Below are 68,189 nucleotides of genomic sequence, written 5' to 3' on the forward strand. Positions count from 1 at the left end.
AAACCTATTATTACTAGGAAAATCTTAATAGATAAAAACCTAGTAAATATTTCTCTAGGAAACCTAAAAGGAAAAACCTAGTAGGGGAAAGATATAGAAAGTATAAGAAATATCTAAAAACCCCTTTTAATTGCTTAGGAACTTATACTAAGGATAGACCGTCTCTAAATTTATAGAGTAATCTAGGTCTTAATTCCTTCGTAAAAATATTAGCTATATTATCTTCTAATTTAATATAAAAAACTCTAATTTCCCCTTCTCTTATACTAGTTCTAGTATAGTAATAGGCTAATCTTATATACTTAGACCTTTTATAAAATTCCGGATTTTCTGCTAATTTAATAGCAGCAGTATTATCCGTTAAAATAGGAGGTATAGTATTAGGAATCTTAATAGATAGATCCTTAGTAATATTTTTAAAAAGCATATTTAAATAAACAGCTTCTTTATTTACCTCCCTAAGGCTAATATACTCTGCTTCGTAGGTAGAAAGGGCAACGGCTTTCTACTTAGAGCAAGCCTAGCTTATTATATTATTATATATATAAAAACAGTAACCGGAAAGGATTTTCCGTCCGTTAAATCCGACGCCTAGCTAGAGTCGGTAAAACCCTTTATATATAGATAGGTAAAAGGGATATTGCAATTATATTTAATCTTTAGGCTAGGGAATTTATTTAAATATTTCCAAATTATATTTAAAGCCTTAAAATGCGTCTGGTCGGGCTTAGCCGCGAATATAAGATATCTGGCCTAGTAAATAAGGCTAAGTATAATAGAGATCCTATTTCTTTCTGAAATTGCAATATATCTTCCTTAGAAGGTAATTCCTTTGCTTTTATAAGCTTAAAGCCTACTATTGCGGGTAAATTCGAAGTTCCTAAACCTTCTTTATTAAATTCCTTTAATTTATTTAAGGTATAAATTTCTTAGGATATATATAGCTCTTTATTTTCTCGGTTTAATATAATATTTAGACCTAAGAAGTCTTTTATATCTCTTAAGATAGTAAAATCTAGGAATTTAGATAATTCTTTAAATAATCTTTCTTTTATTATAGATTTAGAGGGCCCTACTATAAGAAAGTCGTCGACGTAAATTGCTAAGGCTATACTATAGTCCTTATTTATAAATACTCCTTCGTCTATTAAAAGAGGAAGAAATCCGAGATTATTTAGTATAATTTTTAAATAATTATACCAGAGCTTAGGACTTTGTTTTAGGCCATATAATGCTTTCTTTAGCTTTGCTTTAATTTGACCGGTTTTATATAGGTCTAGGAATTTAGTTAATTTAATTCCTTTAGCTCTATAAGCTAATCTATGTTTTAAATAATATTCTTTAAGAGCGTATTCTTCGTAGCCTATAGGAAGATCGATATATACTTCGCTATCTATATCGGTATATACGAAGGCATTTATTATATCTATTTGCAAAGCTTCGAATTCGTAGATAATAGCTAAAATAAGCAGAATTCTAATAGATTCGGGTCTAGCCGTAGTTAAGAAGGTATCTAGGAAATCTAAGCTATAGATCTGCTTAAATCCTTATATTACGAAACGGGCTTTATATTTTATTATATTATTTTAACTATCCTTCTTAATAGTATAGACCTAGCGGCCTCCTATAGCCTCCCTATCCTTAGGGAGGTAGGAAAATTCCTAAGTTTTATATTTAATTAGCTATATTATTTCCCTAATCATAGCTTCTTTCTAAAATGCTACTTCGGGGCTATTAATTACCTATTTATAGGTCTTTAGAATTTTTAGATCCTAATTTTCTATACTTACTAGAATTAATTCTCTATAATCGTAGTTTAGAAATAAATTAACGTTAAGGTATTCGATATAGTTAGAATCGAACCCTTCCGGCTTCTTAGGTAATTCTACTACTATTTTACTAGTAGTAGGAATAGGATCGTTATTTAGAGACTCTTCTTCTATAGAGGGCAAGGGACTTTTATCTCTAGGTTCTCTAGTAGCTTCCTCTATAGGGATATAGCTTTCTAGCTTATCTTTATTTAGAATATAATTAAAATCAAAGGTATTATTATTACTAGAGCTTTCTAGATTTTCTATAAATTTATTTTCTAGTATAGTAATATCTCTAGAAATAGTAATCTTTTTCTTAGAAAAATCCTAGATTTTATATGCATTTTCTAAATAGCCTACTATTATTCCCTTAAAAGCTCTATTATCTAGCTTATCTTTAGGGTCTTTATTCTTATAATATATAAGGCTTCCGAAGGTCTTAATTTTATTTAAGGTCTCGAAGGGTAGTATTATATTATCCCTCTTTTCTATAGGACTTTTAAATCCTATCGTAGAATGCGGTGATCTATTATATAAATAGGTAGCTATTAAAACAGCTTCTCCCTATAGGTATTTAGGAAGCCTAGCAGTAAATAAAAGAGCTCGTACTTTTTCTAATATAGTACGATTTATTCTTTCTATTCTACCGTTAGATTCCGGCGTCCGAGGAGGACTAGAATTAAAGGTAATTCCTTCTTTTTCGTAGTAGAGCTTTATTTTATATATAAATTCTTTAGCATTATCAGAAAATGCTTCTCTAATCCTAGTATTTTTAGGGTTATTTTCTACCCTATTTTTAAATTCTAGGAACCTATCTAAAGCTTCCCCCTTTTTTCGAAGAAGGTATATTTCTAGATATCGGGTTCCTACGTCTAGGAAAGAAATATAATAGTGATATTTATTATAAGTAGGCACTTTAATTAGCCCCTAAATATCTAATACTATTTTTTCTAAATAGGTATAACACTTATACGAAGGTTATTTATTAACCTTATTCGTTGCTTTAGCTTTAATATATATTTCGCACTATCTTATTTTATTTTCCTCTTCTAGAGGCATTTTTATATCCTTATTATATCTTTTTAATATTTCTAAAATAGCCCTACTATTTATAGGCCCTAAGCGTAAGTGCCAAGTATAAAAATCTATATCCCTTGCCTTTAAAAACGTAATAAGGATTAATTGGCTTTCTAATAAAGGTTCTATAGGAATATAATATAATTTATTTCTAAGAAATCCTTTAGTAAGGACCTTAGCCTTATTATCTAATAAAAGGACTTTATTTCCTCCTATTAAGGCATAGGTATTATTAAAATAAGATTAGGATAGTATATTTACCCCTAATTTAGGTATATAAAAGCAGTCTCAAAGGATATACCTTTTCCTACTATACGGAAACTTAAATACTAAGTCCCCCTTTCCTTTTACTAATATAAAGGAAGCTTTTCCCTAGCAAACTTTAGACTTAATTTCTTTATAGTTAATAAGGAAATTCTTATTCGATACTATATGCCTAGTAGCTCCGGTATTGTAAATAAAATCAAAGATCCTTTTATTCTTATAACTAGGAAATCCTCCTTCTCTTACCTTTAAGACTAATTCCTTTATTCTAGGAATCGAGGCTTCTAGAGGTCCTAAAAGAGAGTCTTTATTAGCTTCTACTATAGGGGTATTTATAGAGGTTAAAATTACCTCTAAATCCTTAGACATTTGCATAGGGGTCGGAGCCCTAGAGAGGTCTATAAGGTCGATATCTAGGTCTATATTTTCTTACGAAGCTATATTTAAGACCTTATTATTATCGTCCGAATCGGACTCTAGCTCGGTAATTCGAGCCTTCCTTCTTTTATTATTAGTAGAAATACTACTAGAAGGGGATTTCTTAGAAGAAGAAGAAGAAGAAGAAGAAGAAGAAGATTTTCTCTTCTTAGAAATTCGAGTCCTATCGTCCTTTTTTCCTTTATTTAAAACCCAATAAGCAGGAGCCTTATTCGGGTGTAATTTATAGCAATTTGCTATAAAATGCCCTGGTTTTTTGCATTCCTTATAATAAGGAGTATCCGTAGAATTTCTACGGGACTTCTAAGGCTTCCTTCGTATTAAGAAGGCTTTCTCCGAAGATTCATCTATATCCTATATTCTTCTAGCTTCGTCTAAAAGACTAGCTGTTAGGGTTTCGAGGGTAAACGCCGTAGAATTATGCCTAAGGCTCTGCGTGATATTTATAATATAGCTTCTAAATTCCTTATTAAGGCAATTAAGAATCCATGCTATAAGAATAACTTCTAGAATTTCTATATTATAGGATTTTAAATCCTTATAAATTTCCTTTACCTTATAAAGGTATTTCTCTAAATTAGAGTCCGAGGGACTAAGATTAAAGAGCTGCTTAATAAGCAGATAATTCGACGAAAAGTTCGACGGATTATATAGCTTTTTAAGCTCATCCCACGCTTCTTTAGCATTTTTTAGATGCCGAATTTGCATTAAGGGACCATCTTCGACTCGAAGGAATATTATAGATAAAGCCTCCGTAGTCTATAAATGATTTACTTACTCTAGAGCAGCAATAAGCTTTTCTTTTATTAGGATAGCTTCCATCCTCGTAGTCTATAAGGTATAATTTAAATTTCCCTTAAGTCTAGTAAATTCGTATTCTTTCTATCTACCTATTTTATATAAATTCGGTATTATTTCGTTCGTAGGGATCGAGAAGTCTAGACGGGAGTTTAAGAGCGTAGGAAGGTAAAAGAAGTCGAGGGGAATTTCGAAAGGAATTTTGATCGGGTATTTCGATAAGGAATTTCAAAGGTATAAGTTGATTTCCCGGCTTAAAAGGAGCAAGCCGGGCTCATAACCTCTTAAGGTATATAAGCAAAAGCGGAATTTTGGGAAATCAAGGAATCACGTAAGACTACGTGATAGAGGGGAAGAAGGAGTATAAGGTAGGATTTTCAATAGAATTTATTGGTAGTATATTGGTGTGTGGAAGAGGTGTTGAAGTTAATGATTCTATCTCTATCTACCAGCGGACATGCTGTCTTATATAGACAATTGTAGCTAAACGGAAGAATCTTTCGGGACCAGATTTAGGCTGCCGTATAGCCCTGAGACTAAGGAATTCCGTGATATCTCGAGTAAATCTGGAAGTGTCTTGGTTCCACTGATATTCGTGTTTAAAGGAGGTTGGTCGTGCCGGTGTTCTTGAGAGGTCTTAGCTAGCATTCCAAGCTAGCTCTGTTCCTTCGATTCCCGATTGTACGATAACCGGCAACTCGTTTAATGTATAATAACATGCAAAATGACGAGCGATTCTTGCTCTATAATATTGGATTTTGTCTATAATTAATATACTACTTATTAGCTTATATAATCGGGAGAGTATATTATAGCTGCTTTATTTATAGTAGGAACACCGTTCCTTACACTTAGCTAGCTAGGAGACTATAAAAAAGATATCCGGTCTAGTAAAAATAGCTAAATAAAGGTAAAGAGCTTACCTTTTATTAATATAAGTGTTTTTCTTACTCCCTAGCTTAAAAGGATAGATTAAGTAAAAGCTCTTTATCTAATATAAATATAGAGGGAAGCTTCTTATTAAGGGAATTAAGAAGGAATTTATAAGTAACCTTATTAATATAAGCGTCCTAAGTAAGCTAAATAGTCTATTAGGACCTCTTTTAAAGGATTTATATCCTTAGGAACTACTTTAGCTCCCTTAGCTTAGTTATCTTATACCTTTATTATAAGCCTTTTATAGCCTCCTTAGTAATTACTTCTTCCTTTTTTAAGTAGGCTTAGATAAGATCGTTAATATAAAAGAATACTATAATTTTACCCTTTTATATTATATATAGTTTCTAAGGTACTATCTTAAAGCCTAAGGCTTTAAGGGAACTTATTAAATACTATTACTAAAGAAAGGGTAATCTTTATAGTTTATATAAAGCTTTCTTAAGCTATAAAACCTTTCCTAGCTATTAAAAGCTTAGCGGAAAGTATATATAGATAATATCTTTTTCCTTAAAAAGGTAGTTAATAAAAGTATTAATAATATTTATTTAATCTAGCTTAAGGTTAAATTCTACTATTATAGCTATAAGGGTCTAAAAGGATATCCCTACTAAGGTAGTTACCTTAGTAAGAAGATCCCCTTTTTCCTATTAATTCCTATAAATAACTAGCTAAGCTTTATACTTTTAAAGTAAGCTATATTTATTAGTCTTATAAATAAAGACCTACTTATAGCTAAGGACTTATTTTCCGCTTACCTTTTCTTTAAGGACCTCTTTAAAAGACGCTATCTCTTTATATAAGGCTAGGTAGTCTTTCTAAGCCTAGAAAAACTAGTCTTTAAAGGGATAACTTTATAGCTGCTTTTACGTTACTAATAAGTCTAGGAGGTCTCTTTTATATACCTTCCTTACTAATAGCTATAGCTTAAAGAGCCGGCTTACTATAAACGCTTTATAGGAACCGTCTTTTATAAGCGTTAAATAAAAGTTAGAAAAACGATCGAAATAAGAAAGAGGTTAGTTTTCTTTAGTAACTATATTAAGCCCTATATATTCCTTTACTTCTTAAAGTAGAGATAAAAAGGTAGCTAGGTAATCCTTTAAGAGAAGTACTTTTCCTACCCCCTTAAGGGTTAAAATAAAAAGACTAATAGAAAAAGCTACTTTAATAGTAGCTATAATATATACCTAAAGATATACCTATACTAATAGTAATAGTAGTAGCTAGATACTAAAGGATAAGGGGGTTTAAGGGGAATAAAGGAAAAGAGAAAGTACTAAGTAAGGTAAGGTAAAAGTAAAGAGGGCTAAAAAGGTATATTAGTAAAAGAGGATATAGAAGAAGATAATAGGAAAAGATACTATCTACTAGCTAAGGAGGAAAAGAGACCCTTTTTATAGACTAAATTTTCCCTCCTTCTTTCTTAGATAAATAAGGGCTAAGGGATTATCTAATTAAAAAGAAGGCTAGCTAAAGACTCTACTAAGGATCCTACTAAGGACTCTACTAAGGACCTTACTAAAGACCCTACTAAAGACTCTACTATACGGGCTATATATTCCTTAAAGTATAGATACCCTTATTAAACTACTTTTAGATTTTCTTCTTTTTTTATAAGAGGAGGTATAAAGAGGTAAGCGTATTCTAGCTCTATTACTTTCCTATAGTCTCTTTCTTTATTTAGATTATTTAATCTAGTAGCTTCCTTTCCTTTAAAGTTAGCATTATTTTTAACTACTTTAATATTAGTTTCTTTTTTATTTCTTTATCTAGGACCTCTTCTTAAGACGATTAAAAAGGGGGGATTTAGATCTTTTAAATTAGCTAATATTAAGAGAGTAAAAAGGGCTATTAATCCTTCTTTCTATTAAAGAAGCTAGATTCGTTAAAAATTATATTATTAGTTAAAATACCTATTTATAAAAAAGGAAACTAGATTTAAAAGATATTTATAAAATTATAACTAATAAGGTAACTAATAAAAGCTATAAGATTAAGCTTTTATTTTTTCTTCCTTTTTAGCTATATATTAGTAGTTATAGTATATACCTTATAGCTATAAGTATAAAGGTAAGCTAGCGAGACCCTCTTCTTTATAAAGAGCTTAAGGGGGAATTTCTAGTCTATTCCTTAAGTAGTCTTATAAGGTCTTTAAGGTCCCTAGGGTCCCTAAGGTCCCTAAGGGTCCGGTTCTAAAAGTAATAAGCGGTTTTAATAACTTCCCTTTAATAGTTATAAGGAATCCTTATAGCTAGTCTTACTATATAGGCCCTTTTTATTATAGTACCCTTTAATCTTTCTACCTTATTATTATAGGCCTAGGTATTTAATACTAATAATAAGGGTAAGATACTATATTTTTAAAGCTAATTTAAGATATCCTTTATAAATAGCTCTTTATTAAACTATATCTTCTTTACCTTATAGCTAAAGTAAGAATTTATTTAGTTTATAAAGTCCTAAAGGGTAAACTAGTTATACTTACTTAAGTAGGTCTATAAGAAATAAGGGAAAACTATCCTTAAAAAAGTATCTATAAAGATATTACCTTAATAAAGCTTTCTTAGTTCCTAGAGATATTAGCTTAGTCGACTTAAACTTCCTTATATAGCTAGTCTAGCTATATAAGGATTCGTTTAGAAATTAGTCTCTTAGTCTTCCCTTAGCTATAGTATTTATAGTTAATAGTCTTAAGGCCCTTAATTTAAGTACCTTATTATTAGCCTAGCTTATATAAAGCTAAGGGGGCTAGGTAACTAAGCTATATATACTAAAGAAGACCTTCTCCTTAAGCAATTAAAAGAGGGTCCTTAGAGCCTACCCTCTTAGTAAGGAAAGCTAACTTCTTAAGAGGTTCCTTTTTAAGGATAGGTTAAAATTCGAAAATAAATTAACCGAATTTTTTCTTAATAAGTATAACCGTTTAAATTCTTTTAGACTAGCCTTATAAGATTAAAAGTTATATCCTTAAAGATTCCTTCCTTTTAAAGAAAGTAGAAGGAAATTAAGCTTATTAAAAATTAAGGGTAAAAGGCTACCCTTTTTTTTAAAGAATTTATATAAACTTATTAAGTAGTTTTATTATAAAATTTACCCTTTTATATCCCTCTATCTATTTAGTTAATTCCTTACTAATAAGGTACTCTCTTTATATTTTCTTAAAGGACTAAAATTATAAGAGGGTATTATAAATATTAAGGGAGGTATTAAAGTTAAGAATAGCTAATTTTTATAAGGGATAATTAAAGGGCTATAATAGTTAGTCTTAGCCTTTTTAATCTATAAGAAAGATAAAAGCTAGATTTACTATACTAATATATTTCGCTTAAATTTATAGCTCGAATAAAGGTAGTAGCGTTAGTTATTATTTCTTAGTAACTTAAATCTTATCTATCTTTTTCTATAATAAGAGGTCCTCTTTAAGAGACTATTATATTATTTCTTATAGCCTCTTTAAAGGGTTAAACTCTTTAGGTCGGTTTTCCTTAAAGACCTATTAGTATTATAATAACCTATAGCCTAGGGATTTATAGGCTAGGTAGCTATTTTATTTAGTTTTCTATTTCTTTAAGGAATCCTTATCTTAGTCTAAAAGGTCTACTTAAAAACCCCCCCTTTTTATCCCTTATTATTAATTTTAATAAGGTTCTAATTTAACTAGTTCCTTAATTTTTAGACTAATAGACTAAAAGGTTTATTAAGGGACTAGTTAGGCTAAACGGACTAATAGGGCCGGGCCTAGAGTAGTAGGCGGAGCTAGGGCTAGGACTAAGGCAGCCGTTAAAGATAAGGTTAAGGCTCTTAAGGGAGGAGGAGCTAGAAGGGTAGTAGTAGTAGTAGTAGCTAGGGCTATAGTAGTAAGGGCTATAGTAGCTATAGGGGTAGTAGGTTAAGCCGTCTAGGTTAAATACTAGCTATAAAGGAATAAGACTACTTATTATTATACTTTAATAGCCTCTTTATTTAGTTCTTAGCTAGCTTCTTAAAAGATAGTTAAGTAACCGTTATTAATAAGCTTTATTAATAGAGATATATCCTATAGCTACTAGTTAAAAAGAGCTTTTATTAGGAAGTATTAGTTAGCTTCCTTAAGGATTTCTTTTTACTTAGCTAGCTATATAAAGGCTAAAAGGTTCCTAATAGAAAAAGCTCCTAGGTAAGCTATATAGGTTTTCTTAATATAGTTAGTTATATAGCCCCTTAAGAGAGCTATTAAAGTCTTAAGCTTTAAAAGCTACTATCTAAGGGTCTCTTTCTCTTAAAGAGAGATTAGCTTTATAGTACTAACGGATTTTATTATCGCTATATATATAGCTATTTATAGCTTTACCTTATAAAGGTATTTCTTATAGTAACTCTTATAGTTACCTAAGATAGTAGAAAAAGCTCTTTACTATATAAAGGTTAGCTTAGAGAAAAGGGAAGCTCCTTCTATAAATTCTATTACCTAAAGATAAAGAGGGGGCTTAAGAGGGTCCTACTTATTAAAGAAGACTAAATTATAGATAGTTCTATTTATATAAGCTTATAGCTCTTTTACTTACTTATCTTAATCTTAGGGCTCTATAAGAATCGTCCTATAAACTATAAGGGCGGTAGAATTGTTTTTCGATATCGTTATAAAGAAAGGGTAGAAAGGTTAGTTAGAAATTAGCTTTTCTTATAAATAAAGTAAAGGAAAGGGCTATAAAGGATATAAGAAAGGTGCCTTTTATAATAGCTAGAAGGTATAAGAATTCTATTCCTCCTAGGCTTATAACTCTAGTAAAAGGAAATATAAAAAGTATATAAAAATATATAAAGGTAAAATTAAAAGTAAGGGGTTAAATAGGTAAGGTAGAAATATTTAATTATTATAAAGGTAGTAATTATAAGGGCTTTTGCCCTATATAGGCCTAGACTAAAGTCTAGGCTAAGTCTATATTTAAGCGGCCTCCGCGCCTAAATAGGCTAGGCCTATACTTCTCTTCCTTTTCCTATTTATAGATTATTAACCTTCTTTTAACGGACTATACCTAAGCCTACGCCTTTACTTACTCTATAATAGTATAATCTACCCTTTATTTTACCCTCTCTATATCCCTATATATAGAATAGCTATTTTTTTAGCTGCCTTTAAAGCTAACGTTTAATTACCTAGTTTAGTTAAACCGCCTACGCCGGTATATACGCACGCGAAATATCTATACTCTTATAGTCGTAAAATTAAGGCAAACGTAATACTTAGTTCGCCTAGGTAATTAAGAGCCTCTTATAATAGTAGGGCTCTATACGACTAAGAGCGGTACTACCGTACCTTAGTAAGTTCGACGGCTCCTCTATAAAGCTTAAGCTATAGCTACTTTATATAGAAGCGAAGCTCTATACCGATAGCGCCGTAATAAGGGATATCCGCGCTTAATTCGACTATCTTTATACGAGCCTATCCCTATACCTATAAAGGCATCTCTTACTATTTACGCGTACTAGTATAAATAGACTAGCCGACCTCCTCGTAAAGCTCTATACTAATTATAGCGAACCTAATATAGCTAAGTCGGTAGGCTAGGAGCTTATAACACTCTATTAAAAGTAAAGTAAAGCTATTCTAGCTTACCTTATATAGTTCGAAGAGGTGCTTTATCGAGTAAATATATATAGCTAGCCCGATATAGTAAAGTATAATTACCTCGTTATAAGCTTAAATATAGATTAGCGTACCTATTTAAGCGAAAGGTCTATACTATTAAATATATATACCGATCTTATTTACCTTCTTTATAAGCTTAGTAGTAATAAGTTTCTTTTTTTATCTTCTTCTATAGTATAAGAAAAGGATAACGCTAGTAATACTATAGATATCTCTATCTCTACCTTAAGGACTAAGGATAGAAAGAGGTAGCGATAGGAGGGTTATTATATAGGCTATAGTAGTAAATCCTACTAGTTTTTAAAGTGCCCGCGCTAGGAGGCGCGGGTAAATATACTCTAAGTAGTAGAGGGGCGTACGCGCTAGGACGGAAAGGAGGTTAGGTTCGACGATAGTAACTCTAGCGACGAGTAATCTTAGTAACGCCTTTATAGGCTTTATCGGCGTTCCCTCGCGTATAGTAATAGCTATTATACGGACGGGACGTATCCCTATAGCGACCGAAAGGGCGGCTAAGATATAGGAAGGCTGCTAATATAATATAACTATAGTAAAAGGGAGTGCCTATATAGCCCTATATAGGAGGGAGCGGAGCCTTATATACTAAAGTACCGTCCCCTACGTTATAGTACTAGGAGCTACTACCGTACGCCGATATAGGGGGGGCGGGATACTATAAGCTTACCGAAGCTAGCTACGCGCTATTTTACGTGCCTCTGCTCCCTAGCTATAAGTGCTAAAGCCCGGCTCCTAAGGCGCGGCCCCTACTAATAATATAGTCTATCCGAGAAGCTCGCTTAGGAGGGTATTATACGTTATTTGCTAACGTTTTTTCCGCGACTAGGCGTGCGTGGTCCGCGCGAGGGTTCCGTCCCCCTAAGCGCGGTATTAGGTATTATTTAGAGGGCGCCTCTTTAAAAGCTAGGTAGGGGTATAATATAAGGGCTTTTGCCCTATATAGGCCTAGACTAAGGTCTAGGCTAAGTCTATATTTAAGCGGCCTCCGCGCTTATATAGGCTAGGCCTATACTTCTCTTCCTTTTCCCCCTTATAGATTATTAACCTTCTTTTAATAGACTATACCTAAGCCTATGCCTTTGCCTACTCCGTAATAGTAATTAAGGTAAGGGAGTAATTATTATATTGCCTTAATTATCCTTCTTTCTTTTATTTAGCGCCCCTTTTTATACTTATTTATTATCTTAATTAATAAAGAAGATACTACTTAAAGAAGCTATTAATATCCTCTTAACTAGCAAGCTTTTTACTAGTATTTTCCCTTTATTTTAGCCGTTACTAGTATATCCGTCTTATCTCTCGCTACCTTTATAGGAAGCTATTACTACTTCTACTTCCTATTACGCCCCTACCCTCCTCTCTATACCTATTTTTAGCTCTTTCTTTTAAACCGGTTTTTTAGCTTCCTAGGTCCCTCTTACTAAGGGATATCTCTAAGAACTACGAAATTAAGCTATACTTCGCAATAATACTAAGGGTTAAATATAAATATTAAGAAAGGGATAGTTTATATTATAAATAACTATTATAAGCGCTATTTTTATATATAGCGCTTTATAAGTTTAAGCTATTTAATGTCTATAGTCTTTAGTAGTAGCTATAGTATACTCTTTACTATAGCTAATATAAGTAGAGCTAGGCTAGTTTTAATAGCGCCTCTATATATTATAAGGGGTCTCCTTTTAAGTAAGTTAAATTATAAGTATATTATATAAACCTTTTAAGCTAAATATTTAGCTATTAAGCCCCTTATCTTAATATAAAAGTCTTTAACTATTATAAGTACTAGGCTTAAGCTATAGCTTAAGCTATATAGTTATATATAAAATACTAGATCTTATATATTTATATATAAGCTAGCTATATATAAAAGAGCTTTATATAGCTTATTAATATTATCTTATAAGTAGTACCTATATATATACCTTTACTTACTCTATAATACTTAAGAGCTTAATAGGTATTTAAAGTATTTTAATATTATACTTCTAAGCTAAAACTAAAACTAGTATAAGGGTTACTAGGAAGGTTTAATATTATAATATAAGATAAAAAATTATTATTATTAAGTATAAACGGTGTCTTATATAAGCTTCTTTACTTCTTTAACTAGATTGTCCCTAGAGATAAGTTGCCCTAGGTCTTTCTCGTTATTAGTATTAGACTTAAAAACCTTTAGCCTGACTTGACCTGCTGCTAACTCATCCTGTCCGAGAATGATGGCAAGAGGCACGCCGATCGCTTCCTTGAATTGCTGAAGCGACTTGGGCTTCGTCTTGGCCGAATATTCTGCTCGGATGCCAGCCTTCCAAAGTTGACGAGTTATTGCCATTCGCTCGAGTAAAAGCCCTTCAAATTCTTTGCCGCCAATTGCCATCACGTACACATCCAGGTTACGTGTTACCGCAGAGGAGGTCTTTGAATCCTTCTCCGGTGGTGGCTTGAGGATGGTGAAGATGCGGTCTACACCAAACGATATGCCTGCGCATGGGATAGGACGTTTGCCGTACATGCCCACAAGATTATCATATCGCCCCCCGGCAGCAATGCTGCCAACTTGACTGGTCTGGGTTTTGCTTCGGGATCCAGGCTCTCCAGGCTCGGTTGGTGCTTGCATGATAACCTCGAATATCAACCCGGAGTAGTAATCCAGCCCTCGAGCAAGCGAACAGTCAAAAGAAACTTTATCGACAATGTCAAATGCCTTCAGATATGACGCAAGGAGGCCCATATCTTCAATCCCTGCACTCACATTTTCATTTGCCGTGAGCTTTTCGTTCGACTTGAGGGCCTCCAGCATGTCGTGAATATTGCCGCTGCGCCTCACATATTCGCCGACTTGATCTGCAACTTCATCCGAAAGTCCCTTCTCCAACATCTCCTTCTTGACATCGTCCCATGACATCTTATCCAACTTGTCTACCGCAGAGCTAGTAGGGCGTATCTTCTCCTCTGGAACACCCGCGACTGCAAATAGCCCATCCAGAATGCGCCTATGGTTGATTTTGATTGTAATGCCAAGCTCCAGAGCTTCAAAGACTTCAACAATAACGCATAGGATCTCAGCATCAGGAACCATAGGGTCATAAACACCAGCAATATCGAAGTCGCACTGGTGGAACTCTCGTAATCTACCGCGGGCGATTGCAGGCTGGTCTCGTCGGTAGACCTTAGCGATCTGGTAGCGCTTAATATGGGTAACGTGGCCGTTCATGGCCAGCCAGCGAGCAAACGGGACTGTCAGGTCGAAGCGCAAGGAGCAGAGTTCTCCGCCCTGGTCCTCCAAGTCGTACATAAGTCGTGAGTCCTCGCCGTACTTTTCAGAAAGGATCTCCTTTATTTCGAAGACGGGGGTATCGAGAGGGGTGCCGCCGTGGCGCCTGAATACGTCACTGGTTGTCTTGCTGTTGATAAGTTAGCCGGGTCGTCACTATCGAGAGATGTCATCCGCAAGACGAACAAGATTTTTTCTCGCAGAAGCAAGTCATCGCCAACCCAATCGCGGGTGCCTTGAGGCGTCTTCAACTGAACGCTTGAGCGAGACATCTTCGTAGTCCATGCTTGCCCTGTTGCAGCTTAGGTGCGGAGCTGACTGGCTTGTTATAGCCAGGCCGACGGAATAAAGCGGTGCAGAGCCAGGGAATCTGTTCTGCCACCCGCCTCCACAAACCCACAAACCCCGCGGTGACTCATCCCAGCTGCCCGGCGTCGAGATAATCCGCTCTGAGGAGGCGCTGTCAGGTGACGGGCGGTCAAGGGCGGCAGAAGTGCATGACTCGTACCTTTTGCCACAGCCTCGTGACCAGGTGGAGCCAGAGCCACGGAGCAAAAGTCACAGAGCTAAGAGTAAAAAGGGCCACCTGGAACATGGTAACAGATTGGAGCGGCTGAAGGCAAGTCTTTGGCTAGGTGCGTATCAAGGGGAAAATGGCTCTGGTGGCGCGCGCCTACTTTGTGCTATATGTCGAATACAAGGTGTCATTGTCGGGCAACCGGACACCTTGTCAAATACTTCCGGGGCGGGCTAGGTTTAAATCGGGTTCGATATGCCTCTATCGTTATATACCAATTTTTGGGGCCTATTTAACCTATATAACTCCCCTAGTCTAAGGATATAATATAGGCTTAACTTAAGTATAGGAATATCTTAATACCTTCTTTTAGCTAGCTAATTATAGTTACTATACCTATATAAGACCCTCCTTTGTCCTAATAGATAGGCTAAGATATATATTACTAAATTTACCTTTCTAAGCCCCTATTTCTTCCACTTTGCTCTTAAGTCTCTGCTTAAGATTATTAAACCTTCCTTTATATTCTACCTAGATGCCTAATATGCGGGACTGTCTTCTAACATCTTGACCCTAACGAGCTTATTTGGCTCCTGCAGTAGAGCTCGGGTGGAACACGACATGACATTGTCGAGCCATGCATAAATATGAAGGTGCTTAATCATAGCGATATCTCGTACCCGATTTCTCAGCCGTTCGAAGACGATATAAGTCAAACATATAAAATTGCGATGCTATGGACTTGATGTTCTGGCTCTGCTTCTGTAGTCTTAGAAGTAACGGAAATTTGAGACGAGAAGCCATGGGGAGATGCAAAGGGAAAATGCAGGGCAGACACGGAAAGTCCGTTACACCAACATAAAGCCTCAGGGGTCAGGGAGGCATGGATGATGTCCCACAAGGGATAGGATGGCGTTTACGAACGAGACACCGTCTTGAGAGTCTCATACATTACTCGTGGTTCACGGCACCCAATCGTCATGCTGGACCTGCTTGGCAACGGACATATACTCTCTCGCATCTCGTCGGGCCCATGGTGGCATTTGCAGTCTATTTATTGGTAACCCCCCTAGTCAGGCCAGACGAAAGCCGCATCTCCCTGTGCCGTGCCAATGCCGAGAATGTGACTCATAGATGGCAAGCCCAAGTTCATGTCATCTTCCACACGGGTCGTGGTCCGCCAACGTCTATCGGACCAGCAACGGCGCCATAGCCCTCCTGCCGCCCCAAAGGCGAACAGCAATAACCCGACGACGAACCAGCTTCCCAGGGCGGCAGCCGCTTATTCCCCAAGGATAAGATGCCACGTGCGGAGCTCGGCTTCTCGGAGCTCTCACAGCCAGGTTCAGCCTGAGAAGGCTGGTACTGTGACGACTGAGAAATCGTCCTTTGTGCTATGTAGGTGAGACTTCTCGCAGAAAAGTCGACATCTCTTTAAGCATCTTGTCAAAGGGGCTTGATCTGAATTGCTCCTCGTACAGTGCGTCGTGTAGTCCAACAAGTCGGCAAGCCGACATCGCAGAGCCGTGGTTCATCGTCCTGGTAGCCGAGGATTCGAGTGCGTGCCTGAGACAGCCGACCTAGCTGCTGCTTGGAGGAAACCCTGGAAACTCTCGAACGCGATGGGATCCGAGCCTTCTAGCCATCGACACTTGACTGAGACGTGCTGCAGTGCAACGTGAATCCTGACGTGAAAGCCCAAGGCACATATCGGCTCCGACGGGTTGTGCCCCTCGCCCATCGCATTCTCCGCTTCGCGCTTCTTCCTCCGCCGCCAGGCCCGAGCCCAGACCTTGTCGGGCGCACGACCGGTGCCCGCGAGAGCCTGCGCATCCCAGTCCCAGGACATCAGATCCAAGACACCAATGGCACCACTCAGCTTGTCAGCGAGTTCACCGATGCTGACGGGCATGGGGAACTTGGCAACCTCGGCTTCCGTGGCGGCGGGCAGCAGGTCCAGCTTGCACGAGGCGGCCTTGGTGCCCCTGGCCACGTCCTGGGCCGGCCGCATGGGCCCGAAGCTCCAGGCGACGGCCCACCGACGGGTCTTGTTGCCCTGGACAAACTCGGTGACGGCGTAGTTTCGGATGCCGTGCTCTCGCAGTCTTCCCACCAGAGTCGTAACGCTAGACAGGAACCCCAGCATGGAGGTGTACCACTGCACGCGGCGGCGGAGCACAACGGACTCGTCTAAGATGCGATTGACGAAGGCTACCTCGCCGCCCTCGACGACCATCTCGGTGAGGGAGCCGGTACAGGCTGTGCAAGGCGGTCGGGATTTCCGCTTGGCACTCTGGAGCATGGCGTGCTCGGATTCGTAAAAGGGCGGGTTCGTCATGGTGAAGTCGACGGAGTCGAGGCCAAGGTCATCCAGGGGTATGAGGGCATCCTCGGCTCTGCGGCCCACAACTTTGATGCGATGGCCGAGGCCGTTCAGCTCAACATTCCTTGTCGCCCACTTTAAGCTCTCGACGTCGATGTCTGGTCGGGCCTCAGTCACGGATGGAACTAAGGGAGGAAGCTCTGGTTACCGGTTGCAACAAAGGACCACGGACGCTGCACGCAGGCCAGGAGAGGGTAGATGCAGCTGGCACCTGTCCCAATATCGATGCCGACCAAGCTCCGGCCCGGCGGACTGTAGGACGACGTATCGAGCAGTCCCTTGAGCCACAAGATGTAGTTGTGTCTATTCGGGATCTGGGAGTCTCAGTTCCTTGTCCGGGAAAGAGAGACAAACTTCGGCTTACCGGCGGACAGAGGCGGTCTTGTGGAAGCTGCATCACCAGACCAAAGTCAAGTTTGAGCAGCGTCTTGGTCAGTTGGACGACGGAGGCGGGATCGCCAAAGTCGAGCTCGCGACCCTTTGTCCTACAGCAGCAGACGGTGAGCGGAGGCGCCATCAAGAGACGCTGCGGAACGTACATGGCGGCAAACTCTGGGTCGCATCGCGCCAGCTGCTTGAAGTCGGGCGGCTTCGAATAAAGCTCTCTGAAGCGGCGGTCTCTGGTCTCGGACAGCTCCGATGAATCTGCGACGGCGACGGCGACGGCGCTGCTGCTGTTGCGTGGCGGCGGGTCGCTGGCCTTGCGTTTTGAGGCCATCACCAACGGCGAGATTCAGGTTTGGCTTGTTTGCCGTTCATAGCAGACGGAGAGAGGGAGGCGACGAAGAAACTGGTAAGAATGAGGGTTGATGGAGTGAGTGCAGCGATTCGGATGATTCTACAGCGGCCTGGTGGGGCTACAGCCAGCACCTAGAGCGTCCGAGGCCCACTGTAGGACTCCCTTTAGGGGCTTTACAAGGGGCGAATCTGGCGACTTAGGGATTGACGCCGACATTTCCCCGGCCAACATACTTTCTCCATTGGCCCATCTTGACCGTCTTCATTATCGGTTTCTCTCTCTCCTCTTTCCTTGTTACTGCTAAAATGCCCAGCAAACACCAGGAAATGCCCGTCCCTTTCATTAAAAATGAGCCTCATTATCGTTTGCGCGCGATTCAAATGCCTTATCTTGCTTGTCTAGACCCGAAAACCATGCCGTGGTGAGACGATGCCGTTCGTCAGCGAAACGCACCGTTTGCGCCCTCGTCGTCCTACCAGAAAAGAATCCTCCATCGCCATCCCTCGAGCACGGCGATATCTTTGTCGTCCATGTCTGCGTCGCCGCGCTCGATGCGCTCGCACAGCCTCCTGAGCCTCCTCTGCGTCGTCCGCGCCGCCCTCAGCGTCACCTCGTTCTGGAAGACGTAGAGCACGGCGAAGACGAAAAAGGCCACCTTGGCCAGCTTCCCGCTGCCCAGGATGCCGTCTCGGATGCGTGCCATCAGGCCCTTTGATCTGTGGAACGCGTACTCGGTGTCGTTGGCCGATGCGTGCGACTGCTCGTCGAAGCCGCGGCGGAAGATGCTGCGCACAGCAGGAATAAAGGCGGCACTTGACAAGCCATAGTCGCCAACCGCCTTCAGGTTAGCACCAGGCGAGGCTCGTGTATTGGAAAGGTAGGCGGGGACGGGAAAGCGACTCACATGACGCCCCCGAGAAGCCATCGTCGCCAGCGCTGGTCCTCGGCTGCCTTGGCCAGGCCGCGAATCTCGGACTGCAGCGTCCTCAGGTCCCCCGCGACAAGGTTGGCCTGACCCCTGATGCGGGACTCGAGCTCCATGGCCGACGTGCTGCCGTCGACGTGCTGCCGCTTGCGCTGGAGGGTGACGTATTCGCGGAGGCCGAAGAGACAGCTGGCTCGGACGTTGCGAATGTCAATCGGACCCGCCGCCTGCACCGTGGATGTCCACTGCGTTCCCGTGCTTGCGGGACGGTCGGGGATCCGCATCGGCGGAGGCTCCGAGGTCGGAGGATAGGACGGCGAGGACATGGGAACTGGCGCCAGCGAGGCGAGCGGCGCGGCGGGATTCATGGCCCTCTCCCACGATGCGACGTCGGTCAGTAGCAGCCAACGGTGGTCGGTTTCAAGGTTCAGCTGTCGCTCAGCTCGGCGACATGAGTGCCTGCAGCGTGATGTGTCTGGTGCCAAAAGTATAAGCTGCCGGCAAGTGTCCAGGTGCGCGTAAGCGAGGGCAAGAAGTGGCGTTCTCGAGGTGGCTGGCAACGAGAGCAAGGGCTTCCTTGCTTCAGTTCCAGACCAACGACGTCAACCCAACTACCCCGCTTGCCGCCGGCTGCATACATTGATGCGCAACGACAGCCAGTTCTGTACATTATGTACTAGAATGACTTACGTCATGCCTAGGAAAGGCGTCTTCTTGTGCAAACGTGGGCGCAGTGCAGCTGTGCCGGCAGCTTCACGACCCACTTTTCCCGCCCGCCGTTTGTTCCGTCCGCGGGGCCTCCGGTTACCTTTCCCGCTCCGCTGCCGAAACGCGACCTCTTCATCCATTTCGTCTCCATCTATTTGTCTCCACTCGTTGCCATCACCACCAGGCGCCCGAAGGACGAGCGTACAGCTTCACCTGCTATGGGGAATGGTGAGTTTCGTGTGGCAGGCCATCGTGTGGCTAGCGGGCCATCTCATTTCGAACCCAAGCCTCCATAATTGAGAAGGATGAACAGAGAACAGGTGTGGAGCTGCGAGTCGCCATCTTGTCTGAGAATTAGAGTGCATTTCATCCCAGCTGGCTGTGAAAGACAATCATTCGCGTGACCAAGCGAAAAAGGAGGTGAAACGCTACAACAGATGTCAGGTTGGTGCGGAATATGTCTTGTAAAGCAAGCCTGCTGACACACATATGGCTTAGTTACGAAGTTGAACCCGACAGTATTACTCTGGAACACGTTTGCTATAGAAAAACGGTTCTGTTGAAAACCCGGTTGACCGAAGGCGCCCTGAACGGTGATGTCACCGTACTCGCTGTCTCTGCATCTGCCCGTCCCCCTAAAAAGGTGGGGCCGCAGCGGTGCACGAGTCTGCCTGTCCCGCAAAGAAGCGCATAAACACACGCACATCTGGCATCCCCGTGATTCATGCGAGGGATTTTGTCTCCCAAGCCCAAAAGACTGGCAGACTGTACATCCATGAATTAAATGCCTCCCGGAGATCGCAAACCCCGGGCCCGTCCGTCGAACCGCTTCCCGCGCCAGACCCTCTCGACCGGCCGGCCGGCACGTCGCCGCATACCGCCGACGAACGGAAGACCGGGTCGGCCCACCTGCCTACTCGGTGGCTAGCAAGGACAGCAGAGGGAGCATGATTGGCCCCCCACGCGCGTTGATACTCTGCTTCCCTGGCCTGCCCATGCAAATGCAATGTATCCTTCTCCTTTCATACTCTGCCTGTCTGCGTGGACGGGGAAGAAAAAGCTACTGGCACTCGGACGTATAATATCAGGGAATCAATGTCGTGTTAATGCGGGTTTTGCCAGTGCGTTTTTGGCGGCAGCTGCGTCTTTCGCGGCCTGTCGTTGATTCCGTGCGGCGGCACCGGCTCCAGAACTCCCACACCCTTCCTTGCATGTGATGGCGAGAGAGACAAGTCCAAGAAGCAAAATATGATAGGAAGACGACTCGCCAGGGCCTCCCCTGTCCGTCGTCATGCAACGGCGACGGGTGGAGATGCAGGCCCCGCCTAGGGAGACGCATCGATTCTGGCCTTTACAGTATTATTCCAAACAAACCCTTTCTCAAGTCCCATGAACGCCCGGAGAGCCAGATTATGTTGAGCAACTGCATTGCCGGTGTCGGGGCGGGGAGGGGGATCCGCCTCAGGGCCGGTAGATTGTGCTTCAACAACCCTTGTCTGGGTTGTTATTGCCATACTGTACGTTGCCACGGACAGCGGCTCTCTTCCAACCGTTTCCAGAGGTGGAGCCCAGTTTCTCCCAAAGGCCCCCCTTCTCCACAGTCAAGAGCTCGTCGTGATCTGCCTCGCTCGTCTCGAATCTTCTCTCGCTTCATCCTCATCCTCGACTGCGTCTCCGTCTATGCATCGCATCGCAAGCCTACCACGTCGTGAGCGCCTCTATGCTGGCCGCCAAAGCCCACACCGTCGTCAAGCCTGCTGCAGCGCGCAGCAGCGCGCCTATGTCCGTCGAGGCCGTCGCCAGGCTGTGGCATTCTCGAACCATGCGACTGGTCCGCAACAAGCTCTTCTATGAATTCGCCGTCTTCATCCTCGGCGGCGGCAACCCGCTGATCCTCTGGCTCTTCTGGCCCGGATGGGTCCTCTTCGGGCTCGCCTTCTGGGCTTTCTGGCAAGTCCTGGCCTAGCGACGTCAGTCGCCTGCTTGGTTGCGCCCATGCGCGCTTGTCAAGTCGAGCCGAATCCGACCGGCCTCTACTCCCAGGGAGGGCAACGTTTCCTCAGCCCACCATGGCAGAGATGTGCAAGCGGAGCCGACCCCCGTTCTCGCCACGACCGGAGCTTCGTCGCGACAGACTCGCTCACTTGGAAAAGAAAAAGGTGTTGCCGCCTGTATCCTTACGAATCTCGTTGGCAAAGTCCCTCTCCGGATCAAACTCTTGCCATGTGCTGGCGGGATAGATGTGCTTGTTCCTAGCATACCACCTCCGATCCACTACCTTTGTCACTTTGGGGTCGTCGGCGGCACCCTCGAGGGTGTTGATATCAGGCATCGACGAGGCTGCTGCTGCCTTCGAAGCAGGCGTGGAGAGGCGGTCCGCGGCGGGCAAGCCATTATCGGCATTCGGCGGCGGGTCGGGACTGGAGGGCACTTGGGTGCTAAAGTCAAACAGAGGACGTCCAGCGGGCCCAACGTTTTTGTTCATGACAAAGTAGTAGAAGTCGTAGTGCTGCATAGCATTAGACGGTGTTCACATGTACATAGACACAGCAGCTTACATGAGGAATGATGACGGTATCTCGGACGAGCATCAGGTCGTCGACGCCGGCTCTAGCCCATCCGCGTCTCGGGTGGCCCTGCTCGCCGTTCTTGCGCCCAACGCCGACCTTGCGGCACCTGTCGAGAAAGACCCAGACAAAGTCTCCCTTCTTCAGGCGCACGGTTCCGCCGGGAATGTGCGCGCCGTCGTAGAAGACAAAGGGTATCGCAATCTCGGTCGCCTTTATGGCCTCTTGCAGGGCCAGGTAGTCGCGTCGCAGCGCCTCTCGCTCGTCGGCCTCTTTGCGCAGCGCGGCTTTCGTGAGTGGTCTGGGGACGACTCCGACGGCTGCGTTGGCCCTGAACCGGCCGGGCTTCCCGTCGCCGTCGCCGTGGGCGGGCGTCGCATCGTCCTGGGTCGATTCTCTGGGCTTTAAAGGGCCGTTTGCGTTTTTGTTGTTTGCCTCGTAGCCCGCCGTTTGCTCCTCGTCCACCTCGTCGTCGTCATCGCCAAACGACAGGAGCTTCTTGCCCAGGTGCTGCTGCTTCTTCTTCTGTTTCTTCCTTTTTGCCGGCCCGCCGCTGGATGCGCCGGCGGAGTCGCTGCCGGGGTGGTCGGGCGTATTCGTCTGCGAGCGATCCGGGGCCGAGGGGCCTGCAAAGGCGGCTTCACGGGCTTCGCGCTCCTGCTGCTCAAGCACCTCCGCGCGCCGCTTGCGAAAGTCGGAGAGGGCGACGAGGCCGACGGTGGTCGTGGACAGCCGCTCGTGGGTTGTCTTGTTTTGCGGCGTGAAGCGCGAGGCGACCTGGTCCGACATGGCTGTCGTGTCTGTGGACGTAGAGATGAGTCGAGGCTGTTTCTGGTCTGATTATGAGAAGTCAGATGGAGGCGCCGGAGTCACTGTGTGAGATGCTGGTGCACACGGACTTGGAGTGGCTACTAGTGTCTGGTGAACTCGTGAGATAATATTACAGTGTGCACGTCTTATTCTCAGCCAGCTACCCTACACGTCGCACAAACACTCGACTTGACATGACCATGACCGTCTGCTCTATGGCAGGCTCTGGCCCTGTCTCGTGGCCTGGCCGACCAAGGAGTTAGTCGTGTCTTCGGCGTACCTCTTGTAGGCCAGCAAGTACCGCTCATCATCGCTCCAGGTGTCCTTGACACTTTGCCGATTCGCAACCGCGTCCATCCACTTCCTCCACCGAGCCCAGACCTGGTCGCCGCCGGCGGTGGGAATGCCCAGCCCGCCGGGCTTGTAGTGGTCGATGAGCCACAGGCGGCGTGCCCACGGTGCCAAGCTGATGTCGACGAGACTCATGTCACCGCCCAGGAACCAAGGGCCGGCCGGGTCCATGTGCTCCGTCAGAGCGCGAAGGTGGCCGTGGAGCTGGTGGCGCGCATCGTCGAGCGAGTAGGCCTTGTCCGGGGTGTGCTGGAGGAGCCTGTAGAATGCCGGGACGATTCGGGTGCTGATGTGGTCGATCCAGAGCCGGGCGCGGGCCTTGTCGTAGGGGCCGGACGGGAGCAACGACGGGCCATGCTTGGCCTCGTCGGAGAAGGCGTCGTTGAGGTACTCGCAGATGACGAGGCTCTCAAACAGCGGCTGCTGGTGCTTGCCGGCATCGTCCGTGGGCACGGCCAAGGTGGGAACGAGGCCGCGCGGGTTCATCTGGAGAAAGGCGGGCTCCTTGTTGTAGGGGTTGATCTCGACATACTGGTGCGCGATCTTCTTTTCGCACAGCGTGATCCAGGCCCGCTGGACAAAGGGACAGAACCAGCCGCCGTACAGCTTCAGGGCATGTTGCTGGGCGTGGCGAGCGGCCAGGTCGGCGGCAGCGCCTGTCGGCTCCGGGGGGAGCGAGGTGTCGACGCTGGCCATGACGATGAGGTGCTTGCCGGGTTGGAGGAAGCAAACGATGAGGCCAAAGAAGCGTCTTCGATGACGTGGGATGCAAGCCTTGGTCTCGGCCCCCCGCCGTCAGACGCGGGATGGAGAGTCCGTTTCCTATTTTGCCCTTGTAGTTGATGGCGCCAATAGTCGAGCGTCATTTCCGCCGCTCTCTATCGACTGCGGAAAAGCGTGCCTTGGGCATGTGCATTTCATGGTCTCGATTTGTTATGCTCCCCAGGCAGCAACTCGGAACGCTCAAACTCTCTCAGGTCAAGTTAATCGATAAAGAGCTGCCGCGTGGGAATGGAATCCCTGCCGCCCCACGCAAGAGGGAAAAATGGACAGGCCTGTCGGCTTCGTCAACTGGTGCCGGTCAACTGGTGCCGGCCAGCTGCCCCAGCACCAACAGTGAATCGCGACGGTTTGTCGACGGCTGCCCCGTCAACTGCCCTCTCATTCACTCGCCCGTATTTCAAGGGCCGCCGTTTGGCTTTTCGTCCCTTTCCCATTTATGCCCCTCCTTCAGCTGCAGGCTCTCATCTCATCTCTCTCTCTGCCTTGCAACCGCGCCGCAGAAACACACATCGATCCAGCTCAAGCTACTCAACCTTGAATCTGGACTCCATCATGGCTGGCCAGTTCTCGGCCCAGCCGGCGCTTGCAGCCAACCTGCCCACCTTGCTCTCCCACATGGGCCTCCTCGACCCCGACGGCAACTCGCAAGACGAGCACCAAGTCTCGGGCGCGCCCATCTTCACCGAGTCTGTACGCAAGTACGCACAGGGCCCCGGCAACAGGCCCTTCCAGCAATACGGCCTCCTCGGCGGCGACTCGGTCAAGATGGCCTCGTCGAGCGTGTTCACCGGCAGCCTGGTGGCGGCCGACAACGACCCGCGCATCTTCTACAACGTTGCCGCGCCCGCCAGCGTCTTCGTCTGCGGCAGCCAAGGCTCCGGCAAGAGTCACACGCTGAGCTGCATCCTCGAAAACTGCCTCATCCCGTCCCCTGCGAGCGTGCTCCCGCGCCCCCTCACCGGCATCGTCTTCCACTACGATACCTTTGTGTCGGACACGGGAGGCGCGCCGTGCGAGGCGGCATATCTGGCTTCCTCCAAGGGCGTGCAAGTCAGAGTGCTCTGCCCGCCGACCAACATTGTCAAGATCAAGGCACGTTTCATGCCTCGTCCGCGTGTGCCAATGCTCGCTCACACATGCATCGACAGAAAATATACAGCGCACTGCCGCGCGTGACCGTCGAGGAGCTCCGGCTCGACGAGTCGGATCTCAACACCAAGAGGATGCTCGACCTCATGGCCGTCAGCTCCGTCCAGGGAGGCGGCATGCCGCTGTACTTGCACGTCGTGACGCGCATCCTGCGTGACCTCCGCATCCTGCAGCAAAAGGCAGGCGGAAACTTCAACTACACGGCCTTTAGACGCGAGCTCGAGCTCCAGGACTTGGCGCCCGGCCAGATGGGCCCCCTGCAGCAGCGTCTCGACACCCTGGAGAGCTTCATGCCCCAGCAGCAAGTCCAGGTTGCAAGCGCGTCGTCCAAGAAGAAAAAGGGTCCCGCCCAGACTCCGTCTAAGAAGCAGAACGGCGCGGCGCCCGCTCCCGCCAAGAGAGCCGGCAATGTCTGGACGCCCAAGGTGAGGCTCTCACAGGCCCGCAGCATGCACGCTTGCCTGACTCTCTTCTAGGCCGGACAGTTGACCATCATTGACCTGTCGTGTCCCTGCATCACCCAGGAGGCGGCTTGCGCGCTCTTTAACATATGTCTCAGCCTGTTCCTGGAGCAAAACTCGCAGATTGGCCGCATCATTGCGCTCGACGAGGCGCACAAGTACATGACGGACTCGGACGAATGCGCAACGCTGACCGAGACGCTGCTCGCGACGATTCGCCTGCAGCGCCATCTCGGCACCCGCGTCGTGATTTCGACGCAGGAGCCGACCGTCTCCCCCAAACTGCTCGACCTGTGCTCCATCACCATTGTCCATCGCTTTACTTCCCCGGACTGGTTCCGCAGCCTGAAGCAGCACTTGGCCGGGGCCAACAACCTGGCCCAAGGCATGGACGGAACGAGCGTGATCTCGTCAGAATTCGAGCAGCAGCTCCTTGCCCAAATCCTGAGTCTCAGAACTGGCGAAGGGCTGCTCTTTTCTCCGAGCGCCTTGATTGGCCTTGCGCGTGGCTGGAGCTCGAGCGCGCTCAATGCTCCCTTTGGAAACGAGAGCCCAGATGCGCTCATCGATCTCTTGGGGGAGGGCAGCGGGCTCAAGCATGACGGGCCCCGGAGCACGGCGGCAGCGCGGGACTTGAAGAACGGGTCCATGACAGACATGAAGCCGGTGCCTCTTGGCCCCAAGCCATTGAAGATACGCGTGAGAAAGCGTATCACGGCTGACGGGGGCCGCACAATCATGGCGGCTTGACCGCATTGCACATGTCCAGCTTCCCCCCTGGCCCCCCCTTTTTTTTGGCATGCACGCTTGGTGGATTCTATCAAGGACTGGATATGTTGGGCAACGAGAGAACGACTGATTCCCCTCTGGCTGGTTACCTGGTTTGGAACCATGCATGTAATGACTGGAGTTAGAGTCTTGATGCAGGGAGTTGGGGTCTGGAATAGTCACGATAATAGTGTTAAAAGGTGTTTGGCATGTCAGACAGGGAACTGAATTGAGAGACGACGAAACCTGGTTCCTGGTGCAGATTGCGACTCCTGCGAGTGCTCGTGGAAACTGTATGGAACACGATCCGGCTGCCCTTGAATGCTAGATCGAGGGCTGTGCCTCACGTCAAGCCGTTGATGACAGGAGACGAGACCGGGCTCACCCTGTGAAATGCATGTATCCTGCTCTCTTGCATCAGGCCGGGAGAAAGCAAAGGCTCCCTCGATGCAGTCGAAGCAAGGCAGCGAATCACCCGTGAAGAAGCCATGCATGCACACACTCATGGGCCATGCAGGAGGCCCCCGTGTACTACCTCCCGTCCGTCCCACAAGCCCCCGTAGCAGCGCCCACTGATCACTAACGTCGTAGAAAGAAACGGTTCAAGCGGAATCTCATACTGTACATGACCGGAGGGCCTCCCGCAGGACGCTTAGGCGCCCGGCCATGCCTCCCCGACGCCCAACCACACAGGAAAGCCTACAGGAGCCATTCGACGGGCAGCCTAATATCAAGGAACCGTGTCGATCTGGGTCATATATATAGTCATTGGCTGTCGGGAGCGGTGCTGACTCTGGCCCGCACTGTGAAACCCTCAGCTCCTCGCCTGCAGCCAACATCACCCGCTCGAACCAAAACCATGGCACAGATGCACCGAAATTGCAAGGTGGGCTGATGGAATCCGTTCGAATGGGTTGGATGGGCAGCTGGCTTGCTATATAGTTTGGACCTGGTCGTTGCGTCTCCGACTGCTCTCCCCTCTCCAACCGCGCGTTTCCTACACCATTCTTCTCAGACAACACAGTTTCACCTCACTTTGTTCCGGCCACATCGTATTTTGAGCTTGTAGCATTTTCAGCAGGCGCACTGCCTGCCAGAGACAACCTCCAATGAACGCACTTAGTCCTGGTGAGCAAGTATTTTGTTCTGTGGCATTCCGCGCCACAGCTGACCAACAACAGGCTCTCGATCTTCCGAGAGCTCCTCCAACCTGGGGTGGGACAGTTCCCCGTCAAGCCAGAGCCTCGATGACTTCATTACCGAGGACGACGGGCTCATGCAGCTCTTGTACTCGGCGTGTAACTTCCCGGCGCTCGATAATTGCAACCGATGCTCAACTTACAGCCAAGCGGAGCCTGGTGTCTTTAACGACTCGCTTCCCGCCTGGCCTTTAGACGGTTCCTTTTTGGACTTGAGCGGCACGGACTTGACAGGCTACCCACTTCCTGCCCGTCAGTTTGCCGAGGAAGATGTGTTCAAGACAGCCTTGTCGAGTCCCTTGGAGGCTTTTTCACACCTGGACGAAGCGGCCGGACATGGAGAAACAACGCACATGGCATACGATGCGTCTGAAGCTCTCTAGAGTGAGCAATCAATGTGCCTCCCATGCGACGATTCTCCTGATCTGGCTGCTGCTTTCAAGCCTGTGGTACCCATTCACGACCCGACCATTCAGCCTGCGCACATATCAACATCGAACCATGATCTTTACCAGCCACATGAACCGACCATTGCCAACACACCTTCAGGCCCCAAACAGATATCACCAGAATCCACCAAAAACTCAACTACACATTTCGAAGAGTGGCAACTACCACATCTCCAAGACAACCAGGCCGTGCGCGACGGCGTCTGGTTTTGCCCGGCGGACGGGTGTGCAAAATCATTTCTCACGCCGGGCCTGAGGAGAAAACACCTCCGATCGCACTTCAAGCCCATCATCTGTCCCTCGTGTCCGCACACGGCGGCCACCCAGAGGGACATGCGGCGCCATGTCAAGGCCCATAATAAGCAAGAGAGCGAGAGGATTTGGTGTTGCTTGTGCAAACCCAAGAAGAGCTTCACGCGAGCCGACAATCGTGAGAAGCATTATAAGAAATACCACGCGGGAGCATGAGGCCCCTCGTTTAGACCACAAGGTTCGATAACATTACATGAGAAAGCATGTCTGCCCATTCTTTTGTATTCTGGACTTGGCAAATCATAAATCGTTAGGACAGCTGTACAACGAAAAGAGAAAATAGGAAAAAAAATTGAAAAGAATAAACCGAGAACTGAGTGAAGACGACAACATAAATAAATAGAAAAAAATGGAGTCTTGATAATTGTATGATGTAGCTCGCATTTGCAGAAAGCCAATTGCACGCAGTTGAGCGTCCTACCTTGGGTTCGAGTTGACCGGCTGAGGCCATCCCGCGACTGAGTCTTAGAACCGGGCCAAACCCTTGTTCAAGGGAACCCATATGTCAAGACTAGACGATTGGTGAAGACACTCCCAACAGTACCCCGTGTGAGTCAGTGTCGGACCCGAGGCTTGACTGCTCGTCCGCCGAGGCTGGCGCGAGAATCTAAATCAGCGACACGGTCCACGAGACGAGCTGCATTGACGGGTGCTTGTACGAGACACACAAAGCTTACCGCTCCGTCCACCGTCCAAGTTACCGTTCTGTTCACCGTCCGAGTCTCCAGAATCAAGAGCCTCACCATCAGACCCAGAGAACCCAGCCCCCTCGCTGGAGCGCGTGATCCCCGACAGCGAATCCGGGCGCGACGGGCGCGGGCCAGCCAGGACGGCGATCCTCTCGAGAGCCAGGTCGCGGATGTCGTCCGTTATACGGATGAGCACGGCGCGCTGCTCGGCCCAGCGGGCGTCGCGCGCGCCGTCCCGCAGCCGGGCCACGCCCCAGTTGAGGTGTAGGTTGCCGTGCGAGTCCGGCTCGACGCAGCGGGCCGGGTGGTGGCGGAAGTACAGCCGGCAGCAGAAGCAGGCCGCCTTGCTGCAGGCGACGAAGCGGTCATCGGCAGCAAAGGGGAGGCTGTGGGCGTGGAAATGGTCGAGCAGCTGCACCTCGGCGTGGACGTGCGGCGTGAGCCGGCCCTGGCCCCGGCCGCCGTGGTTGTTCCCGTCGCTTCCGGCATCCTCGTCCGCCTCGTCCGCGCCGGCCAGCTTGGCACGCACGGCTGCCTCCAAGCCCACGCGGTGGTCAAGCAGCGCAAGCCGGTCCTGCAACTCGGCCCGGCGCGCGTCCGACGCCTTGACCATGCGGTTTAGGATGCCCGGCAGCGTCGTCAGCGCGTCGACCCGGGGCGGGGCCGCGCACTCGGGTGCCGCGACCGGCGCCGCGCCGCAGTCGTCGAGCAGCGCTCGCAGCCGCCGCGCGTCGCCCACAAGCTCCTTGACGACGCGCACGTGCGACGCCAGGCGCCCGATGAAGTGCCACAGCGCCCGGAACGCCAGCGATGTCCCGCCGGGGGTCGACCCGTCCTCGGGATCGGCGCCGAGCCGCTCAATGCGGCGCGCCCGGGAGTCGTGGCGCGACTGGTAGGCTAGATGGCAGAGGGCCAGAGCGTTCTTGCCGTGGGATGGCTCGAATTGCCGTACCCAAGTGGCTAGGTCAGAGCCTTCGGGAACAACATGACCGTCAGAGATTCAAGCAGCCATCGCCATGGACACGGGCTGGTATTCCCTTACCTTCATCTTCCGAATCAGCCTCCAGAATTTCCCGGCACCTTGTCGCAAACCTGAACAGCAGCTTGGACTCCTTCTTGAGTCTCTTCTCGGCAAAGCCGGCATATGCCCTCATCAGCTCGCGCTCCGCCCCCTGGTCGGCGTCAGTCCCCGTGCCCCCGTCGACGTCACAGACAGCCCGGAGGCTAGCGAGGACGCCCTTGAGAAACTCAACGGCAGCGGCGGCAGACGAGTCACTGTTGGTGGCGAGCCAAAACGTAAAGTTTGCCGCCCCCTCCTCGACGGCAATGGCCGTGGTCGTCGCGCCGCCCTTGGTGTAGTCGCATATGACGGCCAGGTTCTTGAGGAAGCGCCGCCGGGCGCCCACGATGCTTCCCGGGGTGTAGCGGGTGGTGACGTGAGGAGCGCAGTCTTTGCCCAGGATGCCGAGGAGAATCAAGGGCTCGTATAGCCTGGCGAGGGCTCGGGCGTAGGGGTCTAGCCTGGGCGTCTTGGCCATCAAGATGGTCGTCCTCCTCGGGTTAAAGTCCTTCAAAGATGAGGTAAAACGGCCGATGATTTCCACTTTTATGGCGCAGCGTAATTTTTTGAATGAAGGGGAGCCGTGAAAGAGGTTGCGGATATGGCTGCGGGCTGGGCAAGGGGTGTAACCCTTGGGCTTTGACGTATCATGTCGATGGGATGATGAAGCGGACGGCGGAGGGCCTCCCGCATGTGCACCGTCGGGATGACCCGCAAGCCATGAAATTGCCAAAAAGGCCTCTGGAGCGTGAGACTGAAAGATGAGAAATACCTTGGTCAACAATGCAGGCCCGGTGTCCACAGAGCAAACAGGAACGAGAGCACGATCTCTGATATCCATCATCTTCGGCGCTTCTGTTAATCTAAGATGCATTAATACGACTCAATGCAAGTCTAGAGTTCTTTCTGTCTATCGTCAGTGCAGGCAGGGACATCTCCTTGACCTGGAGGTTGAAATCGCTTTGCTATGCCTGCCACTGAAGCGTGACGTTGAGGCAGCATTGGCAACGTCTGGCCACACACAATAACGCCACTCTGCTTTCGCAAATCATGACCTGGAGACAGCAATGCATTTACGCGGGCTTGTGCTGGGAATAGAATTCTAACCGCGACCCGGCTCATGCCTGCCAAAGTCCACCAGGCTTTGCGATGAGAAAGCTTCTCGCTGTCTTCTTTGCCATCAACTCGTACCGCCGCCCGTGGAGCTTCATGCAGCCACAGCCTGTCTCAGCAGCTTACATGGCCTAGTCATGCGTGAGTTCAAGGCAACGATCACATATGGTCCCCTCCCTGTTCTTGACGTTCCGCCTGCAACCACACCGACAAGTGCAGATAGGATCGGAGTGGCTGACAGCCCCAGGAGGAACAGACTGCTCGGCGAGGGAGAAAGGCCCAGGGGCCGCGTCATGCGGAGGCAAAGGAGTGTCGGGAGCATTGGGAGTGACAGTCTCGATGCTGTCATTGGTGCACGGAAGCCCGTGGCCAGAGAGAGAGTCAGACATGGCCTGGTGTTTGTTTTTATAGACGGAGTGGTGTCAAGATGTTGCGGTTTCGCGATCAGATGCTCAACGACTCAAAAGACACAATACGAAGCTGCGAACTGCTCTGGTGCTGGCAGCAGAGAGCGGCAGCGTCTTTTATATTCTTGCCAGAAGACAGTTGTGAATCGAGGAAAGCTAGTCTCCGATGCACGCTATCTCAAATCGTCGATGGGCCAATGTTGTGAGTAGGGTCTCCTTCGACGGAATCAGCGTGCGACGTAGACACGCTGTACATGCAGTGATGCCCGAGCCCTCTAATCAAGAAAAGCTGCGTTCGGAATGGATGAGGCACTTCAAAGAAGTTCAACCGGACCAAGTGGACCCTCTGTCCTTGCTTCACGTTCACCTCATCGAGTAACTCAACGAGGAAGCTCTCAGAAGAGCAGCACAGTCTACGACGAGCCAACCCTGGTGTAGAACCCCCGCAAGGCCTCGTCAATGACAGTCTTGACCTTGGCAGCGTCCAGCTTCTCCTTGCGATCGAAGCTGTACAGACCATTGGCCTCTTGTTCAATGTCGGTTCTGCGGCAGCAAGTCAGCACATGGTCCAGGACCCCGAGGAACAAAGTGGCGATACTCACAACTGCGTATACACAAACGCACAGCAATGCCCGCCCTCGGTGACAGCCTTGACCAGACGCTCGAACCTCGCCAGCAGGTCCTGGGGATCGCTCGCGGTCGTGTAGCCCCAGTCGCGGTCCGCAGCACCGCCCTCGGGCTTCGCCGGGGCGATGTTGACGCCGCCAAACTCGGTGCACATGATGGGCGCTCCTGGCAGATGCTTGGCGTCGCCGACAAACAGGTCCCTCCCGGCCTTGGGGCCGAGAATGAGGTCCAAGCTGGCGCAGTTCTTTTGCAGGTCGGGCCCGTCGCTGTAGTCGTGGAAGGTGGTCAGGTCACTGCAGACATGCTCCCAGCCGCAGTTGTCGTTGATGCTTCGCGTGGGATCGAGCGTCCTGTCGTCTATGTGAGTTCTCGAGGCCCATGTTCCGTTTCTCCCGACCTTTGACTTACTTGGTGAGATAGTAGAGCGCGCGGACGTGATCGCGCTGCTCCGCGTTGTCCTTGAGAGACGGATAGCCCCAACTCTCGTTGACGGGGGTCCACGTAACGACAGAGGGGTGGTTGATGGCCAGCCTGACAGACTCGGTCCATTCTTGGTTGAAGCGGTCGATGTATTCGGGGCTATACTGGTACGAGTTGGCCATCTCGGCCCAGACCAGGTATCCGAGCTTGTCGGCCCAGTAGTAGAAGAGGGGATCCTCGACCTTTTGGTGCTTGCGGCAGCCGTTGAAGCCCATGCGCTTGGCCAGCTCAATGTCGGCCTTTGCGCCGTCGGGGCCTGGCGGTGTCATGAAGGTGTCGGGCCAGTAGCCCTGGTCGAGGCACAGCGCCTGGAAATACGGCCGGTCGTTGAGTCTCCAGAGGCCGTCGCCCCGGGACCAGTTGATGGAGCGCATGCCTGTCTGCGACTTGACCTCGTCCAGGACGTTGCCCTGCGCGTCCAAGAGGCGGATGGTGATGTCGTAAAGGAGAGGGTGCTCCGGCGTCCACAGAGCCACGCCGTCACGCCAGCACCGCTCGTCGCCCAGCGGCGCGCTGGCGACGAACGAGGCAGGCAGCTTGGACCGCTGGTCCTGCGACAGGCGCATGCTGAGCTCGAGGTCGACCGAGTCGGTCTCTTTGGACAGGTGCTTCCGGTCCGACGTGGCGACGACGACGCCGCCGAGCCCGGCCTCGACCTCGACGCTGCAGCCCTGGCCCTGCCGGCGGCCGAGGACGGAGACGTGGCAGCGCAGGTTGCCCGACTCGATGTCGTTGGACTGGAGGACGGTGCCGTGCGTGCTGTCGGCGATGCTGGCGGGCGGGACGACCTCGAGCCAGACCGACTGCCAGATGCCGCCCGAGGGCGTGTAGAAGATGCTCTCGGGCTTGGCGCCCCAGTACTGCTTGCCGCGCGGCTGGGTCAGGTCGTAGGCCGAGTCGTAGACCCTCACCGTCAGCCGGTGGGCCGACGAGGCCGACGAGGAGGCGCCGGCGTCGACGGCTTCGGTCACGTCGAGCTGGAACGGCACGTGTCCGCCGCGGTGTCCGCCGACCAAGCGACCGTTGACCCAGACGCGCGCGGCGTAGTCGACGGCGCCGAAGCGGAGCACCAGCCGCCGGCCCTGCTGCTTCTCCTCGGCGGTACGCAGATCGGCGATGTCGCGCTCGTACCAGAGCACCTCGTGGACGCCGCGGTCGTCGATGCCGGACGCCGGGCACTGGAAGACGTAGGGGACCCGGATCGTGCGACGGCGCTGCACGACGCCGGCGGCGCTCGCCGTCAAGGCATTGTCCTTGTAGAGCTCCTGCGTGCCGGCGGCGATGCGCTGCGTGATGGACTCGCTCTCGGTCTGGGCGGCGGGCGCGCCGGCGGCCTGGACGGCGACTTCTTGCGGCAGGCCCGTCTGCGCCCAGCGGCTGGTCAGGCCGACGTCGTCGTCGTCAAAGAGGAAGTGCCACGGGCCGTCGAGCGACTGCCACCGGAGGCTGGTGCGCTCAAAGTCTGGGCGCGGATAGCTTGAGGCCGGCATTGCTGCAGCGTTGCGGAACGATGGGAGGGAGGCAGAACGGACAGAAGCTTCGATGCTGGCGATTGAAACAACACGGTGAATTTCCCTCGGGCCCGCGACAAGAGAAGAGAAATAAGAGAAGTCACGTCTGGGGGGATTTCGCTGAAGAATTAATTGAACTGAGGCTGAGAACGGCCACGAGCGACGAAATCGTCATTCCAAACCCGATGATGCGGCCTTTCCCCCCTCCTTTTGCTCTCCCGTGGATCCCCGGGTGGCCGTTCCCAGGTTAATCCCGCCTGTCGATGCAATCAGAACGTCGGCGCTGAGTCGGGGATCGACGGGGCCGCGGCCGGCCACGGATCATCCTTTCTGTCCACTGGCGGTCTGATGGCGCAACCATCTGGTGCACCAGGCTGCTTGTTTCAGGGCTTCTTTTGGAGAGACAGTCGCCTGCGTACCTGTAATACATAATGTTTGTGTGGGCGTGAATAGCCGCGAGGGGATTGAGTTTCGACGGATTGGCATTAAGCAAGCGAGATATGCTGGAAAACAGCCAGACCAGGCAGTGGCAGGGTAGTCCAGTCAGCCAGCTGTTCCGTCGCCGACCGAGAAGTCCCTGCCACGGCCTTTGATGGAGAATTGATGGTGTAAATCTGCTGGGCGCATAACCGGACCCCAAACAAGACCGGAAACGGAACTGAATCAAGGGCCCCGGCAGCGGAGCCAGTGGGCCACGAGCCCGCCATCTCCGCTCTCGGCCGTAGTGGAGACGCCGGCCCTCTGCTCGGCCGGCAGGGGTTCCGGGGGCCCCCTGCTCCCGCCGACGATAGGCTTCGGTCCTGCATTGGGGCGGGAAGCCACTCCCGCTGCTCTAGGCTCGGGGAAAAGAGCCTATTTTCGTCCGCAAGTAATTTATGGCCGTGGGTGGAATTATACACTGCACGAGGCCCGCCGGCTGACGGCAGCTCACATACATGTCTCTCAAGGTCACTAGAAGGCGGAGCGTAGCTTCGTTGCCCCGAGAACAGCCACCTGGGAGGTGGTGATGGCGAATGAAGAAAGGAAGACAACCCTTTGCCCCTTCGTGTCAGCAAGGGGGCACGAGGCAATTGGCCAGCCCGTATCGTGGTTCATGAATGGCTCGATGGGGGCATCGGAACATGGATTCCCGGGACTCGAAAGCATCAGGAGACAACAAACAGCCAATTTTCTCCACGGACATCAGTTATGCCTCTTCATTGGCACAATGCTCAGACCCAGCCACGATGTGTCGTCGTGCCCGTATCCAGCTGGGCTGGAGCTGCGGTCATCTGTACATACATGAGGTAACCTGCAGCGCCTTGCACACCATAGCCCCCGTGAGACAGCCTGCCAGGCACCAGGGGAACGTGGCCCCGTTGGCCGTCGTGGGCCTCGACGTTGACGGGCCGACTGGGCACGCAGCCACACTCTCGCGCCTCTGACCGTCTTCTCCATGACCCGCCAGCCCCAACGGTGGGTGTACGGACGGGTTTTGTGCCACGTACAGTACTTGGCTCCTATTTACATTTACACCACTGTCATCACGCACAGGCTCACCGCGATCGACCTCGTGCGGTTGGTAGCGAGCACAGCCTGCCGTTGACTGTCATACCGCGCATGAGCAGGAGACAAGGTCTCACGGCATCCCCGTGGCCGGCGTCATTTGTTCTTCCCCTGTGCCACCCATGGCCCAGCGGCTCTCAATCTCGCAGGCGCCATGTTGTTCAACGCTTCCGGTGGCCCCTTGACGGGGTGGCGGGCGGGAGCCAATTCGACGGGGGCAACACCCTCCCTACCAGCCAGCATTAGCCTCACAGCTTTCATTATATGTACATGCGTGTGCGAATACCCAGGCACGAGGCTTGCCGGCAGGAAAAAATAGACTATACATACGAGTAAAGTACAGTGCTCTTATCGGCGGTACCGTCATGGCCTCGCCGATTCGGAAAGAGGAGCGACCGGGTGAGCCCGTCATGTGCAGCGGAAAGGGACCAGGTTGGACGAGAGATCGTCTCCATGACATGTGTTGTCTCGGGAGCTTGGGGCAGAGGCCGCTCTGAGTAACGGGCCCTCGCTCACCGCAACGGTTCCTGGACGGTGGATTTGCCCCCGATTGCGAGGCATGGTTTGCACCTTGTCCATCTGAGTGCTTCCCCGGGCAACGCTGGGTCTGCCTGAGAAACCTTCACTCCGTTCACCGCTCGTTGCTCTCGTCAAGCTGATGGGCAGAAGAAGCCCTCGAGCACGGCGCTGTGGGCATCCGTCGTCTCCACAATGACATGGAGCCAAGCCGGCCGGCTCGGGGGCCTTCGCTCTGCCTGCCGGGGCTGCCGGGTCCCGGCCTCACACCCGCTGGGAAGCATGGAGGGGGGAGGGGCGGCACTTGGTCAAAGTACGAAGTAGCAGAGGGTGCAACGCTGCCATGATACGAAGTGCCAATACGAACATTGCCTCTCCGTGGGCTGACGTCCTTCGCCGCTGAATGCCTGCGCATCTTGATATTGGCTCCGGAGCCAATGCCCATGCAGGCCTCTTGGGCGTAAAAGATGGTTCCATGCAAATGTCTGGGCCCGAAGTGGCCTCTTGGATGCCTCGCATCCGGACGCAGGCAAGCAAGCACTGCCGGCTGCGCACATATGTATAGCCCTTTTGCCCTGCATCCGCGGCTACCTGAGTGTCCGGGCAACCGCGTCCTTGGCCACGGATGGTGGTCGAGACCTACGAAAGCCCGATGCACGCTCCGCTGCTCGCGTACGAGACTTGTGCAGGAGGATGCATCTCCAGGCAAAGCGGACGGAGAGAGACTCGGGGGGAGACTCGGGGGGAGACTCGGGGGAAGACTCGCCGACCCGCCCCGTCGGCAATCTATCCCACGATGCCATTGCAGGACGGGTCGCACGGGGTGTATCGTATTGTGCGACGGGGTAGCAGTATTTCGTACTCGGGTGAGAGGGAGTCATGGGTTCTTGCGAGGGATGATTTCCTTGCTTTTTCGTCCGTGTGCCGCGCCAGATGCTGGTCTTGGATCATGTTGGTTATGCCTGCTGCCCCCGCACTGGCCGTTACGATGGCCTGGGGAGAAAAGGAAATGGCGGGGAAAGCAGATTGAATCCCAGCCACTGTATCACGGGAGGCTGATGGTTCGTGCGTGGTGTTGGTTCAGCATCTGCCGGGGCGGCCGTGTGCATGTTTGCCGTTGAGGAGGCCGCTGCTCGTCACCGCTTTAAGCTCAGACTGTCGTGACTTGACGGGACACAAGCCGTGATGGAGAGAGAGCGTGGGCCACTAATCAGAGCGTGTCACTGTTTATGACGAACGTGCACGAGCTGACGATGCGGTCTGGATCCTTTTTTTAAACCGGGTAACACGAGGCATCCGTGATGCCACCCGCATCATCCATACCTCATGACGGTGCACAGTCGAACAAAGCCCGTCGAGCAAGGGACTGCCGGTAGACACGGCCATGAGCAGGAGGAAAGGCTATTCCTGGCTGGAAAGGGTGGACGGAAGCGAGGCCGTTTGCGGGATTGGCCCCGGCTGCGTGGGTCCGGACCAGCTCGGGGATTTTAACAAGGTTGCATGGACCACGTTGCCGAGGAGAATTGTGCAGAGCAAGAAAACAAGAGAGAGAAAAGGCTGCAATGCAAGTACAATGCAGAGCAGAGTGTGCTATCGATGCACGGTTCGGCAGAGGCTACGGCTTTCTGGATCATCGAGGCCGCCGCAGCTGAAGGGGCGCCGGCGCTGCAGTAACGTAGGATCAACAAGCTGCGCATGCACAAGGCACCGTACGTCTGCTTCGAAAGACGGCGGTCAATACTAATTACTAAGAATACGAATACATGGAGTAAGAGAATTGCAAAGTCCTTCGTCCAGTCTCCCCCTCGGCCGTCCCGGACCTTGGGCCCCGCTAAGGGATCGACTTACAGCGCTCCACTCCTCCACTCCCACTGGAGATGCCCCGGCGGGCGGGCCGTCGAGCTCCTGCTTATCCTGCTGTACAGTACGCTGCCTACCCACGATACGAGGCCCGCGCTACGTCATCCAGTAATGACGAGGCATCAAGCAGCTGCTGTTGTACATGCGCCGACTCCCGTTGGGGCCGGTAGAGAACCGAACTCGGCCCATCAAGGGTCCTCGTCGAAGAAGGGGGGCGACATTTGGCTGGCCTCCCTCTCCAACCTCCCCATTGTTCCACCCCTCCTCTCACTCTCACTCACACTACCTAACACTAAGACCATGGCTTTTGCGGCTGCAGCTTCATCAGCTTCATCAGACCTATAAGTAGGCCGAGGAGCTCCCCTCTTTCCATTGCTCCAGCCTGATCATCATCTGTCTACTGTCTCCATCGAACCAGACATCGATCAACACTCCCACTCCCTCTATCCATCCCTTATATCATCGTCACTTGCCTCACCACTCTCCTCCATCTGTTCTCCCGGCTACGCCAGTCCTGCGTCCCAGCCGCTTTACAAACAACACCACATCTACATCGCCATCAACATGCGTAGCCTCTTGGCCTCGACTCTCGTGCTCGCCGGCTCTGCCATCGCCGCACCCGCACCAGCCCCCCAAACCTGCACCAGCGACTCCGTCGCGGTATCAGAATGGAGCGTCAGCGACTTTGAATACCACGCCTCGTACGTCTTCACCACGCCGGCGCACCAAAACTCGGCCGGCACCGTCAACTTCAGCCTCACAAACGCGGCCGTCCCCTACACGGCGCAGTGCTTTGCCGCGTCGACGCAGCTGCAAGACTTCTTCTACGGCAACGTGCCCTACAAGTGCACCCTGCCCGCCGCCAACTCGGCCGACGAGGTCACCTTTACCTTTAACAGGGCCTCGGGCGAGCTCAAGCTCGAGCATTCGTGGAACTGCGCCAGCGAGAACAGCCGCTTCAAGGCCAGCGGCGGCGCCAACGTCGGTCTCAAGTGCCATGAGCAGGAGACCAAGAATGATAAGTGGCAGATGGGTCAGGAGTATTCCCGCCGCGAAATCAGCTGCGACCGCGTGACCCTGAAGGTGCCCATTACCGAAAAGAGCGGTGTTGCTTAAACGGTGATGATCTGTCGATGCGACCGAGGGAGAGCAAACATACCGAGAATCACCTGGTTTGTACCAGGTACTAATGTGTTATTGAAGGAGAAGGCATGGCATGAGGAGGATGGGCACCGATGGGTGTTTAGACCATGACTTGATGTAGATGCCGTCATGTTCGCTAGACGGGATACGATACTCTTGACGACGACGAGGAAAAGCTCACGATGGGCTAGATAGCCTTCAAAAAAAGTTTCAAAGTTCAAATTCGACGTTTCATGGTTGTGCATGTCAAGCCATTGATGCAAGGGCAGACAGAGACGCACCCAACAACAGCTAACTCGACCACTATCACGCAACCGCTCACATGTTCTGCCTACCCCCAGCCGGGTCAACATTGTTCAGAGACGACATCGGCAGCTGGGATAACATTGAGAGAGTCAGCCATGCAGTGCCTTGGTCTCTCGCGGGCCGTTCAGTCAGATATGCATGCATGCAGGCACGGGGAACGGAGCACGGCGAGCCGCAGCGCCACCAGGAGCGATGAGGAAACATGGCAGCAGCATGGCACATCGACTGGTCACGCATGTGCACGAGGCCCAAGTTATCTATTACAGTACTTAGTAGTACATACTACATACATACCTTACATACCTAGGTACACTAACTAATATGCTGCGGCTGAGCATTGGAGTCTGGTGATGATGGTGGTTGACGCCTTCCCCGCACGCTCCAGGGTCGAGATTAAAAAAAAGTGAGACATTGATGGACGGGCTAAGACATACATGAGCACGGCGAACTTGAAGATGGGGCCCGAAATAAACAAGACGAGACGAGACCAGTCCTCTTCTGCGGGATCCGATTACAAGGTGGAATTGACTGGAGCCACATAATGTCGAGAGAATTTGCGCCGTCGGCGTTTCTGATTGGCCGCAGGCAGATCGCGTCATCGGGCCCAGCGGGGCCGGCAGGTTATCTTCGGCGGGCCCAGCAACTCATCTCCAGCGGGGCTCGGCGGGCGGAGCCACTGAAGATGTATGTCTCTATCAGAGCAGGGCTGGAGTCAGGTGCATGCTGGATATCAAATACTTGGACGGCCTAATCTACAGTACAGTAAGCTCCCGTCCTCCACGTGGGTCTGCGCGCCTACCAACCTGGGTTGCTTGGAGCCTCTTCGTCCCGTCTCGCCAATGCTCCCTCGTCGGCCGCCGACTGTATGGCTGTACGCGCCTTGAGAAACCCATTTCCAGTCGACCGACACACAGCAGACGGCAGCCGCACCCTCTGTCCCAGCGTCCGCCACTGCCGCAGCCCACCCCGACCTCTTGGCTCCCCAAAGACCGCGCAATGCCGACGAAAAGTCGTCAACCAAGGGGTACGATGGCACCATCGCCGCGACCCGCTGAAGACGGACCCTTCTGGTGGGTTTCTGCAATGTCGACAGCGACAGCGACCCACCCGCGCCTCTGTGTTGTCGGGCATATAAGAACTGGAGGGTGCGGCTCCGACTCTTGTTGCACCTGAACTCTCTCCCCTCGCCGACCTCGTCAGTTGCTTCGTCCTGGGCTGGCCGCTGCGCGTGCTAGTGTCTCTCTACTGTCGATACCCCCAAGCCGCCGACCATGGATCGCCTCGTCGCGGCCCTGCGAGTTGCCAAGGGCGACGATGGAGTCACCGTCAAGAACAGCGATTCGGCCTCGGCCACTCACGACACGGAGCCTGGTCAGTTCTCTTCTCCCAGCTTCCCTCTCTTGTGCCGGCAGGGAGCCGCATCATGACTGTGCGAACCCTCTCTAACGCGGCCAGGCCATCTCGAGGTCGCCCGCGAAAACAAGCGCCAGATCGGCATCCCCTCGGCCGCCCTCCTCATCTTCAACCGCACCATCGGCACCGCCATCTTCGCCACCCCAGGCACCATCCTCTCCCTCTCCGGCAGCGTCGGCCTCTCGCTCTTCATGTGGATCGCCGGCATGGTCATCGCCATTGCCGGCACCGCCGTCTACATGGAGCTCGGCACCGGCCTGCCGCGCAACGGCGGCGAGAAAAACTACCTCGAGTACGTCTACCGTAAGCCGCGCTTCCTCACCACATGCCTCTACACCGGCTACGTCGTCCTGCTCGGCTGGGCGGCCGGCAACTCCGTCATCTTTGGCGAGTACATCCTCCACGCCGCCAGGGTAGAAGTCACCCGCTGGAACCAGCGCGGCATCGCCCTCGCCTGCCTCACCTTTGCCTTTCTCATCCACGGCGTCGCCCTCAAGTGGGGCATCCGCTTGCAAAACTTCCTCGGCATCCTCAAGATTCTCGTCATTATCGTCATCATCATCGCCCCGCTCTTCAACCTGAGCAAGGTCCGCGAGAACAACAACTTCTCCAGGCCCTTTGAGGGCACCACGGCCAGCGCCTATGGCGTCGTCACCGCCCTCTACAACGTCATCTGGAGCTTCGTCGGCTACAGCAACGCAAACTACGCCCTCAGCGAGACCAAGAACCCTACCCGCACCCTCAAGTACGCCGCTCCCCTCGGCATCGGCACCATTTCCATTCTCTACATCCTCGCAAATGTCTCCTACTTTGCCGCCGTCTCCAAGGAGGAGATTCTCGAGTCCAAGCGCCTCGTCGCCGCCTCGCTCTTCCGCAACACCCTCGGCGAATCGGCCGAGCGCGCCATGTCCGTCTTTGTTGCCCTCTCGGCCTTGGGCAACGTCATGAGTGTCATCTTTTCCCAGGGTCGCCTCGTGCAGGAACTCGGCCGTGAGGGCATTCTCCCCTTTTCCCGCCTGTGGGCCAGCAACCGTCCCTTCAACGCTCCCCTGGCTGGTCTCTTTGAGCACTGGCTCGTCACCGCCATCACCGTCCTTGCCCCGCCGGCTGGCGACGCTTACAACTTTGTGCTAAAGTGAGTGAACCCCTCGATCGTTGCAACCGCTCCCTTCTCTTTCTAGGGCCTCAAGACCTCAGTGCTGACGTATTTTGTCACCCAGCCTCATCTCGTACCCTCTCGCCATCATCAACGTCTTCGTCGCCGGTGCCCTAATCCACCTCTACCGCAACCGGCAATCCTGGAACTGGAACCCCCCCCTCAAGGCGACCCTCCCAGTTACCATCTTCTTCCTGCTCAGCAACATTTACCTCGTCGTCGCCCCTTTTATCCCCCCTGAGGACGGGCAGAACATTTATGAAAATCTCCCCTACTACATCCACTGCGTGGTTGGCTTTGGCGTCATATTCGCCGGCGGTCTTTACTGGCTGGTCTGGGCCGTCATATTGCCCAAGCTGGGACGCTACGAGCTTGTCCGGGACACCGTTGTGGACGACATCGACGGTTGGGAGAGAAGTGTCTTTTACAAGCGGCCGATAAGAGCTGCCCAGGACGATCAGCGGTCCTCGACGAGTCGTGACTCGTGACAAGCAACCGCGTTCACTCCTTTTAAGTGGCTTCGGCATGTCATACCTGGGAGCAGCTTCAGGCACCGAGCATGTGTGTCTCAGACAGTGGAGGCGACCCGGCAGGACCCTCAAGGGAACGATTGAACCAGCACCAGATTGGCGTGGTGGGATCGTCGTGGAGGGCGCCATGATACCCCCCCCCATTAGGAACGATTGAGATTGTGGGCGGCGAAAACATTGATGCAATCGGCCACCGTCCGCCCGGGCCTCCCGGAGTTTTTTGTCTTTTGACAAATCAGCATTACATGGCAAATAAGGCCAAAGGTCATGGCCGCCGGGCGGCACGTCGCTTGCTTACGCGGATGGCCAGGAAAGTCGCATTGCATTTTGGGCTCTGAGGGATCGGGGCGAGGCCAGACGCTGCGGGCTGTGGGGTGGTAACAGCCTCACCGGTCGTTCGAGGTCAAGGTGTTTCATCCAATAGAATCCGAAGTGTGCAGCTGATGACTCGGCAACCTTGGTCAAGGACGGGTGTTGGAAGAGGGGGCTCGGCGATGGCAGGACCTCTCGCGCCTCTCTTCTGAGTTTTTTTCGAATGTCGGATAGCCACGAGGCAACTGGGTGCAAGGAAATTAGACCGCCATCGTGTGTGGCGGCGGCCTTGCGGGACTTCAACCATGATCACCGCGCTTTAACGCTGCGTAATGCAAGATTTCAACAATAGCGAACTACCTATCGCGCCTTAACGCTGCGTGGTAATAGAGATTAGTGAATGGAGGGGGGGCCTAGACAGCCAAAGAACACACAGAGAGAGAGCTTGAGCTTGCTCGGAAATGGCCCGAGTCAGCCATGTTCGTCACCTCTTGGGCCAAAGACGTGCTCGAAATGCAAGCTTATAATGGCCCAAGCAGCGTTGCAGCGCGCACGGAGAGTAACACTCGCACAAACGCAATAGAGTTGCGGCGGGCAGAGAAAGGTAGAAGGGCCCAACTTGGCCGCCCGTAACACCGCAACTAAGTTAAGGTTGATCACATGTCAGCAAGATACCGTAGTCCTCGAGTGGAGAAGAACGAAGAACCGAGAGAAACAGAGGCGAGGCTGGTGTCTGAGATGGAGGGGCACGCGAATCGGGTAATCACCGAGACCCTGGAGAGACATACCTACTATTACACAGGAGCTGAAGTTTGCAGGTGATTCCCAAGGCGAAGGTCCGCCATGTAATTAGTATGGGCTCCGGCTCCGGCTTTGCGAGGGCATGCTAGGAGGGCAGGGGAACTACCGGTGTTCTAGTAGCTACGGATAATACAAGTCACGGGATTCAATGCGGACGATTCAGTGCGCTTTCAGTGGATGACGGTGGTATAACTACGATGCATGGCTATAGCGGCTAAGGTTCTTGACCAGGCGGAGGCATGAATAAATTGAATCTGACTGTCAGCTGCCACCAGCACCTCCATGGCATATAGGGTCCACTACCGGGTCATCTGTTGGAGTGTCACTTCACTTTTGCCTGCACAACCTAGTGGTTTCCTCACACTGACATACTACGTAACTCGCCGCAAAGTATCTCTTCGCGCCGATGAAAGCGAGAAGGTAAGCCCAGAGCTGCAGTCAAGTGATTGATAGCAATAAATCACGGTATAACTTATCTGCTTGCGAAATAGGATGCATTGGTGCAATACACTCAAGACGGGAACCTCGCTAGAAGCTGTAGCATCATCGGTTGGCGGCTTATTATCACCTTGAACGACGCGGCTTCGACGTAAATGCCGATCTGATGTTGTAAGCTGGCCCTTGTTTCGTCCGCCCGCGCATCGTGTCCGCATGTGCCTGAGTCCCACGGGATATTGGGATGCGACCTCGGAGATCATGCCGAGGCCGAGCTAGATGGCGGGCTTCCCCTGGCCGCGGCGCCAGCGTGTAAAGGCGTCGAGGAAGCCGTTGGCGGCGCAGTAGTTGCTCTCGGTCGCGGTGCCGCAGCTGCCAGAGAGCGAGGACGTCATGAGAAAGAAGTCAAGGGCCTCGTCGTGGCCCTCGAGCGCGTCATGTAGGTTCCACGTGCCCTGCCACTTGGGCCGGATGCCCGTGTGCCAAGCGTCGTTGCTCATGCTGGTGAAGAGGGCCTTGCGGAGGCCCATGGCCGCCTGGACGACGCCGCCGATGGGACCCTTGGCCGTGCACGCCGAAACGGCCTCGCGCACCCGGTTAACGTCTGACACATCGCCACGAATGATGGTGACGTCGGCGCCGGCGTCGACAAGGCGGGAGACGAGCTGCTGCGCCGTGGGCTTGTCGCGGTCCCGGAGCAGCCGAGGAAGACAAACTTGCGGGCGCCGCGTGACAGCATCCAGCGGCTGAGACTGCGCCCGAGACCGCTGAGGCAGCCTACGAGAAGATATGTCTTGTTGAAGTCAAACACGGCCTTGTATTGCGACGGCATGACCTGTCAAGACGGTGTTAGTGTCTGCCGCATCTCGTTTGGCATGAACTCAACGCACTGGAACGCGGCTCTGGGCCTTGTCTATGCAAACGGCAATCTTGCCCACGCGGTCCTTTGTGGTAAAGTGGCGGTATGCCTGCGCAATGTCGGCGACGTCAAACGTTGCAATCGGCGAGGGCCTGGTGATGCCCGCCCGATACAATGATTCGGCAGTGAGACTTCGGCGTTGTCAGCTTCACTATGTTTGCAGAGACTTGGGGGGAAACTCACTCGTAAAGCATGGTTCGGTAAAAGGCATCTTGGGCGTAAAAGAGCTCCGACAGGTCAAGGGCTGTAAAGGTGGTATTCTTGAGAAAGACGTGCATGTTGAGGCGGCCGGCGTCAACGAGCTCCCGCTTGCCGATCTCGACGAAGCAGCCAAACGGCGCAAGGCACGACCACGACGCGTGCATCAAGTCGCCGACGAGAGAGTTGACGACAACGTCGACGCCGCGGGCATCCGTTGCCGCCCTCAGGCTCTCGACGGCATTTATGCTTGACGTTCGATTACTTAGCGCTCTAGTTTAAAACATAATAAATAGCACGTTTGTATTTCAGAGTTAAGTTTAAATTATTGCTGAAAGATAGTGGTAAAAGCCAAAGACGTTATTTGGATCCCACGCCTTCTTCAACTTAACTAGACGGGGTAATTTGTCTCTTCCGTAGATGTTTTCTAGGCCCTCATCGTCACGGGCATAGTTAACGAAACACGTGGGCCTATTGTATCCAGCGGTGCGTGCTAACTCGTTGTGTATCTCGAGTCCAAATTCGCCAGCGGCTTTTGCGGTCGCATCATCTCCGATTTCCCATGAGAATCTGGGAACTCTAGGGGATTAGTCGCAAGTTAGCACATGGCTGTGACTGTTTTCATAACGAGCCATGACGCAATGCGAGAAACAGGGAACATTCTTACATGAATCCTATCGCATCTCGCCAAGGATACGCCGTCTCGTCTGCGCCTAGAGACGCAGTTGCTTGGTTGGGAAAAGGCTCAAATGAAAGGGTACTATTACGGCCGCCAGGATGCTCGACCAAGAACTTGCCATCTTTTTAAACGCCCTCTGATATCCAAACGCCGAGTAAGTTCCTCTGGTTGAGGCTGTAGAAGCTACGCACCGCGTTGACTTGGCAGAGCGTTCGGTCAAAGTTGCCCCCTGAAGTGGCTGTGAGCTTGTTCAACGGAACGCTGCTGATTGTGGACAAAGAAGGCTTTAGAGCGAGAATCGGAGCCAAAGCTTTGCGGCCTTCTTCTTCGGGGCCATAGGAGACCCAGTTAGCTGCGAGTTGAGTCTAAAGTGATGTCAGCACTGTGAACCGTCCATAACCTCGGGGGTGGTGTGATGACCTGATTTGTGGTGTTGTTCCACATGAAAACAGTGATTGATGCCAATTTGGCCGGCAGTTTGTTGTTAAAGGACTCGATGATCCTGAAGTACTCGGAGCTCATGCCCGGTGGAAAATAAAGGTCGACGTTCAGGACGTTGCCGCCGTTAATCAGTGGGAGAACTTTGTAAGTGGCAGATGTGACGACGCCGAAGTTGGCGCCCGCTCCGCGTATGCCCCAGAATAGATTCGCATGAGATCTCCGCGACACCTCAATCGACTCCCCTTGGGCCGTGATCATGCGTACCGAACGAAGTGCTTCGACCATTAAACCGTGCTCTCCCTATGGACTAGATTAGCTAGTTGGCGGTCGAAGCTGTGGTCTAAGCCTTGAGGCTGCGCCCAGAATCGATGCCTTGGGGTGTGTGAAAGGCTGGCCCGGAGTTTATTCAACAAGCAGGTGCCTAGGTGTTGTCTATCTAGAGCTAAGGAGGAAAAGAAGCTGAACTCGAGGCGTAGCCTCGAGTGCGAGCTTATATTACCCTTCTCGGAATGTTCTCGCAGCTTCTGGGTCCGCGGGGCGGGGCCGGGGTTGCCACCGGAGCACGACCCACCGGACCCGGTACAACCGGGTCCACCAGCCGGGCACAGCCCGTGACATTACCCCCTTGTCCTCCGACCAGGTCGGCGTCTGCGGGGTTCTTGCGTTCCTGCCAGCGTCTCGTACCTCTCCCTAGGGCCATCATTGGTCTTGATTGGCCCGTACTTGTCCTCGAATGCCTTCATCGCAATTGTTCCTTGCAACCACTCAACTGGCTCCCAAGTCGGCTCTGCGTAGCCCGTCCATCGCACTAGTGCTTGCCTGAATTCCCTCGTCCCCGCTTCTTCCATCTCGCGCAGAGAATCTCGTCGACATCCCACAGATTCGTGCCGGACTCATCTTGTACCGGTGGTGGCTGTGCGTCATCTACCTTTGGCCAGGAGCCGGATCTTGATGCGCCCGCCGCAAAGGTCAACATGAAATCGCGGGTAAATTGAGCCACGAACATCGAGCTCAACAACGTGCGAACTAATTACCTTCGTGACTGTGTACTTGTGATGCAGCCAGTCGAGCTTCTTGCACGGTCGTGGCGATCTGTAGTTTGCCATCGAGAGCCACACCTTGTCACCAACTTCAAATCGCTCCGCAGGCTGTCGCTTTGCGTTGGCAGCCTCTTCTTGTTGTTGCTGTGAGGAGGCCATCACTGCTTGCATGTACTCATTGACCTCCTGCAGGCGACTGAGTAGGCTATCAGCTCTGCTTTCCTCTCTATGCCTCGGTGGCTCTTCCGATTCCTCGACGCTGATGGGATCGACGTGGTAACCATGCTCAGCGAAAAAGGGGCTGATCTTGGTCGCTGCGGATTCACGATTGTTGAGTGCCAGCTGCGCGGCAGGAGCAGTTCTCCCAGTCGTCCTGCACGTACGACACGTAGGCTCTCAGGTAGGCCTCGATCTCCTGGTTCATTCTCTCTGGCCCTCCGTCCGTCTGAGGATGATAGGCCGTGCTCAATTTCTGCGTGACACCTGCAAGACGGCAGAACCTCTTCCAGAACCTACTTAGCCAGTTGCTCCCGCGGTCGCTGACGATGGACCGTGGCATTCCGTGAAATCGGTAATGACACTGGAGAAAACGGTTTGCACACTGCTCAGCTTCCATGTTGTCCATCACCTCGAGGGTCACAGCCTTTGTCAGTCTGTCCACAATCACCCACAGGTACCTTGCCTTGCTCGGTCCAGTAGGCGGCAGATCTGTGATGAAGTCCATGGACAAATGGCTTCGGGGTCGATCTGGAATCGGCAGAGGCTTGAGAAACCCCCTTTTCGACTGGCGCCAGATGTGTGCTCTGCCGCGGGTGTCGCAATTGGCTACGTCCCGGCGAACCAGCTGGGACTGCCCAGGCCAGTAGAATCGCCGAGCCACAATAGCCAGCGTACCTTCCCTGCCGGGATGACCGGTCGCAACAGAGTCATGCGACTGCTGCACAATGCGGGTTCTCAACTGGTCTTTCTCAGCTTCCTCCTGGTTACCCTCCTCTCCGGATCCACCCGGCACCCAAATACGGTCTCTGAATGTCAGCCTTTTGCCTGCGTCGATCGCACATTCTGAAATCTGGATCTTCAGGCCCAGCGAGGGCGGGAAGGCACGCTCGCGATCGCGGACTGCCTTATAGGCTGCCCGGAATATCGAGTCCTTCGCCACCGTTTCGTCCCAGAGTTGCTGCAGGTCCGCTACCTCGAAGACCTTCATCTTCGGCAGGGTGGATGCCTCTGAACAGTCAGAACTCATCGCGTTGATACATGCTCTTGTCGATGATGGAATGGCACTATCCGGTATCAACTGTATCATTCTTCCTTGTTCCCGCTCGTCGTCAATGCCCTGTGGCTTGTCTTGTTCACGGCGGGACAACGCATCAGGCACGACAGCCTCGCTTCCCGGTCGATACTCGAGCTTGAAGTCGAACTGGGACAATTCGGCTGCCCAACGGCTCTGCCGTTCCGTGAGCTTCTGGCGTGTCATGAAATACTCCAGGTTGCGGTGATCGGTAAGGATTGTAAATGGGCCGCAGCTCCTAAGTTCGGCGTTCCAGTTGTCGAGACATCTCATGATGGCAAGCATCTCCTTGTCGTGAATGGGATAGTTGTACTCCGCTGGCGAAAGTCGCTTCGAGAAGAAGGCGCATGCGTGTCGACGTCCATCTGGGCCTTCCTGCGACAGGACGCCTCCCAATGCGTAGCCTGAGCAATCCGTCTCCAAAAAGGTCGGGAGGCTCGGGTCCCACTGCTTGAGCACCGGTGACTCGCAAAATCGTCGCTTCAGCTCCTGAAACGCCTCGTTCTCCGCTCGTCCCCAATGAAAGGCAGTTCCTTTCTTAAGCAGGGCATCCAGAGACTGCGTGATCTTGGCATAGTCGGGGATGAAGATCCGGTAATAGTTGGCGAAGCCCAGAAAGCTTCTGACACCCTTCACCGTGGTCGGGGCCTCCCATTCGCGGATGGCGCGCTGCTTTTCGGGGTCGCAGGCGATTCCTTTCCTGCGTTGACGATGAACCCAAGGTATTTGACCTCTTGTACCGAAAACTCGCACTTCGCTGGGTCTAGGTGCAGCCCAGCGTCGGCGAGTGCTTGGAGAACTCGTCGCACCTTAGCCTCATGATCCGCCTTCGAACCGCTCGAGTAGATCAGTACATCATCCAGGTACGCTGTGACAAAGTCGTCCAGCCATTCGCGCAATACACTGTTCATGTATCGTTGGAATGATGCCGGGGCGCCGCTCAGGCCGAAAGGGCACACGAGCCACTCGTAGAGCCCAAACCTCGTGCGAAATGCAGTCTTTCCCTCATGTCCCGGAGCCATGCGGATCTTATGGAAAGCGGCCACCACGTCCAACTTGGTGAACCACTTAGCCTTGGCCAGATTCTGCAGGGTCTCCGCGATGAGGGCAGTGGGTATCGGTCGCGCTTGGTGATTGCATTCAGCGCTCGGTAGTCGCAACAAAATCGCAGCCCTCCATTCGGCTTCCGCACGAACAGCACCGGCGCGGCAGCCGCTGAGCTACTCGCTCGGATGAATCCTCTGTCCAGCAGGTCTTTCAGGGTCTTTCGCAAGACCAACAGCTCTTCTCGTGACATGTTGTAGAGTGGGCCCCACGGAAGGGGTGGCTCGTTGCCGTTCTTGTCAGGCTGCAGGTTGACTTCATGATCCACACCCGGTCGATGTGGCGGCAGCTTCATTGCCTCTCCTGGTGAGAATAGGTCGCGGAATTCTTTCAGCACTTCTGCCGGGACCTTCTCGCTCGGATCGACTGGCGGCTTCGGCTGAAGCGCCCTCTCTATATCCGACAAACTGATTGCATGAATCGAGATCGCGTTGCACTTCTTGCGTCTCTTTGCGCGTCGACATTCCGCCGTGAATACGGCTGCCGACACGAGTCTTGCGCTTCGAATCGCGCGTATCTTGGCGGGCTCTTCCTGCCCAATGAGGCGTATCGTCACACCTGCCCTCCCATGGTACATTCGCTGCTTGGCAGCATCGTACACGACGTGATTTCTCTCCATCCAAGGCCGGCCGAGGAACATGTCCTGGCCCAGGCTTGGGATCACGTATGCAAAGACACGTTCGTCAAATCCAGCTGTCTCGACCACAACAGCCACGACCCAGGGGATATGACACTCTTCGCTGACTCTGAGAATCCCCAATTTCTCGTGGTTTCGAGTCGACGAAGGGTATCCGCAGCTTCCGAACAAGGGCTTCGTCGATCACGGCATAGCAGTCACATCCACAGTCGACAAGGGCGCGTATTCGATAGCCTCGGTTTACCCGCGCGTTGACTAATACAGTCCGACTATTCATTCGTGGCTTGAACGCTTCCCAGTCCCGGATGTCTGCCTTTGCAGGCCCCGGCGCCCGCTTTCGCCCGGGGCTAGTCTTTTCCGCCGACTCGTCCTCACTGGATGCTGCGGTTGATTCCGAATCATCTGCGGCATCGGGCTTCTTCATGCGCGCAGCTTTAGGTCGCTGTTGCTTCCCTTCGCCAGGAAAGACCACCTGGGCTGGGCAGTCCACGATAAGATGATCCGTCCGACCACAGCGATAGCAGCGGCGCTCATCCTTCGGCTTCTTATCGACATGTCGACGACCCTTCGACTCGTGGCCAATACGGTTGATGTCCGTCATCTTAACATCTCCGTCGGGGTCCTCCGGTTCCTCCTTGGGTCGTTGCCTTGGTAGCTGTTGAGGCGTCCGCTCAGTCGACGTCGGCTGCCTACCGGGTTTCAGTCTCTCCAATCTGCCCGCAATTTCCTGAACTCTCGCAAGCCATCCCTGGTAGTCGTCGGGTAGGACGGCTGTGACCAAACTCTCTTGGAGGCGTGCATTTATTGCGTTCTCTAGAAATACGATCTTTGCACTGTCCGGCCAGTCTGCTCCCCGGCTTCAGCTAATGCCTGTTCGAATCGGGAAGGAAGGACGCGAGAGGTTGGTCTTCGCGCTGCCGCATAGTTCTCAGCGTGGCAGCAGCGCGGGATTGATGTTGCTGTCCTGGTAGGTTCGGTCGAGGTATCGCATGAACTCTTGGGGTCGTAGCTACCCCAGGGCCTCCGCGGCGTAAAGGTAGCGACCACTTGCTGTGGTCGCTCGTCCAAACATGAGTTGATGAGGTACCAAAGTTCGCGATTTCCACTGTAGTAGTGTGCATCAAGGTCCAGCTTGTCTCGCATCTGCCTGGCCCAGGCGGAGTAGCTCTTCCGTGAGCCGTCATACTTGGGTGGGTTGGGCAACGGTTTCCGCATTCCAGTACCGCAGGTTTTGGGAGGGCGTGCCCAAGCCAGGCGTGCTCTCGCCCAATCCTCGTGCCACTGGCGGCGATTGCAAGTCGGCGCTCTGCGGCTGCGCTCGCCCGAGTTGCTCCATCAGCAAGGAAAGTTGGTCCTGTAGAGGGCTGAGAGTCGCATTGACCGCTTCTTGAATGCGTTGGTCAATCCATTGCTGCTGGAGACTTGGGCTCTCACTCTGCTGGTCCATCCTGACGAGCAGTCTGCAGCTTGCGGTATTTAGAAGGAGCTCTAGATATGTGAAAGGCTGGCCCGAGTTTATTCAACAAGCAGGTGCCTAGGTGTTGTCTATCTAGAGCTAAGGAGGAAAAGAAGCTGAACTCGAGGCGTAGCCTCGAGTGCGAGCTTATATTACCCTTCTCGGAATGTTCTCGCAGCTTCTGGGTCCGCGGAGCGGGGCCGGTGTTGCCACCGGAGCACGACCCACCGGACCCGGTACAACCGGGTCCACCAGCCGGGCACAGCCCGTGACAGGGTGCGTCAATACCGATTCACCGGGCTTCGAGTGGCTCCTATGAAGGTGCAGAAAAGCTCACCGGGTGCCAGGAGGTACTTGAATGATTCTATCGTCCTTGGTAACACGAAGCTCTCGGCCATTCTTTAGTATACCTAGTACGCCTCGCTCGATCTGGAAGCACTCGGTTTGTAGCCAATGTATATGCCTTCTCTAGGTCATTAGCTAAGACGTTATCGACAGAAAAGGGACAGTGTCCTAGAAAAAGGAGCCGAGCTTACAGCGGCGGACCGGACAGCCCTTCTCATACAGCCTTATTGGCAACGTAGTGCGTTTCTCCAGGCATAATCACGTTGATCCCAGAAGCAACGCTGCGGGACGAAAAAGAGCAAATGCATGGAAAAGTCCGGGGATCAGCGCATCCCGAGGTCCAGGACTGGCTCTCGGAAGAGATTCGATCCATCATGAGAGACGGCCAGCTGCATGACTTGGACTACCGCGCTGACTTCCACCGGCTTAAACGCTGCCTCAATGTCGTGTACGTGACCATAAGCCTCTACACCCCTGTACCGAGCATTAAGTGGACAGGCGATGGGGCACAATCCCTCACCACTGGCGACAGAACCTTCACTCCGCCTCTTCAGACCATGATTGCTCCGAGCTGCGACTCCTTACAAAGGTATTTCTCTAAATCCAAGTCCGAAGGACTAAGATTAAAGAGCTGCTTAATAAGTAAATAATTCGACGCAAAGTTCGAAGGATTATATAGCTTTCTAAGCTCTTCCCACGCTTCTTTAGCATTATTTAGGTGCTTAATTTGCATAAGGGAACCGTCCTCAACTCGGAGGAATAATAAGGCTAAAGCCTCCTCGGTGTTACGGGGTAGGCAGAGGGATGTGCCGCAGGTGACTTCCATGTGATAACAAGCATGAAGGATCTAACTATGCGTCGCACCTGCCGCTGCTAAATGCGCGCATGTGCGTGCGGCCCGTCCTGCTCCGCACACGTAACGGCTAGGATCTAGGCCAATGCCCAGACCCTCACCAAGGGTGAATACCCTTACACCCGGTCTTAGAGTGATTTGCTTGCTCGAGAGCTGCAATAAGCTTTTCTTTAATAAGGATAGCTTTTATCCTAGTAGTTCAAAGGGTATAGTTTGAATTTCCCTTAAGCCTAGGGAATTCGTACTCCTTTTGCCCCGCCATCTTATTTATGTTCGGTAGTATAGCGTTTTTAGGGAAGGTACTATGCGTTTGATCGACTTAATATTGTTATCGTAGATAGGGCAGCGATTAAGAAGGCTAGAGGAATTGTCGGATAAGGTTTCTATCCGTGTTTGATTTCTTGGCTTAATAGAGCAAGCCGGGGCTCATAACCTCAAAAAAGTATCGTAACGGAATTTATCGGTAGATAATTAAGGTGATTAAAAATGGAGAATCTCTAGCTATCGGGCGGCGGACAAGTGGTCTTTTATAAACAATTACATCGGAACGGAAGAACCTTTCGGGGCCGGACTTAAGGTACTGTAAAGCCCGAGGAATGAGGCATTTATGTTACGACCACAGTACCGGCCATGGTCATGCGCGGAAGGCGACCCGGAACAATGGTCGGGGGGACGGACCAATCAGACGAAGGATCACGAGGATCACTCGGGTTAAGACGGTGATCATGGTGATCTAGGTGAGCCGCACTAAGGGATCACCAAGTATACGGCCGGATCACTAGTAATCTAAGGACTACGAACAATAATCTAAGGGATTATTGTTAGATTATTAGATATATAAGGATGCCCTATTCCGCTCCTTGAGACAGATAGCTCTCTAGCTTTCAACACTACGTTCCCGTGCCAGCTCGAGAGCCATTCTCAAAAAGATGCTTGAGAGGGCGTATATCAAGAGGCGTAGCTATTGAAACCGTCAATGAAAGCACAAGATTTCGTATATTTATGCCGGGGAAGAATGCCCTCTCATACGCGTCGAATACATGGAGAGAGCTAGCAGCAGATTGCTGGCTGGATTGCATAGATGAAGTAGCAGAAATCACGCGGCCAGGCCCGCGCAATCTGGATCCATGATGTGCTAAACTGTCCGCAAACCCTCCGCCCACTCCCTGCCTTTCATGACACGTTTGACTGCCGACAACGTTGAACCTCAAATGCACGCTGTGTTGTTCAAAGGCAGCTATGCTCGGGTATGTTCCCTAATGCATCGCTCGCAGATAAAGGAGAACTGGAACATGTCGAGCAGGACTCTCTGCCTAATCTCGAGTGTAGTGTCTTCAACGCAGTCGAAAGAGGAGATGAGGCACCCTTCGCCCTCGACCAAGTCCCGCGCCGCAGTGAACACCATTCGAGACTTTCTGTCCGGTCTTTGTTCGACCTAGGTGAGTTTTTCAGTGGCGATTACTCTCTAACGAGACATCCAAGGACTTACATTTGGCTGGCATGAGCGGTTGAACAGGGAGCTGCGGCGATACATGGCCATCGCGCAGGACTCCTCTAGGGTTGTATGCAGTCCCAACCCCCTCTCGTAACAGCCGAACCTTTGTGGGCACCCATTCATCACAACGAGTCAAATTCCCCGATTCTTTTACGTAAAGACCGGAGGGCTGGTTGTCTACCATAAAGGCGCTAGGGATCTCGTCAATCACGACACGCGGGCCTATAGACCCTTTTGAATTTGGCCGCGTAGATGTCTACGCAAGGGGCTTGCTATATACAAGCCAATGCTTATAGTGGCGTATATTGTTTGCCCTTTTAACAGTGGCAATATTATTTCGATCGAGGGTTTTATATAGTCGCCTCAGAGTCCTACTTGGGAGTTTATAACCGCGTAGTATACCAGCCTACAGGTTAGATATAGGACTAGGAAATTTAAATTATGGTTTATGTAACGTACAGTACATTATTGGGGGGGGGGCACTTAAGCGAGCGGGTCACCCGACAAGCCGGCAAATTAGTAGTTGTGTCGGTAGCGACTAGCAACTACCGGCTGCTATATGTTTTTGGTTTTTCTTTCTCTAGATTTCTCTTCTTAACCGCACAAAGCTCCAAGTCTTCAAATATAGCTAGTCCTTAAACGCAACTTAAACGCAATAGCGTTTTTAGGTTCGCTCAGATGGTCGTGAGACTTCGGCTTTGCATGCCAATGTGCCTTCTTGGCACCGGCAGCAGCCCCCGGCTGATGCACTGCCCAAGCAGGCATAGCGCCGTGGGGCGCGATGGGCTTATGGGGATCCGACATGTGGGGGGATCCAACGTCCAACCTCCAGGCTAGACGACTTGGCCCGATGCAGCGTAGACGAAGGCGACTGTGGGAAGATTTGCCGCCTCTATAAAATCCAGCGCCGTCAGCTTACCTGGCCACCGACCATGCCCGACGACAACTGCCTTGGCTGACCTCGCCGCGCCGTCCTTGGACCACACCGTGAGCCGGGCAGAGACGACAGGGACGATTGCTGGGACGAGCGGAGACGAGACAGACGATTGCTGGGACGAGCAGAGACTGCGGACCAAGACCGCAATGGCCGTCCAGGGCATCAAGACGAGCACGTCGCTCAACGGCTCCCACGAAGCTGCCCGCGACGACCCCCCCGGACAGCAGCGCCAATGGCTCTACGACAACGACGACGACAACAACAGCCTCCCCGCCTGTCCGCCTCACACGACAGAGCGCAAGCTCATTGCCCGCATCGACATGCGCGTCGTCCCCTTTCTCTGCATCATGTATCTGCTCGCCTTTCTCGGTGAGACAGTCCCGTGCCTGCTTCTGGCCCTTGATCATCAGGACTAACAACGTCGAACTGCCTTCAGATCGAGTCAACATCTCCAATGCAGACCTCTTTGACCTGTCTAAAGACCTTGGCCTCGGTACCACGGGCACCAAGTTCAATACGGCCCTCGTCATCTTCTTCGTCCCGTATTGCGTCTTCGAGATACCCTCAAACATCCTGCTCAAGCGCTTCCGCCCTCACGTCTGGCTCTCTGCCAATATGTTTCTGTTTGGACTCACGACCGTCCTTCAGGGGCTCGTCCAAAACTACAGCGGCCTGCTCGCGTGTCGCTTCTTCCTCGGCCTCTTCGAGACGGGCATGTTCCCTGGCGCCTTCTACCTCATCGGCATGTGGTACCGCCGCCACGAGGCCCAGAAGCGCTACTCCTTCTTCTTCAACAGCACAACACTCGCTGGTGCTTTTGGCGGTCTTCTTGCCGCCGCCATTGGGAAAATGAGCGGCTTGCGCGGGTTCAGCGGTTGGCGCTGGATCTTCATCGTCGAGGGCGGCCTCACCGTCTTCGTCAGCCTCTTCTTCTTCTTTCTCCTCCCCGACTTCCCCGAAGACTCGACTTGGCTCTCGGCCGATGAAAAAGAATACGTCACTGCCCGCCTCCGCCTCGACCAGGGCAGCGCCGCCGCGGAGCGCCCCATCACCTTCCGCGACGTCGTCGACGCCCTGTCAGACTACCGAGTCATCCTCGGCGGCTTCATGTATCTCGGGCTCATCGTGCCTGCCTACGGATATGCGTACTTTTCCCCCTTCATCATCAAGGGCTACGGGTATAGCCCAATCGCGACCCAGCTGCACAGCGTGCCCCCCTGGGCCGTCGCCTTTGCCGTTTCCATGCTCGTCGCCTACTTCTCCGACCGGCTCAGGCACCGCTTCGCCTTTGCCCTCGTCTCCATCTTCCTGTGCATCGCCGGCTTCGCCATCCTCATCGCCGTGGGCGATCACCGCAACCTACAATACGCGGCCCTGTTTCTCTACGCCACCGGAGCTTTCACTGCCATGCCCATCATTGTCTGCTGGTTCAACATGAACCTGGGCGGGCATCACCGTCGCTCCATCGGCAGCGCCTGGCAGGTCGGATTTGGCAATCTCGGCGGGATAGTCGCCGTCTTCATCTTCCAGAAAAAAGACGGGCCCAGATACGTCCCGGGTCTATCCGTGTCTCTCGGCTTTGCCGCCATGGGCACCGTAGCGTGCTCTATATACGCCTGGGCCTGTTGGAAGGCTAACCGGAACCGGAGAAACGCAAGGGCTGGCGCGCAGGCGCTGTCCAAGGAGCAGAAGACGGCCATGGGCGACAAGTCTCCTGATTATCGCTATTTACTGTAATGACGCCCTGCCGCGAGAGGAAAAATTAAGAAGAGCCATGCGAATCATCTGTTAATGTGGATATTTCATCTCGGGGTTACAACCTATGGACAGGTCTTGGACCTTTGGACAGCAGTATGTTGCTCATGTCGGCTGAAGATGATGCAGAATATGGAGAAGAGGCACGACATGTACGATGATGACCTGGAGCCGGGCTACCGGAAATTATCAATCCATGATGTCCTTGGATAGTCCACCTCAGGAAGCGTCCCTGAACTGTTCAGTTCTCTTGGGCGCTCCTTGAAAGCCCGCCAACATTGACACATATGCTTACCCCCCACGAACAGCGATCCGAACATTACTCCGCCATGGCCATATGACCAAACCCGACACCGGGGTAATCATTCATCGGGTCCATGTTTTCCCGCACCCGCGTGGCCCAATATGCCTCGTCGATGCTGTAGTTCCATGTCTTAGGCGTCTGGGCATTGAGCTCTTTCAGCAACTGTGGCCAAATGGTGGACTTGTCAGTGACACCATCGACAATCTCCCACAGCTTTTCGACCAGTTTCGAGTACTTCTGGCAAGGCAGGTCCGCCAGCTTGACGATGAGGAGCAAGAGCTTGGTCCAGTTGTTGACAAAGGGCATGTTGAAGCTCGCCTGGGCGTGACTAAACTCGAGAGAATAGTCCCGGGTGCCATCGGGATGGAGATGGCAGTCCACCCTGAGAGCGGTTTTGTCAAACGGGCTGAACACTTTCTGATCGGCCTCAATCATCTTGCCCACGCCCTCGATGTCGAGTGCGCCCCAGAGCTGCCTCATCTTGTCACGGTGGGTCTGGAGAAAGGAGCGAGACAGCCAGGTCTCGACCTCGTCGGCAAAGACTTCTTCCTCTGGCCACATCTCCCGATTCTGGAGAACAAAGGTCGCGCCCCGTTCGAGCTCCAGGGGCAGATTACCGCGGGTCCTGATGCTCAAGCGGAACAGAAGGGGAACTTCAAGCAAAAAGACGAGTGTGGCAGCTCGTTGGGCCTGCCGGACCTCGAGTCCCTCTACGGGACTTACATGGAAATGCATCACGCAGGACCTGCTTTGGTGAATTTTATTGGCCATGTAAATGGTGCAAAGAGCCCGGGCAACCCGGGAAAAGCCGTAAGTCGCCCCCTCCTCGGGTAGGATAGGCGAGTTGAGCTCCGTATTGTACCAGCCCACGAAGGCCTTTGGCCGTTCGTGTTCGAGCCCGCTCCGGATCAGCCAGTACTTGGACCTGATGTTTTTTCCATCTCTCTTGGCGAGCGGGATCGTGGACGGGTCCATGATGCGCACGTTTCCGCCGGCCAGGATCTCGAGAGGCGCATAGTCCCTGAACGACTCATGGGAACACCCGCTCTCCGACACCGCCGGCAGTTCAAGCCCCGACTGGAGCCCGTTGCTTTGCAGAGCCTGGGCTTGATAGGCGCGTCTATCCTCTCGCCCAAGTTCCCTTTTGACTCTGTCAGAGTACCCCGAAAACGGGCTTGGGAAGGGCTCTAGTTCCCCTGGTCGCGACGCGTATCGAACCTGGATGCCAAACTGAAGCTTCCGCGGCGCTGAGTTTTCTTGGGAGGCCATTATTCACGTATGTTCCTCCTCCTGCCTCTTTCAGCTCTGAATCGGATGGGTGCTGGTTAAGTTTAATCGATCTTGACAACTGAAGCAAGATGTGAAATCGGTGTCGGGTTGAAGCTCTACAACGAGCCAGAAGGTGTAAAGTCGAGGGACGAGAATCTTTGTCGCTGACTTGAGCTGCAGGGTTGGGAAGAAACTTGTCTTTGTCCTGGATTATCAAGCGAGGATATCGGGGTTGATATGCATTTCCTCGTGTACGGTGTTCTTCCTCGTCGACACGAGTCACATCTACGAGCCTTTTGTCTGAGTTTTGTTCAATTGCTGTCCGTGTTTTAAGCGACCGGGCTCTGCTTCTCCCGTCATAGCACACAGGGCCTCGCACAAGAACAGGTCGTCGCCGGACACGGCGGGCAGATGCAAGCAACTTCGAGGCTGGGGAGGCTTCCTCTGGTCGATCATGAAAATTTCTCCGCATGAATTCCCGCAGAACGATGCTAGCAGAAAGCCTAGACAGGCAGGTTCTGGCTGTTGAAGATCCTTTGTCTGCACGGGTGGATGGCTCTCGCCACTGAGAGGTGAGCTGTTACCACCCCTTTCCGTGCAGGCGTGCTTTTGTGCAGCCTCTGATCATTCTTTAGGTTAGCTAAGAGACATGTAAGATGCCGTCAAATCATGCGGGGAAATCGGAAAGGATATTGCCCGATGCTGAGAAGGAAGAGTGCTGCTCAGGGTGCACGAGCCCTGGATGCAGCTACGTCTGAGCTGCAGATGCGACTCAGCTGTCCTAGAACACCAGCTGGTATGAGCTAGAACTCATGGACTATCCATGACACGGCCCCTGGACGTGGAACACTGCGTAAGTACCTTTAGCACTTCCCCAGTTGTTCAGAGGCTTTGGCTGCAGGTACCCGTCTTCTCTAATCTCTCATGTCACACACATACGCACAGCCTCAGTATATGTAAAAGAAGGTCTTTGAGCTCCGCCTCTCCTATCTACTCGCCTGCTGAAGGACCCTAGATGTGGCAACGGCTGTCGACCGTTACTACATCGGGCGGAGCTGGCTGTTGCCAAAAACAAGCTCCACGCGAGACAACCTGTAGCTTGCTTGACCCGTGGCACTCTCTGGGAGGTGAGGCCGAGCACATGAGGCATTGTTTCCCCATTGTCCCTCAAAAGGGGATGCCCATAAATGTGTTTCTCGACGAGTTAGAGTCACGAAGTTACGGCAACCACCCTGTATTTAACTCTATATCACCTTCATCTGCCACGTCCTCACTTCTGAGACTTTTCACCTACCGCGAGTTCCTCACCCAGCTGGGGCGGGTTCGTGTTTACTCGTAGGTGGCCATAGTAGCGGCACTTCTCTTAGTAGCGGCGATAGAAATGACCCTTCTCGTTGTGCTTGGTTAGTGACCACATCGCATAGCGGTTGCTCGAATAAAGGACGCCGCAATCAGCGCCTATATTCCGCATCGTATAATACTGTCTAGGTCTACATATTTCATACATAGAAGCGTTTATACCGCTCCCCTATGTCTTGGCCTCTGCTTCTGGTATAAACCCTCTACGTATACTTACAGTTGCCCAGTAGCTAGTAGGTTAGCCATACCGGGCGTCTTAGGACAGGTAGACGATTCGTTAATAGCGGTTCAACATTTGAAGATGGTGTGACTCTGAGGAGCTCAAACTACTCTGCCGCGTATATTACGAATGGACGAGATTGGGTTGCGCATTTTCCTCCTGTCTTTGCGGGATTTTGACATCTGTCCGGGCAGTATTGGATCACTCCTGCCAACTCAACGGGTTGGAGGAAAAACCCAGGTCACGAAAATATATACGGTGCCAACTAGGCTGCGCCAGAGTTCTTCGCCTTCGAGGATAACCAAAGGTCGTTGTCCCGCTACGATAGGAAAGGACTAAACTAAACTCCTCCCTCTTAAAGTCTTCTATTCTTCTAAGCTTAGAATAACACGTAGAGGGTGCCGAGGCTAAATCGTCTAGCGTATCTGCCTAGTTTCTATAGTATTTAGCACAAGTAATTAAGTAGATGGAAACTAGACTAAAGATAGATCTTATATTATTTTAGTATTACAAGACCGGGTAAGTAACTTGGCTACTATGCCCGCTTTGACGATAGCTGCGGCGAACACCCCTTGACAACCCCACGCCTACGGCGGCAGCAGCAGCAGCTACAAAAGTAGAGGAACGAGGAAGGCTTAGGGGTTAGGAATGGGGAGAGAAGAAAAGAAGAAGAAATCGAGGGATAAGTAGGTGTGTAAAGAAGCCGCCTAGCTGGATAGAGGGCTATATGTACCGCGCGGTGTGTCCTTGGGATTGTAGACTGCCCCTGCCAAACTAGGTAGAGCCTTGGCTATTAATATTGATATTATGGCATGTTTATTAACATACCTAATGTTTGTAGACTGATTAGCCACGCTTAATAGTTAGCCTTCCTTATATAGTGTTGTAAGGGAATGGCAGGGGGAGATGGGGTCCTAGCTATAGCTACGACGCAGTGTCGGCTGATCGCTCCTGGAGCAGCTTAACATAAGTCGGAGAAGCATAGGTACGGAATATGCCGGGCCATGGAACTATTGAAACTTTAACGCTGCATGGATATCAAGAAGTAACAACTTATCGGTTCACCGATAATTCAGGCAGTGTAAGGCAGTTGCATCCACGACGATAGTCGTTTAAGGTGATCAAAATAGTACCAATCAAGAATGGAAGTTGCCGAAGAACAGAAAATGAACGAACAAATACACAAATTCATACAACTCTTAAGATACCAATAAGGGCTTATTGCTTGCTTAGACAGCAGCCAAGCTGCAGTCCTAAATAGGGACAGCGTCAAGCCGCCCATGAGACCCGGTTCGGGCAATTGCCTCGAATAACATCGTATGACCTTTCAGATGTTCAAGGGAGCGCTCTGTTGGGCCCAAATTAGTTCCACTTTAGCCTTCATTGCATTGGGAGGGCTCTGTAGGGAATAGAGGCAATACGATATTAGACATAATATCGTCTTATCAACAGCCATACTACCCCTACCTTACCCTATGTCTATATACTGCGCCGAATGGAGAGTAACAAACCGGCAGATTTCATTTTCGACTTACCGGATGTAGACAGAAAAGACTGGGGCATTGACCATGACTACAGCTTCTCACGCAAGGATGGCTCTGTTCACTTCGACCGACCCACCTGGGACATCTCACTTCAGGAGTTGAAAAAGTGCGGGGAGAATATTAACGCCAAATGCTTCGATAAGGCGAAAGACCTACTCAAACACAATCGGAAGGGCAACTATGACTATAAAGCTGCTGGTCACGGTTTCGTGGAGCCTGCCAGAATGCAACTTGTTATGGGTGATCGGAAGAGCGCAGAGCTTAAATACATCAATTCGGTTATTGAACGTGAGAAGCTTCCATATGACCTTGGCTGGAGAGGAAAATCCTACTTTCCAGATCTTTTTGATGTCTTGGACGTCGCAGTGAAGAAAGTGGAAGCTTCGGAAGTCACGCAACATACCCGTGATGGTACTGTGACCGACAAATCTGTAAGTCTCGGTATACGTTACGTTAAATGTCAGCTCTCATGGAGAAATAGGACCTTATTTGTGTACTGAAGTCGAAAAATCCGAAATTTTTAAACGATGTGAGAACACTCATTAAGTCGGCTGGCTATACGAAACCATCCATTGAGGCAGCAATTAAACGACTCGAGCAAGATAAAGCCGTAAAAGATTGAGGGTGCTAATTCTAGGGTCGGGAGTTATTGTGCCGACATGGATAGCCCGGTCCGGCGGTCCCTGTAACAGCTATCCTTCCCTGTCGGTTTCGCCATCTCCATTCTCGTCACATGTCTCTTCTCATTTAATCTTGCAGAATATATTTCGTTGATGCCACTGAGCTATACAAGAAAGATTGAGATGACCAAAGGTGGGAAATAGCAACAGCTCTTGAGCCAGGGGCTTAGGAGCTCGTGTTTGTCCGGGTTTCTTGTCACGTCATTTAGCTACGCAAATGTAGAGTGCATACTCCAGCAGACGGTGCTGCAAGTGACTATTATAATTGACTGTTTTTTCTATATGATGTACTCCCAGCTGTTTGTGGTTACCAAGAAGAGCTGGAAGTTAGCGTTGATTATAGTTTCGTATGTAAACGACCCTGGTGTAATTACTGGCCCTAGCCCTGGAGCTGGCTCTGGAATTATTGCTTTCGCTCTGGCTCTTGCTCTAGCTGCACAATTACAACTGCAGGATTTGGAAACAGCTCTTATGGAACTATTCTTAGGAAAGGCAGTCTTTGTGTTTAGGTGGAAGTTCCAGGAGGGAATAGCAGTGACCCCGACCCGCTTATAACTGTCATGTCATTTTGCTAGGCAAAAGTAGAGTGCACACTCGAGCAGATAAGTGACTGTTATAGCTGACTGTGTTTTACTCCTTGTCACCGAGACCAACGTGGTTCCCCGACGCTGTCATGGGAGCCATCAATTTAGTCCGAAGCGTTACATTTGCTCGTTTCGCTGCCTGATTTCTTCGATGAACTGTGAAAAAAAATTGTGGATGGCACGACGCTCCTTGGCATCAAGATTAAGTTCATCGTGGTTGAGGTGATATATTAGTTCCGCCATGGGAGAGTGCTTGTTTCCGCTAAGCATGTCCGGATCAACCCCCGTGATTTTAGCGGATCGAAGAATGTCGATAATTTCAGTATCGCAGCTATAAGCAGCATAGTGTAAAACGGATCGCTCGTGGCAATCTACCATGCCAAGCTCAGCACCATTCTCGACAAGTATGTTGACTAAAAGTGCGTTGCGATTCTTAATCGCGGCCATGATGGGCGTTTGACGGAAATTGTTGCGATGATCAAGGTTGACCCCAGCTTTGACGAGAATGTCTATGCATTCCTCCACCATGGCTCGTTTTGGACTGTTTCGCCGCCAGCGTCGCGTGTCGAGCTGAGCCTTGACATCGAGCGGAGATGTTTGTCCCCACTCACTTATATCAACCACGAGATGGGCGCCGTTGTCCAAAAGCAGGCGCATCAGTCCTGGGTTGTCACAAGCCCCAAGTATCGCCGTGAATTCCAAGTCGGCACTTCGATTGTTTGGATCAGCTCCGGCATTCAACAGAAGCCGTCCCATCTCTATTACGGCACTGGATGCCGGCAGTGTAGTGAGCCATGTAAGGGGTGTTGAACCAGTGACATCTGTAGCGTCTGGGTTTGCTCCGGCTTCGAGTAGAGCCCTGATGCCTTCAACGTCTTGTCCAATTACGGCGTAGTGTAATAAAGTATAACCCTTGTTGTCGCGCCTGTCTATATTTGATTGAAATTCGTGGGCCAGTACCGAAAATAAATATCTGTTTTCCCCTCTGAACAAACCAAGGCAAGCCTCGGTTTCTCGGCCAACATTGTCTTGGACACGCTGCTTTGCAAGGGTTCTGAGGAACCTCGAGAATTCCGGGTATTGTTTCGAGTCTCGAACAAGATGCATGTGAGCTATTGATGCTACCGATCTGTATTGTATTAGTCTTGGCAATTAGACGAACTGACGACACCATCTCCGCATACCGGCCCCATTTGTCTCGTGACATTGTGTCACAACCGCCGCGAAGGAGAATCTGCGCCATGCTGTACTGTCTCACAACGAGACAAGACTGCGCAACCCGTCAGATTGTGCTTCAAGGAAGTTTAGAAAACGACTTACCGCCACAAGTGAGATGCCTTGGTCATCGACGTCTGTGGGAAGTATAGTACCATTGGAGAGGTTCTTAACAGTCCATTGAACGTCACCTAAAAGAATAGCTCGCCATACGTAGTGCCTGCTGAGAACCCTAGGCACTCGAAGGTGAATTGAGGCTCCGGCACCGGTGAGACTGCCCCAAGCTGTTGTGAACTCGATCAACCGGCCCAGCAACCAAGTTGGAAACACATAATGCACTATCGCTGAAGACGGAGATTGGGCTTTGCATGCCTGTGAATCGCAGGGTCTTAGACCAAAGATTGGAATCGTGTTATAGTGAAGAAACAAACATCCCAATATGGGTCTCAGCCAGCTTGGAGAGCGAGCAGTTGCGTTTTGGTGGCAGCTGCATCTGCATAGCACACTACACGTTTGGCCAATCGTGGTTTCGAAGGAGACCGTAGAGGCCATTATTTCATCGTTGACGTGGGACGGGCCCACGATGCTAGCAGACTCTTCCGATTTAGTCTCGTGAGTGATGCATTCTCCGATCCGTCGTGACTGTGCTTTGCGGCAATCGGCTTCAACGAGGCGATGTAGATATTCCTCTATCGTCTTAAAATGATCCTGAGCTGTCCTTGTGGTCCAATCGTGATGACTTCTAAATTCCGAAAATTCCTGAGAGAACGACCAGGCTGTGCTTCGGATATCGGCAGCCAGTCTGGTCTGGTAGGTCCTGCAAGTGTCATTCAGCGTTTGCATGCAATCCGTGACCGGATGGAGTGACGTACACTTGTGACGGTGTCAATGTTGTAAAATAGAGTACCAATGTCTCCCTAATCCGCCGAGCTTCTCGTCTCAGCCTCCCAATCTCGTCCTTTTCTTTGTGCCATCGGAACCTTGAGACCTTGGACTTTTCGCGGCCGTTCGACGGCTCGAGCTGTTCAACAGGCTTCTTGATCCGCTCGCATAGACTGCCCAGAGCGACCACGATTCTGCCAAGATCGTCTTTTAGAGAGTGCAGACAACTGGCACCAATACCCATTCCGGCTATGTCAATATTTGCCCGTAGCGATTGCTCCTCGATATCTTTGAGCACGCCTTCGACTTGGTTAACAACGCCGCGCAGCATCTGAAGCTCATTCAGAAGGTCGCAGAATTCGAGGGGAATTCGATCAAGCTCGCGTATGAACTTGATGCCCTTCATGATAGCGGCTGAGGCCTGGCACAGCGCAATAATGCTGGCGGTAGCCGATAATGGGTCCATCGGATCGACACCGCGCGCCAGCGAAATGGGGATAAAGAAAATAGGTGGACTATAAAGACTTGACGTGGAACAGTGAACAGATTGCGCTCTGGAAGAGAAAGAACTGTTTGCCCCCATGCAGTCTCGTGAGGTTTCCTATGACCTCTCTCGCGAGGCCGACAGGTCGGAGGCCTCCGTCCCCCTTGTTTAAAAAGAGCCAATCATCTCCCCTTTTAGGTAGAAACTTCAGGCTTCTCTGCATCCGGTCTCCTAATGCGTGAGACAACAGGGTCACGTCGGCGACTTGGGGATTGAAATAGCTGGGGCCAAGTTGCTCATTGTGCCAGGGTCAAGGGTCGAGATGCAGCCTTACTGGGGTACGTACGGCATGCTCGTCAGTCCAAAAGTCGATCGACGAGGCTGGAAGCTGAGCTCTCCCTGCAACAAGCATCTGCCAGTATCAAGCCCGGCCATTTACGCCACACGTATGCGTGCTTCGCCCGGGCCTGCAGCGTGCTCCGCCCCAGCATGGGAACAGCGAGCAATGAGACAGCCGATCCCAAGAGAGTGAAAGCAGCGCACAAGACAAGCGGTGTAGTTAGCTCTCCTGGACTCTACGAATTATGTTTTTTCCCTCTCCCAGACGCCGCGCGCAGACCATGAGACCATTTGCCTTGAGGAACGAAAGGCTCTTCCTTCCGCGTTCGTCCTTGCCCAGTGTTCTTTGTTCTTTGCCATGAGAAACGAAGGGGTGAAAAGATCTTTCTTTCTTCCGACAGACACACACACACACAATTTATTACGCCCGGTGGTGGAGCCAAAAGAGCAATCGACTCTTTTCGTACATGTACACTCCGAAATGTCTGCTTCTTGCTTCTTGCTTATCTCTCAGCGGGTTCTCGAGCCCGTGTTAGTAGCAAGTCAACTTGAAGCAATTCCTTCAAGTGCTCAGTATCCTGAAATCGTGCTCGCTGTCGATGGCATGATATGTTAGTAAGGTTAGTCGGGGTTGGATGAGTGATAGGGGTTCTCGCCTCTGCGAATTATCTTTCCTCAAGTCGGCCTGTGGCTAAGCGAATCGTATCGAGGGGCGGACAGCCTCCATATCTGAAGCCCAGTTTGGGCCGCCTGATGCTTGCTTTCCTCCGTGGTAGAATGAAATGCCGCCCCTTAGCATATCGGTGCACCGGAGCATTTCTACTCGGTGTGCTGTCCAGTTTTTACATCAGAAGCGAGAATGCGTTACTGTTTCTCGTGCTTAGCTGCATGGACACTGATTCATAGATGAGGCCTTGATCCGATTTAGATACCCAACGTACCATCCCTGTTCCCAACTGGGCCAGCACACCGGCCTCCTTCCTTGACATCTAGTCATAGAGCAGGCGGCTATGCTCTCCTGGCAACGCCGCGTCGACCATCTTGGAGTGACTCCCCCACATGGCCTAGTAGAGTCCTTTCCTCGTGCTGTTCCAAACTTGCTTTATAAGATAACTAAGCTAGGGGAGCTAAAGTAGTTCCTAGGGATACGAATCCTTTAGAATAGGTCCTAACGGACTATCCAGCTTACCTAGGACGCCTATATCGATAAGGTCGCTTATAAATTCCTCCCTAATTCCCTCGATAAGAAGCTTCCCTCTACGCCTATATTAGATAAAGAGCTTTTTACTTAATCCGTCCTTTTAAGCTAGGGAGTAAGAGAAATACCGATATTAATAGAAGGTAGGCTCCTTACTTTTTTTTTTTAGCTATTTCTACTAGACCGGATATCTCTTTTATAGTCTCCCGGCTAGCTAGGCATAACTAGAATCCTAGCCCTAGGCACTAAGAAGTAGTAGATAGAGCTATCCTTTATCTCTATTTAACGAGATTATATAGTCTATGCCTAGGAGGGCAGGGAAGGAAACTAGCTACCGAAATCTTCCTTTATTCGAGCGATTCGTCCTTTATAGATAATTCCTTAGATAGAAAGAGCTTATAAGGGTATATTATATCCCTTTTTAGAGGAACTATTGCTTAGAGAGCTTTAAAGCAAGCTACCGTTACGACTTCTAGCACGGAGGCAGAGCTACTAGCTCTTTTAGAAGCGTTAAAAGAAGCTATTTTCCTTAGCCGGCTACTAATATCTTTATAACTATAAATTCCGACCCCGTTAGCTATAGAATGCGATAATATATAGACTATATAGATTCTTATAGAGGAAAATAGTAAGCTATCGACCTAGCTATAGTATATCGATATCTACTAGTATTAGTTACGCTAAGAGG

General features: G+C 51.3%; 16 protein-coding genes across 16 annotated transcripts; 4 read left to right on the plus strand and 12 right to left on the minus strand.

The window, feature by feature from the left end:
* Positions 1–13,605: 13,605 nt before the first annotated feature.
* Positions 13,606–14,843, minus strand: HRG_08908 (histidyl-tRNA synthetase domain-containing protein; the record flags this gene model as incomplete). The annotated part of the gene is made up of 4 exons (XM_044867379.1): positions 13,606–13,656; positions 13,727–14,378; positions 14,435–14,499; positions 14,757–14,843. 4 exons carry the CDS (start codon positions 14,841–14,843, stop codon positions 13,606–13,608), a joined length of 855 nt encoding a protein of 284 aa, XP_044717400.1.
* Positions 14,844–16,296: 1,453 nt separating this feature from the next.
* Positions 16,297–17,866, minus strand: HRG_08909 (U6 small nuclear RNA (adenine-(43)-N(6))-methyltransferase; the record flags this gene model as incomplete). The annotated part of the gene is made up of 4 exons (XM_044867380.1): positions 16,297–17,246; positions 17,297–17,462; positions 17,513–17,633; positions 17,688–17,866. 4 exons carry the CDS (start codon positions 17,864–17,866, stop codon positions 16,297–16,299), a joined length of 1,416 nt encoding a protein of 471 aa, XP_044717401.1.
* A 493-nt stretch (positions 17,867–18,359) lies between these two features.
* On the minus strand, positions 18,360–19,180 carry HRG_08910 (uncharacterized protein; the record flags this gene model as incomplete). The annotated part of the gene is made up of 2 exons (XM_044867381.1): positions 18,360–18,699; positions 18,792–19,180. The coding sequence occupies 2 exons, from the start codon at positions 19,178–19,180 to the stop codon at positions 18,360–18,362; spliced, it is 729 nt and encodes a 242-aa protein (XP_044717402.1).
* Positions 19,181–21,660: 2,480 nt separating this feature from the next.
* HRG_08911 (XAP5, circadian clock regulator domain-containing protein) lies at positions 21,661–22,876 on the minus strand (the record flags this gene model as incomplete). Its single annotated transcript, XM_044867382.1, has 3 exons — positions 21,661–21,870; positions 21,952–22,029; positions 22,079–22,876. The coding sequence occupies 3 exons, from the start codon at positions 22,874–22,876 to the stop codon at positions 21,661–21,663; spliced, it is 1,086 nt and encodes a 361-aa protein (XP_044717403.1).
* Positions 22,877–23,110: 234 nt separating this feature from the next.
* On the minus strand, positions 23,111–23,944 carry HRG_08912 (Glutathione S-transferase/chloride channel; the record flags this gene model as incomplete). Its single annotated transcript, XM_044867383.1, has 1 exon — positions 23,111–23,944. The coding sequence occupies one exon, from the start codon at positions 23,942–23,944 to the stop codon at positions 23,111–23,113; it is 834 nt and encodes a 277-aa protein (XP_044717404.1).
* Positions 23,945–24,583: 639 nt separating this feature from the next.
* HRG_08913 (P-loop containing nucleoside triphosphate hydrolase) lies at positions 24,584–26,391 on the plus strand (the record flags this gene model as incomplete). The annotated part of the gene is made up of 5 exons (XM_044867384.1): positions 24,584–25,123; positions 25,180–25,491; positions 25,534–25,605; positions 25,657–26,051; positions 26,097–26,391. The coding sequence occupies 5 exons, from the start codon at positions 24,584–24,586 to the stop codon at positions 26,389–26,391; spliced, it is 1,614 nt and encodes a 537-aa protein (XP_044717405.1).
* Positions 26,392–28,923: 2,532 nt separating this feature from the next.
* On the minus strand, positions 28,924–30,596 carry HRG_08914 (deaminase domain-containing protein; the record flags this gene model as incomplete). The annotated part of the gene is made up of 3 exons (XM_044867385.1): positions 28,924–28,976; positions 29,047–30,030; positions 30,101–30,596. 3 exons carry the CDS (start codon positions 30,594–30,596, stop codon positions 28,924–28,926), a joined length of 1,533 nt encoding a protein of 510 aa, XP_044717406.1.
* A 1,455-nt stretch (positions 30,597–32,051) lies between these two features.
* HRG_08915 (glycosyl hydrolases family 2, sugar binding domain-containing protein) lies at positions 32,052–34,235 on the minus strand (the record flags this gene model as incomplete). The annotated part of the gene is made up of 3 exons (XM_044867386.1): positions 32,052–32,181; positions 32,241–32,615; positions 32,674–34,235. 3 exons carry the CDS (start codon positions 34,233–34,235, stop codon positions 32,052–32,054), a joined length of 2,067 nt encoding a protein of 688 aa, XP_044717407.1.
* Positions 34,236–38,741: 4,506 nt separating this feature from the next.
* On the plus strand, positions 38,742–39,293 carry HRG_08916 (alternaria alternata allergen 1 domain-containing protein; the record flags this gene model as incomplete). Its single annotated transcript, XM_044867387.1, has 1 exon — positions 38,742–39,293. The coding sequence occupies one exon, from the start codon at positions 38,742–38,744 to the stop codon at positions 39,291–39,293; it is 552 nt and encodes a 183-aa protein (XP_044717408.1).
* Positions 39,294–40,897: 1,604 nt separating this feature from the next.
* On the plus strand, positions 40,898–42,683 carry HRG_08917 (amino acid permease domain-containing protein; the record flags this gene model as incomplete). The annotated part of the gene is made up of 3 exons (XM_044867388.1): positions 40,898–40,997; positions 41,082–42,174; positions 42,260–42,683. The coding sequence occupies 3 exons, from the start codon at positions 40,898–40,900 to the stop codon at positions 42,681–42,683; spliced, it is 1,617 nt and encodes a 538-aa protein (XP_044717409.1).
* Positions 42,684–44,548: 1,865 nt separating this feature from the next.
* Positions 44,549–45,557, minus strand: HRG_08918 (KR domain-containing protein; the record flags this gene model as incomplete). Its single annotated transcript, XM_044867389.1, has 4 exons — positions 44,549–44,953; positions 45,055–45,108; positions 45,164–45,323; positions 45,376–45,557. The coding sequence occupies 4 exons, from the start codon at positions 45,555–45,557 to the stop codon at positions 44,549–44,551; spliced, it is 801 nt and encodes a 266-aa protein (XP_044717410.1).
* A 2,315-nt stretch (positions 45,558–47,872) lies between these two features.
* On the minus strand, positions 47,873–50,138 carry HRG_08919 (reverse transcriptase (RNA-dependent DNA polymerase) domain-containing protein; the record flags this gene model as incomplete). Its single annotated transcript, XM_044867390.1, has 4 exons — positions 47,873–48,484; positions 48,563–49,541; positions 49,589–49,967; positions 50,066–50,138. The coding sequence occupies 4 exons, from the start codon at positions 50,136–50,138 to the stop codon at positions 47,873–47,875; spliced, it is 2,043 nt and encodes a 680-aa protein (XP_044717411.1).
* Positions 50,139–54,473: 4,335 nt separating this feature from the next.
* On the minus strand, positions 54,474–54,776 carry HRG_08920 (uncharacterized protein; the record flags this gene model as incomplete). Its single annotated transcript, XM_044867391.1, has 2 exons — positions 54,474–54,671; positions 54,726–54,776. The coding sequence occupies 2 exons, from the start codon at positions 54,774–54,776 to the stop codon at positions 54,474–54,476; spliced, it is 249 nt and encodes an 82-aa protein (XP_044717412.1).
* A 1,038-nt stretch (positions 54,777–55,814) lies between these two features.
* Positions 55,815–57,405, plus strand: HRG_08921 (major facilitator superfamily domain-containing protein; the record flags this gene model as incomplete). Its single annotated transcript, XM_044867392.1, has 2 exons — positions 55,815–56,037; positions 56,105–57,405. The coding sequence occupies 2 exons, from the start codon at positions 55,815–55,817 to the stop codon at positions 57,403–57,405; spliced, it is 1,524 nt and encodes a 507-aa protein (XP_044717413.1).
* Positions 57,406–57,742: 337 nt separating this feature from the next.
* Positions 57,743–58,996, minus strand: HRG_08922 (uncharacterized protein; the record flags this gene model as incomplete). The annotated part of the gene is made up of 1 exon (XM_044867393.1): positions 57,743–58,996. One exon carries the CDS (start codon positions 58,994–58,996, stop codon positions 57,743–57,745), a length of 1,254 nt encoding a protein of 417 aa, XP_044717414.1.
* Positions 58,997–65,340: 6,344 nt separating this feature from the next.
* Positions 65,341–65,886, minus strand: HRG_08923 (uncharacterized protein; the record flags this gene model as incomplete). Its single annotated transcript, XM_044867394.1, has 2 exons — positions 65,341–65,415; positions 65,506–65,886. 2 exons carry the CDS (start codon positions 65,884–65,886, stop codon positions 65,341–65,343), a joined length of 456 nt encoding a protein of 151 aa, XP_044717415.1.
* Between the last annotated feature and the right edge of the window lie 2,303 nt (positions 65,887–68,189).

Source organism: Hirsutella rhossiliensis, assembly GCF_020360975.1.
Source record: "Hirsutella rhossiliensis strain HR02 chromosome Unknown scaffold00011, whole genome shotgun sequence".
NCBI lineage: Eukaryota > Fungi > Ascomycota > Sordariomycetes > Hypocreales > Ophiocordycipitaceae > Hirsutella > Hirsutella rhossiliensis.